The following is a 72089-nucleotide window of genomic DNA, read 5'->3' as shown; positions in this document are numbered from 1 at the left end:
TCACATGAATAAAAGTTCAACATCACTGATCATTATAGAAATTCAAATCAAAATCACAATAAGATATAATCTCATGCCGGTCAGAATGGCTATTATCAAAAAGTCAAAACCTAACAGATGCTGGCAGGATTGTGGAGGAAAAGGAATGCTTATACACTGTTGGTGGTAGTGTAGATAAATTCAACCATTGTGGAAGATAGTGTATTGATTCCTCAAAGACCTAAAGACAGAAATACCATTTAACTCAGCAGTCCCATTACTTGGTATATGCCCTCCAAAATATTGATTATTTTATTATAAAGACACATGCACATGTATGCTTATCCCATCACTAATCATAATAGCAAAGACATAGAATTAACTTAAACGCCCATCAATGATAGACTGGATAAAGAAAATGTGGTACGTATACACCATGGAATACTATGTAACCATAAAAGAGAAGATAAGCATGTCCTTTTCATTGACGTGGTTGGAGTTGAAGGTAATTCTTAGCAAACTAACACAGGAACAGAAAATCAAATATTGCTTGTTCTCTCTTTTAAATGGGAGCTAAATGATGAGAACACATGGACACATAGAGAAGAACAATGTACACTGGGAACTATTGAAGGTTGGTGGATAGGAGGAGGGAGAATAATATGGTAAAGCTTTTTGTCCTCACCGATATCTCATCTTAAATTTAGTTCCCCTTATCTCCTTAATCATCCCCACGTGTTGAGAGAGGCCAAGTGCAGGTAATTGAATAATGAAGGCAGTTTCCCTCATTCTCTTCTTGTGATAGTGAGTGAGTTCTCACGAGATCTGAGGGTTTTATAAGGGTCTCCTCCCACATTTGCTTCCACTTCTCCTTCCTGTTGCCTTGTGAGAAAGGTGTCTTTCTTCCTCTTTGCCTTCCACCATGACTGCAAGTTTCCTGAGGCCTCTCCAGTCATGCTGAACTGTGAGCCAATTAAACCTCTTTCCTTCATAAATTACATAGTCTCAGGTAGTTATTTATAGCAGTACAAAAACGGACTGATAAAGTGAATTTGTACCAGGACTGTGGTGCTGCTATAGAGATACCTGAAAATGTAGAAGTGACTTTGGAACTGGGTAACAGGCAGAGGTTGAAACAGTTAGGAGGGCTCAGAAGAAGACAGGAAGATGTGAGAAAGTTTGAAACTTCTGAGAAACTAGTTGAATGGCTTTGATCAAAACGCTGATAGTAATATCAACAGTGAAGTCCATGCTGAGGTGAGTAGTTTATATCTCACAATTACCGTATTATAATCTGTGTTTTTTTGTATGTACTTAATATTTCTAGTGAGTTTTAAACCTTTAGGTGATTACTCATTGTTCATTCATATTCTTTTCATTCTAACTGAAGACTGAAGTATTATTTTGGTGTAGAAGGAATTGTGGTTTTTGCCATTAAAAGTAATACTTTTTAACATTGCTTGTAGAATAGGTCTGGTGTTCATAAAATCCCTCAGCTTTCGTTTGTCTGAGAACTTCTATATGTCTTCATGTTTGAAGGACTTTTTCACTGGATATACTAGGGTAAAGTATTTTGTTTTTTCCCCTTCGTTACTTTAAACATGTCATGCTACTGTCTGCTGACTGTAAGGTTTCAACGGAAAAATCTGCTGCCAGATGTATTGGAGCTCCATTGTATGTTGTTTCTTTTCTCTTGCTGCTTTTAGGATCCTTTCTTTATCCTTGGTTTTTGGGACTTGGATTATTAGGTGCCTTGAAGTAGGCTTCTTTGGGTTAAATCGACTTGGAGTTCTATAATATTCTTGTACATGAATATTAATGTATTCCTCTAGGTTTGGGAAGTTCTCCATTATCCCTTTGAATAAACTTTGTACCCCTCTGTCTCTACCTTTTCTTTAAGGCAGAAAACTCTTAATTTGACCTTTTGGGGCTGCTTTCTAGATTCTGTAGGTGTGTTTATTGTTTATTCTTTTTTTTATTTTGTTTCTTCTGATGATATATTTTCAATTAATCTGTCTTCAAGCTCACTAATTCTTTCTTCTGCTTGATCCATTCTGCCACTAAAGGACTCAGATGCATTTTTCAGTATACCAATTGCGTTTTTCAGCTACAGAATTTTGGCTTAATTCTTTTAAGTTATTTCAATCTCTTTGTTAAATTTATCTGATAAAATTTTGAATTTTTTCTTTGTGTTATTTTTAATTTCTTTGTATTTTCTCAACACAGCTACTTTAAATTATCTATTTAAGAAGTCACATATCTCTCTTTCTCCAAGTTTTTGCCTAGTGCTTTTGTTTATTTGTTGAGGTAATATATTCCTAGATGATGCTGATGCTTGTAGATGTTCTTTGGTGTCTGGGTATTGAAGATTTGGATATTTATTGTAGTCTTCACTGTCTGGCCTTGTTTGTACTTGTCCTTGGAGAGGCTTTTCAGTTATTTGAAATAACTTGGGTGTTGTGATCTAAGCTTTTTTCTTTTTAGCAGGCACCTCAAGCTCCATAATACTGTGGTTCTTGTAAACTTATAGATTATATTTGTCAGGATTCTGTAACAGGACAGAACTAATAGAATAGATGAATATATGAAGGGGGGTTTATTAAGAGAATTGACTCACATGGTCACAATGTGGAGTTTCACAACAGGCTGTCTGCAAGCTGAGGAACCGGGAAGATAGTCTGAGTCCCAAAAATCTCAAAAGTAAGGGAAGCTGATAATGTAGCCTTTAGTCTGTGGCCGAAGGCCCAAGAGCTCTGGAAAATCACTCGTGTAAGTCCAAGAATTCAAAAGCTGAGGCACTTGGAGTCTGATGTTCAAAGGCAGGAAACATCCAGCAAGGGAGAAAGATGGAGGCCTGAAGACTCAGCCAGTTTAGTATTCCCATGTTCTTCTCCCTTCTTTTATTCTAGCTGTGCTGGCAGCTAATTAGACTGTGCCCATCTAGACTGAGGGTTTGTCTACCTCTCCCAGTCCACTGACTCAAATGTTAATCTTCTTTGGCAACACCTTCACAGACACAGCCAGGAACAATACGTTGCATCCTTCAATGCAATAATGTTGACACTCAATATTAACCCTTACATAGAGGTGTTACTTTGATGATCTTGCATAATATCCAGGAGAATTCTCTGGATTACTAGGAATAGACTCTTTTTCTCTTTCCTTTGTTTCTCCCAAACATACAGTCTTTCTCTGTTCTGAGCCCTTTGAAGCTGGGGGTGCATTAATAAAAGCACCCCTGTGGCCACCACCACTGTGACTACAATGAGTCCAACCTAAGACCAGCGCAGCACTGGTTCTTGTCCAAGACCTGCTATAATGACTCCTTGCCTACTGTCTACATTTACTCAAAACCCTTGGGGACTCTGCAATTAGCAGATGGCAAAGCCAGTCACACCTGTTTTTTGTTGTTGTTGTTTTGGGTGGCAAGTTATTCCAGGTGCTGTGTGCGTTGTTCAGGAATGAGAAATTAGGGCCCAAAATTTTAGAAATCTACCTGGTTTTCTATTGTGCCATGGCTGGGGTGACATTCATACCATATGACACAGTACTTTCCACTCTTTTCCCCACTTTCCAGAGGCAGAGAGGGGCCTTATCCTGGTAGCTCTCACCACCAGAGATCACAGGGTGTACTGCCAGGCTACTGGTGATGTTTCCTTAAGGCCCGTGGGTTTTTAAGTCAGCTTGTGGTGAATGCTGCCTGGCCTTGGAATCACCCTTCAGGGTAATGGGATCCCCCTCTGGCCAAGGGCAAGTCCAGAGATGTCATTCAAGAGTAAAGTCCTGGAATTGGGGAACCAAGGGTCCACTTAATTCTTTCCCACCCTGTGGTTATGTGGGTATCTAAAGTGCAAGACAAAGTCTCCTTTTCTTTTCCCTCCACTTTTCTCAAGCAAAAGGAATTATGCCCCATAGTCACCAGAGTTAATAATGTGCTGAGTCTCACCTGAAACCAGCAGTTCTGAGGCTTAATTGCTGCTGATTATTCAGGGCCTACAGACTCTTCAGTTAGCAGGTGAGAAATGCTGCCAGGGCTGAGTCCTTCCCTTCAAGTCACTGGGTTTCCTTTTAGCTCAATGTGTGTCCATAAATGTTTTCCAGGAGCTATGGCCTGGAATAGGGGAATCAAAACTGTGACCAGTGCCTTATCTTGCTGTGGCTTAGCTTTTATCCAAGATGCAAGACTAACTTCTCCCCACTCTTCCCTCTCAAGTGGAAGGAAAGGGGTCTCTTTTAGTACTGTGAGCTGTGCACCTTGGGTTAGGGGAGGGGCGATTCAGCACTCCCTTTGCTATCCCAGTTTGTGGCTCAGTAGGTTGTGTTTCCCATAAGTCCACAGTTTCTGGGCCCAGCTTAATAGCCCTTAGTGGTAAGGTTTCCAGGAGCTCAAGTTCTGACCACTGAGACTGGCAATTCCCCTCTGGCATGGCTGGTTTAAATACTCTATCCATCAGTGGGTATCAGCTGAGTTTGGTCTGTGTGTGTGTGTGTGTGTGTGTGTGTGTTTGTTTCTGCTTTAACAGCACAGCACTTAGTTCAATACCTCACAGTTACTCTGTTCTCCCTTCCCAGCACCCAGAGATACTCTTTACACCATGCAGTCATTGCTGGGGGGTGAGTGAGGAGCAACATCAGTAATTCAAAACTGTATTTTATATCTCTTCAATACCTCTTGCAGCAATATGGACTAAAAACTGGGTGTTAGGAGAGCTCACCTGATGTTTTATTCTCATGGAGATTTGTGTGTGTGCTGCCTTCTAAACAAATGTATTACCACTGAAATGTGTCCACTTAAAATGATCATGACAATAAAATAAATATGTATATTTTACCTCCACAAAAATTTTAATTAAATTTTTAAAATAAAATACTTTTTATAATAGTATCACAGAATGCAATGTATCTGAAAATAATTCAACAAAAGGTATGTAAGATTTCTAAAACAATGATTAAACTGTTATAAAATTCATTTTAACATTACAAGTATTGATCGAGACCATCCTGGTCAACATGGTGAAACCCCATCTCTACTAAAAAAAATACAAAAAATTAGCTGGGCATGGTGGCACGTGCCTGTAATCCCAGCTACTCAGGAGGCTGAGGCAGGAGAATTGCCTGAACCCAGGAGGCGGAGGTTGTGGTGAGCCGAGATCGCGCCATTGCACTCCAGCCTGGGTAACAAGAGCAAAACTCCATCTCAAAAAAAAAAAAAAAAAAAAATTACAAGTATTAGGAGTATTAAGTGGGAAAATATTGAATATGTCTAATTTTCCTAAAATTAAATGATATATTCAGTGTAATTAAATAAAAATTTCAAGTTTTTTTCCCAATGATTCTATAATTTATAAGTAAGAGTAAAGTGTCAACACAACAAGGAGGGGCACTTGCATTACCAAATATTTGAGCTTAATGTGAAACTATTAAAATTAAGAATGTGTGGTATCGTTATAGGTTAAAAACAACAGAATGTTCAATATGATAGAGAACCCGGAAACAGAACTGTATTATACCATTATAATGTGACATATTTAAAAAAGGATAAAATCTCACAGGTTTTAATGTAGCATGACAGCTTTTCAATAAAATTTAAACCTACTAAAATGCATAATATTACATATGTGTGCATATAATACATTTAAGAAATACACACACATACACAAATCCCTTTGCAGGGGTCTAATGTGCTTGCATTTCAGTTATCCATGCTTTAAAATGTACCATCCCCAAATGAAAGTTGAAGTTACCATGGTATTTTAACTATGAGTGATTACATAAAGCATAAACTTTGCTTCTAGCTTTTCATCCCATAAATCATTATGTAAATAAATTATACACATAATTATCAATAATCATGCCATTTCTTTCAGCCTTTTTTTTCGGATTGGTCACTGCATATCTGTTATTCAGTTCATGCACAGACAGCAAAGTGTGTAGTTCTGTCACCTTCTGTCTCTCAATAATAAACCTATGTGACATTTGAAAAAAGTAATAATCAAAATAGAGATCGGCCAACAACAGTGAAGGTACAGCAAAGAAACAAAAAATAAAACTAGAAGTGAAAGTAGATATGATTAGAAGATTTAAAATGATTGCTGTAAGGCAGAAAGAAAAACATTACAGCAGGACGAAAGAAGTAATGGCCAGTTTGGCAGAAATCATTCTTTTATTCCACATAATAGCTAGAGAGACTTCTCATATATTTCGACTCTTCACAGAAACTAGAAAAATATGAAATGCATTGTAGATGTTTTGCTTAGTAAATAGTTAATACAGAAATCCTGGATTATTACATTTTTTTTTTCCTCACTGATTTTGCTTACTCATTTTAAACCATCGACCAGAATTTTATTGAACTTGCTACAAATACTTGTTAAGCTCTTTCTACTCCAGGTACTTATCTAGGGATTGTGCTATACTCAAAAATTAAAATTTTGCCTTCATGAAGCTTATATTCTAGTGGGAGATCAAAACAATGAGATAAATAATTAAGTGATATAGCATGCCGTAAGGTAATAAATGTCATGGGGGAAAAATGGAGGGAGGATAACAGTGCTAAATAGTGGTTGAAATTTTGAATAGGATGGTTAGTAGTTATATCACTGAAGTGATCTATGATTGAATAGGTGAGGAAAAAACTCATACAGATATCTGGGAGAACAGCATTCCAGACAGAGAAAACAGCAACTGCAAAACCTCTCAGATGCCACTGTTCCTGGCATAGTCTAGGAACAGCAAGAAGGCCAATGAATCTGTGGCAGAGAAAATGGGGAGAGTGATGGATAGTTACTGATGAAGTCAGAGAACTAAGAGGGACTCAGGTTGTTTAAGACTTTGTAGTTCATTGAAAGGACTTTGACTTGTACTATGAGTGAGATAGAAAGCCAGTGGTTAGATTTGAGCAGAAAAGTAGCATCTGAATAACATTTTTTACTTTTAAAATTATATATAATTTAATTTTTGTTTTTGATAGGCACATAGTAGATGTAAATATTTTTAGGGTACATGTGATGTTTTGATACAGGCATACAATGTATAATAATCACATCAGGGTAATTGTATCCATCACCTTAACCACTTTTCTTTGTGTTAGGAAGATTCCAATTCCACTGTATTAGTTATTTTGAAATGCACTATAAATTATTGTTGATTGCAGTCATTCTGTCTTACTCTCAAATTCTAGATCTTAATAATTCTATCTGACATTTTAATGGGACTGCTAGGACTTCTATGTTGAGAACAAACTTATGAGAGGGCAAAAATAAAAACACAGACAAATTAATAGGCTATTGCATTCATCCAAGTAATACATGATGATGACTTGGTAGCAGTAAAGGGGAGTCAGATATGTTCAGATTGTGGGTATAATTTTAAGATATAATTTAGAGGATTTCCTGAAAGGATGTACAGCATAAAAGAAAATGTAATCCCAGTATAACTCCAAGGATTCCAGCATGTGTAGCTGGAAAGATGGAATTAAATGAAATGAAGATGTGAGGAAGAAATTTGGAGTAGGGGAAGATCAGTGGCCCAGTTTCTAAAACACAAATCTATCCATGTTACTTCACAGCTAAAGCCTATTTTTGCTTCTAGAATAAAATTCAAATTCCTTAGGATATTATACAAAGTTCTGAAAAAACTTTGTCTACATTTTTAGGATCATCTAGTCTACATTTTTAGAATCCATCATTCACTATTATATTTCTAAATCATTTGCAATTTTCCTAAGTAACATTGCCTTGCATGCCATTTGCTGTCATTGCAGTGGACTTTCTCCCCTTTTCTCATTAGCAACCTTCCAAACATTCTTTAAGACGTACATAAAAGATAATACCCTCTTTAAAAGGAATCTCCACCTCTTGGCCATGTACTGGTACTGGTCAGTGGCCTGTTAGAAAGTGGCCACATATGGCAGAACGTGAGTGGCAGGTAAGCAAGCCTTACCACCTAAGCTCTGCCTACTGTCAGATCAGAGGCACCATTCGATTCTCATAGGAGCGTAAATCCTATTGTGAACTGCATATGCAAGGGATCTAAGTTTTACACGCCTCATGAAAATCTAATGCCTGATGAACTGAGGTGGAAAGGTTCATGCCAAAACCACCTTCCCCTCGGCCCATGGAATAACTGTCTTCCACAAAACCAGTCCCTGGTGCCAAAAAGTTTGGAGACCACTGCTCTATGAGACGCCTCCTACTTATGTCAAGCAAAGCTAATCAATATCTTATCTGCCTCTCTAACACTGTGATCTATGTCTATCATAGCACATTTTTATTACTTGTATCTTACATTAAGCTTTGAGGACAGAACTAATATGGTTTGGCTTTGTGTCCCTACCTAATCTTATCTCAAATTGGAATCCCCACAGGTTGAGGAAGGGAGCTCATGGAAGGTGACTTATCATGACAGTGGATTCCCCCATGCTGTTTTCATGATAATGACTGTGTTCTCATGAGATCTGATGGTTTAAAAGTGTTCGGCAGTTCCACCCTTGCTCTGTCTCTCTTGCCTCCATGTGAAAAAAGGTCCTTGCTTTCCCTCTACCTTTCACCATAATTGTAAGATTCCTGAAGTCCCCCAGCTATGCAGAACTGTGAGTTAATTAAACCTTTTTCATCATAAATTACCGAGGCTTGGGTTGTACTTTATAGCAGGGGAAAAATGGCCTAATGCAGGCAATTAGTACCAGATAGTGAGGTACTGCTATAAATATAACCTGAAAATGTAGAAATGATTTTAAACAGGGTAATGGGCAGAGGCTGGAACAGTTTGAAGGGTTCAGAGGAAGAGAGAAAGATGTGGGAAAGTTTGGAACTTCCTAGAGACTTGCTGAATGGTTTTGACCATAATGTTGTTATCGATATGGACAATAAAGTCCAAGCTGAGGCGTACTCTGATGGAGATGAGGTACTTGTCAGGAGCTGGAGCACAGATCAAACTTGTTATGTCTTAGCAAAGAGATTGGTGGCATTTTGTTCCTGCTCTAGAGATCTTTGGAACTTTAAACTTGAGGGAAAGAATTTATGGTATCTGGCAGAAGAAATTTCTAAGTAACAAAGCATTCAAGATGTGACCTGGCTTTTTCTGAAAGTGTACAGTCATATGTGTTCATAAGGAGATGATCTGAAATTGGAACTTATATTTAAAAGGCATAAAAGTTTGAAAAATTTGCAGTCTGACCATGTGGTAGAAAAGAAAAACCAATTTTCTGGGGAGAAATTCAAGCTGTCAGCTGCAGGAATTTGCATAAGTAAAGAGAAGCCAAATGTTAACGTTACTGGGGGAAGGTATCTGAGTTAGCAGTGGGGAATCCTTAAGGGTCTACAGCAACCTCAATTCTTGCCTACTCAGTAGAAATAATTTGACTGAGGGGCATAATGCAGACAAAGAGACTGACAGAAGTTTTATATCAGGAGTGAAAGCTTATTTAAAAAGACTTCAGGAAAGAAAAGAAAGTAAACTTGGAAGAGATCCAAGTGGGCAATTTGGATAAATGTGGTGTCTAACCTTGATCTAGGACTTTGCAGACAGGCCCCTTGCCCATTATTCGTCTTTTAGGTTAGACTGCCCACATGTGCAGTGCCCTCCTTACCCTTGTGAGGTAAGCACATGCAGTATGTGTAGAAAGTTGTATGCATGCCCATGTGAGGCTTCCTTTTCATTTCTAGTGGTGTGTCCTGGAAAGTCCTACTCTGCCATGTTGTCTCTTTTTATTTTTTTACTTTAGGTTCTGGGATACATGTGCAAAACATGAAGGTTTGTTACATAGGTATACATGTGCCATGGTGGTTTGCTGTACCTATCAACCCATTATCAAGGTTTTAAGCCCCATATGCATTAGGTATTTGTCCTAACGCTCTCCCTCCCCTTCCCCCCAGCCCCTGACAGGCTCCAGTGTGTGATGTTTCCCTTCCTGTGTCCATGTGTTCTCATTGTTCAGCTCCCACTTATGAGTCAGAACATGTGGTGTTTGGTTTTCTGTTGCTGTGTTAGTTTGCTGAGAATGATGGCTTCCAGCTTCATGTCCCTGCAAAGGACCTGAATCCATTCTTTTTTATGGCTACATAGTATTCCATGGCCACGTTGTCTCTTAATGCACATGCCAGGAAGTTGATTCTCACTGTCATCTGTAGTCAATTAACACTTTAGTGCAATAAGTTTAAATCATAAGAAAATGGCCTCTTCCTGGCACCTGCTGCAAATTTATCACTTTTAGAGAAGCAATGTGATAATTGCCAAACTATAACTTGACATTCTTAGTAGGGAGGAGAGCCCTCTCTCAAGACTGTCTACCTGTAACATTAATAGCTAAGACAATGGAAAAAATGTCTCCAGGGCATTTCAGAGATCTTCATGCCAGCCCCTCCCATCACATGCTCAGTTGATTAGAAGAGAAAAGTGATTCTCTGGTCAGGGCCCAGGGACCTGCTGCTGTGTACACCCTTGGGACATGGGACCTTGCATCCCAGCCACTCTACCTCAAGCTGTGGCTAAATAGGGCCAAGGTACAACTTGGGATGTTACTGTAGAGGGTATAAGCCCCAAGCGTTGGTGGTTTTCAAGTGGTTTTGAGCATATCGGTGCTCAGGAAGCAAGAGTTGAGCTTTGGAAACTTCTGCCCTATGTTTCAGAGGAGGTATGGGAAAACCTAGATGTCCAGGCATAAGTCTGCTGCAGGGGCAGAACGCTCATAGAGAATCTCTACTAAGCCAGTGCAGAGGGGAACTTTGGGGTTGGAGCCCCCATACAGAGTCTCCACTGGGACATTGCCAAGTGGAGCTGTGTGAAGAGGGCCACCATCCTCCAGACCTCAGAACGTTAAATCCACCAACATCTTGCACCATACACTTGGAAGAGCTCCAGGCACTAAATGCCAGCCCGTGAAAGCAGTCTTTGAGGCTGTACCTTGCAGAGCCACAGGGGCAGGGCTGCTCAATGCCTGGGGAGCTCACCTCTTGCAACACAGGCCCTGGATATGAGACATGGAGTCAAAAGAGATTATTTTAGAGCTTTACAATTTCATGACTGCCCTGCTGTCATGAAATTCAGACATGTCATGACAGCAGGGCATGTCATGGTTTTCAGACTTGTGTGGGGCCTGTAGCCCCTTTGTTTTGGCCAGTTTTTCTATTTGGGAATGAGAATATTTATCCAATGCCAGTACCTCTATTGTATTTCAAAAAGAAGTTTAAAAAAATGACACACATAGGTAGTAGAGACTTGCCTTGTCTCAGATGAAACTTTGGATTTGGACTTTTGAGTAAATGCTGAAATAAGACTTTGTGGGATTGTTGGAAAGGCATGATTGTGTTTTCAAATATGAGAAGGACATGACATTTAGGAGTGGACAAGGGCAGAATGATATAGTTTGGCTTTGTGTTCTCACCCATATCTCATCTCTAATTATAATCCCCACATGTCAAGGGAGGGACCTGGTAGGTGGTAACTGAATCATCAGGGCAGTTTCCCCATGCTGTTCTTATGACAGTGAGTGAGTTCTCATGAGATCTGATAGTTTACAAGTGTTTAGCAGTTTCCCTCTGTCTCTCCCCTCTCTCTCCTGCTGCCATGTGAAGAAGGTTTTTGCTTCCCCTTTGCATTCTACCATGATTACAAGTTTTATGAAGCCTCCTCAGGCATGTGGAACTGTGAGTAAATTATTTTTTTATTTATTATATATTTATTATATATATAATATATAATATATATTTATTATATAATATATATATATATTATTTTTTTATTTATAATTATAAATTAGCCAGTCTCAGTTCTTTATAGTAGTATGACAATGAACTAATGGAAGACCATGACTTACTCACATCTGTACTCTTAAGCTTTTCACATGTAAATACAAAATAGCTGCCCGATAAATATTTGTTTGATGTTGAATGAGGAAATAAATGAGTGAATGGTAAAGCACTCATGGTGATTATTTGAAATCACAAGCTTGACACACAAATTTTGTATACTACCCATCCAGAATTGAACAATGCATTTTAAGGCTATGTGAGAAAAAAAACCAACAAGGTCTCTGATATGCTTTGGCTGTGTCCCACCCAAATCTCATTTTTTTTTTTTTTTTTTTTTTTTGAGATGGAGTCTTGCTCTGTCACCAGGTTGGAGTGTAGTGGCGTAATCTTGGCACACTGCAACCTCCACCTCTCTGGTTCAAGCAATTCTTCTGCTTCAGCCTCCTGAGTAGCTGGGACCACAGGCACATGCTACCACGCCCGATTATTTTTGTATTTTTTTTTTTTAGTAGAGATGGGGTTTCACCATGTTGGCCAGGATGGTCTCTATCTCTTGACCTCGTGATCTGCCCACCTCAGCCTCCCAAAGTGCTGGGATTACAGGCGTGAACCACCAAGCCTGGCCCAAATCTCATTTTTAATTCTAGCTCCCATAATCCCCATGTGTCATTGGTGAAAGGTAATTAAATTATGGGTGTGGGATTTCCCATGCAGTTCTCATGATAGTGAATAAGTCTCACGAGACCTGATGGTTTTATAACTAGGGTACTGCCTAACGGAACTATGACAAGAGGGCCATCATTCTCCAGACTCCAGAATGGTAGATTCACTGACAGCTTGTACTGTGTGCCTGGAAAAGCTGCAGTCACTCAGCCCCATCCTGTGAAAGTACCTGGAAGGGAGAACTGAACCCTGCAAAGCCACAGGGGTGGAGCTACACAGCACCATGGGAACCTGACTTTTACATCAGTGTACCCCAGATGTGATACATGGGGTCAAAGGAGATTATGTTGGAGCTTTAAGATTTAATGACTCCCTTACTGGATTTTTGACTTGTATGGGGTCTTTAACCCCTTGGTTTTGGCCAATTTATTCCATTTGGAATGGGTGTATTTACCCAATGTCCATACCCCCATTGTAGGTAGGAAGTAACTAATTTGCTTGTGATTTTACTGGATCATAGGTAGAAGAGATTTGCCTTGTCTCAGATCAGTCTTTTGACTGTGGACTTTTGAGTTAATGCTGAAATGAGTTAAAACCTTGAGGGACTGTTGTGGAGAAACGATTGGTATTGAAATGAGAGGATATGAGATTTGGAAGGGACTGGAGATAGAATGATATGTTTTTTCTTGGTCCCCACCCAAATCTCTTGAATTTTAGCTCTGATTACACCCACATGTCATGGGAGAAACCTAGTGTTAAGTAATTGAATCATGGGGTGACTTCTCATGATAATGAATAAGTCTCACTAGATCTGATGGTTTTATAAAGGGTATTTCCCCTGTATGTGTTCTCTTGTCTGTTGCCATGTAAGATGTGCCTTTTTTTCTTCCTCTGCCTTCTGCCATGATTTTGATGCCTCTCCAGCCATGTGGAACTGTGAGTCGATTAAACCTTTTTTTCTTTGTAAATTACCCAGTCTCAGGTATTTCTTCAGAGCAGTATGAAAATGGACTAATACAGTCTCTCAATAGCATCTCTTCTTTGACAAATTTCTTATACTTCGGGGTGCAAATTATACCTATTATGAATAGCATTGTGCAAACTATAACAGGTTTTAGATTGTGCTTCAATGACAGATTTTCCCCAAAACCCCAGTATCATTAATCAAAATGTTGATCAACTGAATAAGTACAATTTTGCCTTAAGCCATTTAAGTAATGTTTATGAATTAGTCCTTATCTTTTTAAGTGAATAAATTGTTCCATGAAATTTAAAGTACTGTGTGTTTGGATTCATGCCAGAGACATTCTGCAAGCCGATGGCTCAATGTGGCAGAGATACTAACATGTGTTGATGCCAGATATATTCCAGCTAAGATGCTTAAATATGCTAAGGCTTAAATCTCTGTGTCACATATAATGTCTCAGTATAAATTCTTACATATTTTTTACTTAATTTGATAATTTGATGGGTTGTATTTATATGTTCTTCAAATTCATTTATTGACGTCCTGATCTTCAGTGCCTCAAAATGTGACTGTATTTAAATATGTCACCTTTAAAAAGGTAATTAAGGTTCAAAGAGGTCATTAGGGAGGGCTATAGTGCAGTATTACTGGTTGTATAAGAGGAGGAGATTAGGACACAGACATGCAACCAGTGTTAGACCACATGAAAACAAATAAAAAATACAGCCATCTACCCACGAAGAAGAGAGACCCAAGAAAATCCAGCTCTTCTACCATCTTGATCTTAAATTTCCAGCCTCCAGAACTGTGAGAAAATACATTTCTCTAGTTTAACCCACCCAATCTGTGGTAATTTGTTATCGCTGTACTAGCAAACAAATACAGAATATATACTTTGAATTCAATTTTAAACTGGGACAGATGTTTTGGAGATACGGTATTAACCATAATATCTACTCTTTTAGAAGTCTGAACATTAGCAGCTTTTGTGGTTCCAATTTCCAATGTACACACTTGCATGTTAGCTAAATGGAACTGAGCATTTGAGACACTGAGTAGCAAACCTTACTGTAGATCAGAATAACCTGGAGAGATGTTAAAATTATCAATGTTGAGGTGGCTTCCCTGAAGCCTGGAGGATTTGCTACCAAGATGGCTCTATCACATGGGTTACAAGTTAGTGCTGGCTGGCAGCTGGGAGAATAGTGGCTCAGCTCCAAAGGTGATGGAAGCTATTACTTTTTTTTGAGATGGAGTTTTGCTCTTGTCGGCCCCCTGGAGTGCAATGGTGCAACCTGAGCTCATGCAACCTTGGCCTCCCGGGTTGGAGCAATTTATGTGCCTTGGCCTCCCTAGTAGCTGGGATTACAGGTGCCTGCTACTATGCCCGGTGAATTTTTGTATTTTTAGTAGAGACAGTATTTCAGCATGTTGGCCAGGCTGGTCTGGAACTCCTGACCTCAAGTGATCCGCCCACCTTGGCCTCCCAAAGTGCTGGGATTATAGGTGTGAGCCACTGTGCCCAGGCAAAACTATTACTTTTTATGACCTTGCCTGAGTAGACACAGAGTATCACTTCTGCCATTCATACTCTATCAGTCAAGGCAATCAAAAAGGTCTTCCCAGGGGAGGAAATACACCCCTTACTGGGGGAGTGGCAAACTTCCAAAATGGATGTCTGGAAATGTTTTGTAGTCATATTGGAAAAATGAGATCTGCTTCACTGGCCATTTGATGAACGTCTACCCCCCCAACCTTTCTAGTGTATTACATTATAGTAAATGCCCTGTTATTTGAGCTTACCTGAGTAAATCTTTATTCTTTGCAAACAGAACACACTGGATCAGCAGAAAAAGCTCTTTACCAGCAGCTGGGCCATAGTACATAGGATCACTGAGCAAGTCAGACCAGGAGAAATGTTATGCATGCTCTCCAAGGAACCTGTAGTGACAGTAAATGAGAACAATCGTTGCTCCCAAGTATTTCTTCTCTCTGTCTTCCACAGTAACAGAACTTGTTAGTTGAACATAGGGCTTTCCATAATAAAGATTATTTTACTCATTCTTCTTTGTATAGTGGTGTAGATGCAAATGATAGCTTCTAGGGAATCTTCCTTTGAAGTCAATGGACTGGTAAATTTGCCTCCTCCCACCTTCTGTCCTTTTGTTCTACTACCCGGAATGCAAATGTAAAAGCTAAGGCTTTAGCAGCTATCTTAGGTCCTGAAGACAAAAGCCACACTCTATGATCTAGGAACAATGAATGGTAAACTAGAAGAAGCCAAGATTACTGAGGATTTTGTAGAGCATATCCACCATTTCATCCATGGACTTTTGCAAAAGTTCTATGTGAAAGAAAAATTTAATCCCATCTTGTTTAAATAAAAAAAATTATCAAAGTTAAGGTACATTTCTAAGTCTAGTATGGGATGTAGACTTGGACATTTTAACAGCTTTGTGGCAAGGTGCTGGTAGTCCAAGTATCCTAATCATGGTTAGAGAAACACCAAGGATTTACCACAGTTACTTTAGAGTCCCCGAATGCATTGCTGGCGGAGGCCTGACTGGGAGGCAGGTGATGCAACTCCTTACTTTGCAAAGGCTCCTCTGAGTCTTTGGTAACATCAGAACCTGACTGATCAGTTTACAAGATGTAGCCTGATCCAAAGAGTTCTTCCATGAGACTGCTCTTCTTATCTCTGAAAGTTGTATCTTTCACTTTTATTCTGGAAGACTTACCAAATGAGGGCTCATACCCACTTTCAGAATGCTCTAGCTCCCTTTCCTCTCTGTTACTGAGATGCTTGCTTGTATTATGACTACACCTTGTGTTGCCGGCATTGGCTGGCCCACCGGAAGCCGGAAGCCCATGATGCAGGTTTTCAGTTGCTTCTGTGAATGAGTAATGCCTTCTTTGTCTGAGGGGGCCTTTCGTGTAGGGGGCAGTGCATTTGCCAGGTGTGTCATCCATGTCATTTCTCTGCATGCTTCTTTTAAACTTTTCTCTTAATAGATCATCTTGATTGGTTTCTCTTTCAGGATGAATAACTTCAATTATTTTTGGTGGTAGTTATTGCTCATCTTCCACTGAAATGGTTTTCTTTTCTTGGTCTTCTTTTTTGTCTTTTTGTCTTCCAATATTCTCCAGTAGTACTTGTATTTCCAAATGTTTATCTTCCTTTGATAATTCTGTAATTCCAGCACTTTGGGAGGCTGAGGCAGAAGGGCTGCTTGAGTCCAAGAGTTTGAGACCAGCTTGGGAAAAAAAAAAAATCACACACTGGGGTCTGTCGGGGGGAAATAGGGGAGGGACAGCAGGGGCTGGGGAGTTGGGGAGAGATAGCATGGGGGGAAATACCAGATATGGGTGATGGGGAGGAAGGCAGCTAATCTCACTGCCATGTCTGTACCTATGCAACAATCTTGCATGTCCTTCACACGTACCCCAAAACCTAAAATGCAAAAAAAAAAAAAAAAAAAAAAGAGAAACACCAAGGATTTTACTGAAGTACAAATGATTAACAAAGTAAAACATACTTGTCCCAAAGTAGCAGTAAAATAGAAAGACTGCTCATATGGAGAGCCAATTGTTACCACATCTTCCCACATGTAAGTAATGTCACACTAGTAGCTTGGAATTAGTCATTTAATGGTAAATACTGTCAACTTGATTGGATTGAAAGATACAAAGTTTTGATCCTGAATGTTTCTTTTAGGGTGCTGCCAAAATAGATTAACATTTAAGTCAGTGGCCTGAGAAAGGCAGACCCACCCTTAATCTGGGTAGGCACAATCTAATCAGCTTCTAGTGTGGCTAGAATATAAGCAGGCAGAAAAATGTAAAAAGAGACATAGCCTCCCAACCGACATCTTTCTCCCTTGCTGGGTGATTCCTGCCCTCAAACATCAGACTCCAAGTTCTTCAGTTTTGGATGTCGGACTGGCTCTCCTTGCTCCTCAGCTTTCAGACAGTCATTGTGGGAACTTGTGATAGTGTGAGTTAACACTTAATATTTTCATTAGTTCTATCCCTCTAGAGAACCCTGACTAATACAGATTTTGGTACCAGGAGTGGTTCTAGAGGATCAGGATATTAAGGATGGAGTTCTTTAATTGGATTTGGGGTTTCTGGAGTTGGGTGCTTAATTTGATTAGACTCAAAAATGCTAAGGACTCTACTTCTAATAGTATGGAGAACACTGATAGTCCTTTGTGTGAACTGTTTAGAGAGTTACCAAAAATAAAGGCATTTGACACTCTTGAATAATCGCTCATGAAATACAAGGAGTTTAGTGACTCTATACATAAATACCTTTGACCATATGTGGAGAATCCGGGAACATAATGAAGCTGGTTGTTTGTTCCTAATTTCAGTGGATAAAGTGATGAAAGAAAATGATGAACTTAGGGATTCTATCTACCAGCTTCAGAAACAGATACTGAGCCTCAAATATGCTAAGATTCCCCTGAGTGAGAGTCTTATTTCCTGTAGAGAAAGAACTGAAATTGTGGGAAAACAGACACAAGCTCTTATCATGTGAGTGCCTGACCTGCAATGAAAGGTGCATGCACAGCCTCGCCAGGTGTCTACTGTTTAAATGAGGGCATTTATTGGAAAAGCATTGGACCCTGAAACTTGGAATGGGTACATGTGCCAGGGCCCTGTTAAAGCTTGGGACACTGAGTTTGTAAACTCTGATGAAATTTTTTGCCAGAAGAAAGCTTTCCCAACCCAGTAGTGGTAACATCCCCTCCCTGATCCATGCTGCCTTTAGACTTTACACGTTACTCTGGGGAGATAAGCCTTGTGCTTCCTGAGGCAACAGTGATGTGCTCTCATGAGGCCGTTGCCAGGCAAAATAATGTTGATTCTCCTCAGGAGCTGTCCCCAACACTCCTGTTTCCTTCTAGACTTATAACTAGACTAAAGTCCTGGTGGGCCTCTAGAGGCGAGGTTGAGCGTATGACCCATGAGGAGGTGTACTACACTAGAAAAGAACTGTTTGAGCTCTCTAATTTATATAAACAGAAATATTGATGACAGGCATGGGAATGGATATTAAAGGCATGGGATAATGGTGGAAGAAACATAGAGTTGAATTAGGCTGAATTTATTGATTTGGGCCCACTAAATAGGGACTCTGCATTTAATGTTGCAGCTTAGGGAGTTGAAAAAGGTTCTAATAGTTTATCTGCTTGGTTAGCTAAACTATGTATTAAAAAATGGCCCACTGTGAGGAAGCTGGATATGCCTGATCTCCCTTGGTTTAATGTAGAGGAAGGGATTTAAAGGCTTAGGGAGATTGGAATGTTGGAGTGGATCAGTCACTTTAGACCTACTCATTCCAGCTGGGAGGGTCCAGATAATATACCCTCAACCAATGCCTTGTAAAATAGATTTGTGAGGGCAGAGGTTTGTCCTCACTGGAATAGAACATATTCCAGCTATCAGTTTGCCTATCTCGCGTTCAATGCTTTTGCCAAAACTACCCATCTGTGGACTCACAGAATACCTTATTCACTATCACATTATTCCACATAGCATTGCCTCTGACCAAGACACTTACTTTATGGCTAAAGAAGTACAACTATGGTCTCATGCTGATAGAATTCACTGGTTTTACCATGTTCCCCATTATCCTGAAGCAGCTGGATTGATAAATGGGTGGAATTGCCATTTGAGGTTACAATTACAATGCCAACTAGGTGACAAACATTGCAGGCCTGGGGCAAAGTTCTGCAGGAGGCCATATATGCTCTGAGTCAGTTTCCAATATATGGTACTGCTTCTCCTATAGCCAGGATTCATGGGACTAGGAATCAAGGGGTGGAAGTGGAAGTGGCACCACTCACATCACCCCTAGTGATCCACTAGCAAAGCTTTTGCTTCCTTTTCCTGTGACATTTTGTATTTTGTTCTGCTGGCTTAGAGGTCTTAGTTTTAGAGAGATGAATGCTGCCACCAGGAGACAAAACAATTGCATTCAATTGGAAGTTAAGATTGCCACCTGGTCACTTTGGGGTCCTCCTACCTTTAAGTAAACAGGCTAAGAAGGGAACTACATTGTTAGCTGGTATGACTGACCTGGACTATCAAGATGATATCAGTCTACTACTCCACAATGGAGGTAAGGAAGAGTATGCATGGAATACAGGAGATCCCTTAGGGTGTCTCTTAGTATTATCATACCCTATGATTAAGGTCTATGGGAAACTACAACGGCCCATTTCAAGCAGGAGCACAAATGACCCAGACACTTCAGAAATAAAGGTTAGTGTCAATTCACCAGGAAGAAAAAAAAAGAACAAAACATGACCTGGTGAAGTGCTTGCTGAAGGCAAAGAGAATACAGAATGGTTAGTAGAAGAAGGTAGTCCTCAAGGCTAGCTATGACCACGTGACCAGCTGCAAAAAGGAGGACTGTAATTGTCATGAATATTTCTTCCTCCTTTGTTAAGAACATGTTTGTACATGTATACACTTGTACTAAGAAAATACCTTCATTTTATTTCCTTTCTCCTTTATTATGTGACATGATTTATTGACTTCACATCAGCAATAGTAACAATACTTAATATTGTTTATTTGATAGTCTTTGGGTTAGGGATTAGTGCATTTCTGGTTGTAGGAAAGATAGTTGTATTATGTTAGGCATAATTATGACCTTATTGTTGTCTTTATTTGAAGATTAGGTATAATCTCAGGAGATGTGTATGAATTCAAGTTAACAAGGGGTGGCCTTGTGATGCTTAATACTGAGTGTCAACTTGATTGGATTGAAGGATACAAAGTATTGATTCTGGGTGTGTTTGTGAGGGTGTTGCCAAAGGAGATTAACATTTGAGTCAGTGGGCTGGGAAAGGCAGACTCACCCTTAATCTGGGTGGGAACAATTTAATCATCTGCCAGCATTGCTAGACTATAAGCAGGAAGAACAATGTAAAAAGAAACACTGGCCTAGCCTCCCAGCCTACATCTTTCTTGCATGCTGAATGCTTCCTGCCCTTAAACATTGGACTTCAAGTTCTTGAGTTTTGGAAGTTGTACTGGCTCTTCTTGCTCCCCAGCTCACAGACAGCCTATTTTGGGACTGTGTGAGTTAATGCTTAATAAACTCCCCTTTAAATATATATATATATATATATATATATATATATATATATATATATATAAAGTTAGATACATGATACATAGATGATTGATAGATGATAGATAGGTAGATGATAGATAGATAGATATTTATCCCATTAGTTCTGTCCCTCTGTAGAACCCATAATAATACAGTCATGGAGGATGTATTTGTAAAACGGAAATAGGCAAATTCTGCAACTCAGGGCTTTTCCCCTTGTCCCCACCGAACTGGTTACCAGAACAATTCTGTTAATGGCTGCCTTTGAATCACTGTTCTCTAATTGTGTCCCCAACTTCTATGTGCCAACTCTCTTTAATGTTGTTTGGCCTCTTCCATGGATTAATGAATGAGAGATGGAGAACACAGTTAATCTTTTGCAAGGAAGTATTGCATAAATTATTAGTATGCATTCTGGGAGGCCTTGGAGAGAATTACTGGGGCTGCTTTGTTAAGAATGAAAAGATAAATAGGCTGGGAGTAAGTTATCCAATGTAAGACAAAAACAATAATAGTAATCCAGAATTCTAAGCCAGTGAAACTGATACGTGGAAACTTTTAAGATGGAGAATACAGTATTAATGCCATGAAATGAAGTACATGGTGCTGGTAAAGATTTTTTTCATGCAAAAAAGAGAATAATCTGAAGTGTAATAGGAGAATAAGTACCTATTTTTCCTTATATACTTAGTAATTATGATACCCCATCTTAGGCACTATCCATAGAAATTTCCAAAGGTCCAGACATTTATTCTCAGTTGTGCAAAGATGGACCCACTATAAGTTTGTTTATTTTCCAATTCACAATAGATAATTATTTTGACAAAAACAAACCAATATACTACCACCACCAACAAAAGAAACAAGCAAATGAAAAAAAAAAAAAAAACTAGCTTTTTTTTGTTGTTGTTGTTGTCATGAATTTTAGATTCAGTTGGTACATTTGCAGGTTTATTGAATGGGTATATTCCATTATTCTGGGGTTTGGGCTTCCATTGAGCCCATCAACCAAATAGTGAACATGGTATCCAACAGGTAGCTTTTCAACCTTTACCCACCTCCCTCCCTTTCTCCTTCTGTAATGCACAGGGTCTATTGTTTCCAACTTTGTGTCCATGATTTACCCCTTGTTTACCTTCCACTTTTAAGTGGGAACACAGTGTATTTGATTTTCTGTTTCTGTCTTAATTCTTTTTGGTTAGTGGCATCTTGCTGCATCCATGTTTCCGCAAAACATATGATTTTATTCTGTTTTATGGCTGTGTAATAGTCTATGGTGTGTATGTACCTTAGTTTGTATCTCATCCACTCTTAATAGGCACATAGGTTAATTCCATAACTATGCTATTATGAATTATGCTGCAATAAACACGTGAGTGTTTGTGTCTTTTTCGTAGAATAATTTATTTTCTTTTGGATATATACCCAGTAATGGGATTGCTGGGTCAAATGGTAGTTCTGTTTTAACTTCTTTCAGAAATCTCCAAACTGCTTTCTACAATGGTTAAAATAATTTACATTCTGACCAACAGTGTATATGCATTCCATTTTCTGCATATTCTCATCAACATCTGTCATTTTTTTACTGTTTTATAGTAGCCATTCCAACTGATGTGTAATGGTCTTTTATTGTAGTTTTGAGGTGTATTTCTCTGATAATTAGTGATGTACATTTTTATGTTTGTTGACCACTTTTATGTCTTTTGAGAATTCTCTGTTTAAGTCCTATGTTCACTTTTTAATGGCTTTTTTTTCTTGTTTATTTAAATTCCTTATATATTCTTGATATTAGTACTTTGGTAGGTGCATAGTACATAAATATTTATTTCCATTTTGTAGATTGACTGTTTAATCTGTTTACTGCTTCTTTTTTTGTGTAGATGTGCTTTCGTTCAATTATTTCCTATTTGTCTTTGTTTGTGTTACATTTGCTTTTGAGGTCTTACTCATAAATTATTTGCCTAGACTAATGTTCAGAAAAATTTTCCTAGGTTTTCTTTTAGGACTTTTCTGGTTTATGGGCTTACATTTACATCTTTACTCAATCTTTAGTTAATTTTCGTGTATGGTGAGAAGTAGGGGTCCAGTCTTACTATTGTGCAAATGGCTAGTCAGTTTTCCCAGCAAGATTTGTTGAATATGAGATAATTTTTTCATTATTTTTGTGGACTTTGTCAAAGATCAGTTGGCTGTAGGTGTGTAGAAAATGTAGAGAATACATTTTCTATTCTGTTTTACTGAACTATGTGTCTATTTTTTACCAGTACCATGTTGCTTTGGTTACTATAGCCTTATAGTATAGCTTGAAGATGGGTAATATGATGCCTCAGGCTTTGTTCATTTTGTTTAGGATTGATTTGGCTATTCAGTCTCTTCTGGAGTTCCACATGAACCTTAGAATTGACTTTTTAAAAGTAATTCTGTGAAAATGACATTGGTATTGGACAGGAATTTTGTTGAATCTGTAGATTGCTTTGGGAAATGCAATCATTTTTAACATTATTTTTGATTCAATAGTGTAAAAGTATATATATGATCATTTTTAACAATATTCATTCTTCCAATCAATGAACATAGAGTATTTTCCCATTTGTTTTTGTTACTCACGATTCCTTTAATCAGTCCTTTGTATTTCTCCTTGTAGAGATATTATTTCATCTCTGCAAAAAGAGGTAAATGTATTGCAGGATGTTTCATTTTCTCTGCCAAATGTAATTGGGATTGCATTCTTGATTTGTTCTCAGCTTGAGCGTGGTTGGTGTATAGAAATAGTACTGATTTTTGTATCTTGATATTGTATTCTGAAATGTTACTGAAGTCATTTATCAGTTCTAGGAGTCTTTTGGAAGAATCCGTAGGGTTTTCTAGGTATACAATCATGTCAATGACAAACAGAAGTAATTTGACTTCCTCTTTTTCTCTTTGGATACCTTTTATTTCTCTTGCAAGACACCTCTGGGCAGGACTTCCAGTATTATGTTGAATAGGAGTGGGAAGTGTAGATATCTGTGCCTTTTTGTTGTTGTTAGGGAAAATGATTCCAACTTTTGCTCATTCAGTATGATGTTTGCTGTGGGTTTGTTGAAATGGCACTTATGACTTTGAGGTATGATCCTTCAATGCCTAGGTTGTTGAGGGTTTTCATTATGAAGAAATGTTGCATTTTATTGAATTATCTTTTGCATTTGTTGAGATGATAGTATGATTTTTTTTTAATTATGTTTACATGGTGAAATACTTTTATTGATTTGAGTATGTTGAACCATCCCTGCCTCCCAGGAATAAAGCCCACTTGATTATGATGAATTAACTTCTTGGTGTGCTGATGGATTCAATTTGCTCATGTTTTGTTGAGAATTATTGCTTCTGTGTTCATCAGGGATATTGGCCTGCAGTTTTCTTTTTTGCTGTTGTTGTGCTCTTCCCAGGTTATGGCATCAGGAATGAATTAAGAATTTCTCCTCCTCAATTTTTTGACTAGTGTTATTAAGATTGGTACCATCTCTTCTTTGTATAAGTGGTAGAATTTGGCTGTAAATTATTCTAGTCCAGGGCTTTTTGTTTATTGGTAGAAATTCCATTACTGATTCAATTTTATAACTCATTTGGCTGTTCAGGATTTCAATTTCTTCCTAGCTCAATCTTGGGAGATTGTGTTTTATAAGGAATGTGTCAATTTCCTCTAGGTTTTTTAGTTTGTGCACATACTAGATAAGAGATGTTCATGCTAGTCTCTGAGGATCTTTTGTATTTCTGTGGTGTAAGTCATAATGTCATCTTTCTCATTTCTCATTGTGCTTATTTGGATTTTCTCCTTTTTTTTCTTGATTAGTCTACCGAGTGGTCTATTAATCTTATGCATCCTTTTTTGAAAAAATAACCTTACATTTTATTGATTCTTTGTATGGAGTTTTTGTTCTAAATTTTGAGTAATTATGCTCTGATCTTTGCTATTTCTTTGCTTCTGCTTGGTTTGTGTTTAGTTTCCTCTCATTTTCTAATTTCTTTAGGTGCAATATTAGGTTGTTAATTGGAGATCTTTCTATCTCCTTGATGTAGGCATTAAATGCTAAAAACTTAACACTGTTTTTGCTATATCCCAAATTTTGTTCTTCTTGCATCTCTCTTTCTTTTGTTTCTGTATCACACCATTCTGACACTGCTATAAATAAATATCCAAGACTAGGTAATTTATAAGGGAAAGAGGTTTAATTGACTCACAGTTCTGCATGGTTGGGGAGGCCTCGGGAAACTTACAACTATGGCAGAAAGTGAACCAAGCACTTTGTTCACAAGGCAGCAGAACAGAGAGAGAGAGAGAGAGAGCAAGAGAGAACAGAGAAAACTGCCTTATAAAACCATCTATGACTTTGTTTAGCTGTATTTGCTTTATAAATCTGGGCACTCTGGTATTCAGTGTGTACATATTGAGGAAGGTTAAATCAAACATTTCTCATTATATAATACTCTTTTTGTCCTTATTTACTATTGCTGGTTGAAAGTCTGTTATATCTGAGAGAATAGCAGCATCTTCTCTTTTTTGTTTTTGCATGATAGATCTCTATTTACTGTGAGTCTATGAGTGTCACTCCATAAGAGATTGTTCTCTTGAAGACAACAGAAGGTTGAGTCTTTTTTAAAAATTTAATTTGCCACTCTACATCTTTTAAGTGGAGCATTTAGGCTGTTTAGGTTCAAGGTTAATATTGATACATAAGATTTTGTTACTGTCATAGTAGTTGTTAGCTAAGTGTTTTGTAGTCTCAATTGTGTAATTGTTTTGTAGAGTCTGTGAGGTTTGTACGTTGATGTGCTTTTATGATAGCAAGTATTATTTTTTCATTTCCATGTTTAGAACACCTTTGAGCATTTCTTGTAGTACTGGTCTGGTGGTAGCAAAAACCCTTAGCATTTGCTTCTCTGTGAAAAACTTTACTTTTCCTTCACTTATAAAACTTCGTTTTGTGGCATATGAAATTCTTGGCAGATATTATATTTTTCTTTAAGAGAGATAAAAATAGGCCCCCAGTCTTTTCTGGCTTGCAAGATTTTTGTTAAGAAGTCTGCTGTTAGTCTGATGGGAATTCCTTTATAGGTAATTTTGTCCTTTTGTCTAGCTACCTTTACAATTTTTATCTTTCACATTGACCTTAGATAGTCTGATGAACATATGTCTCAGGGATGGTCATATTGTATAGTATTTCACAGGAGTTCTCTGAATTTCTTGTATCAGTCTGTTGACCTCTCTAGCAAGATTAGAAACTTCCCTGTGGATTATTTTTTGAAATATGTTTTCCAGTTTCCTTACATTTTAACTCTTCTCTCTCGGGAATACCAATAAGTCAGTGTTTTATCTACTTTATAATCCCATACATCTTGAAAGATTTGTTCATTTTTAATTTTTTTTTAAATCGTTGTTTGGGTTAATTTGAAAGAATGGTCTTTAAGCTCTGAAATTCTTCTGCTTGGTCTGGTGTATGATTAAAATTTAGAATTGTATCTTGAATTTCCTGTCGTGCATTTTTCAATCCCAGAAGTTCTATTTGTATTTTTTTCCTATAGCTATCTCATCTTTTAAATCCTGAATTATTTTTCTGTTTTTTTTTTTTAATTTTCTATAAGAATTCAACTTTCTGTTGAATCTTGTTCATTTTCCTTGCAATCCATATTTTGAAATATTTATGTGTCATTTCTGGCATTTAATCTGGTTAGGATCCATTGCTAAAGAGTTAGTGCGATCCTGTGGAGATGCCAAAACACTCTGGATTTTTATAATGCGAGTTCTTATGTTGATTCCTTCTCATCTGAAGGAGCTGTCACTTCTCATTTATGAATTTACTATTGTTTGGGTGAGGCATTAATTTTTTTTTTCCTTGAGGGTATGGCTGTGATGTGTGCTGTGTTATTGTTGTTTGGCTTCTTTTCTGGGTGCTTTCAGGGGGTCAAGGCTCTACATTGGTCCTTTGTTTTTGGATAGCTTATTTCTGGTGGCTTTCTCAGATAATACTTGTAGCAGTCTATTGGATACAAGAGCTGACACACTATTTCCTGTAGGGCTGTGGGTATAGCGGTCTCAGGAAGTTTATCTTACGGACTCTAGCACTAACTCCTTTTGGTAGCCAGTTTTTGATTTGGTGGCTGCATTTCAGTAAATACCACTTAAGAGCAAGAGCTGGCAGGTAGGCTGGTGCAGAGTGAATTCATATTCCCCTATGGCTTTGGTGGGAAGAAATCATGTTGAGCTGTGCTGAGGTCTTGAGGGAAGGTGTGGGGATGTGTGCCAGCTCCTCGTCCTGTATTGGAAGGAATGTGATCCACTTACCTAGTATGCCTCTATTGTGGGGATCATGGCCTTCAGTTTATAAAGGCTTTACTTGATCCTTTGATTCCAGGCTTCACTGTGACTGTGGGCCACTGATATGACTCTGATGGTTACCACCAGTATAGGGCTTGGAGCAGAGCCTTTCCCACCAAGATAGAGCAGGAAATTTCATGGTCTGTCCTTTGTTGCCAAGGTCATGCCACTTTGTGTAAGGAGGGGTAGTTATATCTGACCCTTTATGAAAACCCAAGCAGGCATTTGGGTTCACTTTTAGTGGGAGTGAAGCCACCACAAAAAGCATGAAAAAGGCTTTCAGTGAGTACTTTCTTGGAGGGACCATTGCTGTGTCTGCAACAGTGTATGGGAAGGATCAGGAGACGACCCCCTCCTCATATCTGTTCCTGTGTGTCAGTGCTGGCTCCTTAAATAATTGTTACATGCCTACATTTCTTTTGTCCCAAGAGATGTTTTGGTAGACTGTACTCCTCCCTCCCTTAATGGCACCCCACACTGAGGGTTAGATTTCCAGAAGTCCCACAGTTTCCAAGGGACCCACCAGTACCCTGTGCTTTGCAAAGTCAGAGCAGGTAGTGGGGTATGTTTACAGGGGATAAGATGGCGTGGTGGCTCAAGGGCAGAGAATCCCCAGGGAAAGCTGAGTGCAACCATGGGTGCACAACCAATATAATTCCTGCTCTTTCAGTTTGGGTCTGAGGGGAGTAAAGGCACACCTGCACTAGCTGGTCACCTGGTTCTCTGTCCCCTAGAAGTTCTCAGATTGTAACCAATGATGTTGCCCTGGATCATTAAGAGCAGAGCGACTCCCCCACTGTTTAGTAGTTGGCAGATTGTCTGAAGGGTGAGAGGAGCAGAGAAGCACTCCCACCTATTCTTTCCATAGGGCTCTGAATGCCTTAAGTGTTTCTTTCTCCCAGACTCTTGATGTTTTTATTTTCTGCATCCCAGCTTCTCTCCATGGGCAATCCAAAAGATTTTAACACCCTTTCCTCAGTTTTCTGTTTAGATGTTGTCCATTCACTGATTCTTTCTGTGAACTGGCATCGAATGTCCCTAGTCAGCCTTGTTAAACAGAAAAAATGTAAAACAAACAAACAAAAAATGCTTGTGTGTTAAAGAAAATGATACATTTCCTAAGAAATATATTTGTCTACACAAAGTCCTTAATATGTTAGGCTGATGATGTAAACGCTATGCACCATGGTATAATGAAGGCTTATTTGAGTGGTATTGCCTATTTCTAGGATTGGGCAAAGTGATGTGATTGAACATGTAATGCTTTTAATAAAATTTGACTATTTGAGAAAAATAGTAATCTGTTAATATGAGTGATAATGGAAAACTCACTGTATTATACTATTTTTAACTCAAATAAAATTTAAAGTTTTTTAATATAAGTTACAAAACTAATCATTTTTTAAAATTGGAAAATACAGAAAAGCTGCCGAGTGTGGTGTTTCACACCTAGAATCTCGGCACATTGAGAAGCCAATGTGGGCTGATGGCTTGAGCTCAGGAGATTTAGATCGGCCAGGCAACATGGTGAAACCCCATTTCTACAAAAAGTACAAAAGTTAGCCAGGTTGCATGTACCTGTAGTTTCAACTAATCAGTAGGCTGAGGTGGGAGGATGGCTTGAGCGTTGGTGATAGAGGTTGTCCTGAGCCAATATTGTATGCCTGCACTCCAGCCTGGGCAATAGAGCCAGACCTTGTCTTAAAAACAGAAAAACAGAAAAAACACACTATTACTTGTAATGGCACAATCTACACATAATTGATGTACGCATTTTGGTGAAAATCTTTCTAATCTTTTGATAAAAGACTTCTTTAGAGAAGTTTTAGGTTCACAACAAAATTATGAGGATGGTATACAGATTTTCCATATACTCCCTGCCCCCACATATGCACAGTTTCCCACATGATCAACATTAACAATCAGACTGGTATATTTACATTACAATTGCAAACCTACACTAAAACCTCATAATTACGCAAAGTTCACAGTTTATCTTAGGCTTTACTCTTGATATCGTATGATCTAAGGGTTTGAACAAATGTACAATGACATGTATCTACTATTATAGTGCCATACAGAGTATTCTCACACATCTAAAATTCCTCTGGCCTCCACCTATTCATCCTTACCTCCTCTGTAAATCCTAACAACCACTCATCCTTTTACTGTCTTCATAATTTTTCATTTTTAAGACTGTCTTATAGTTGGAGTCATATAAACTTTTTAGATTGGCTGTTTTTTTCACTTAGTAATATGTGTTTAAGGTTTCTCCACATATTTTTATGGCTTACTACCTCATTTAGCACTGAACAATATTTCATTGAGTGCACTACAGTTTATTTCTTCGTTTACCTACTGAAGGACATTTTGGTGGCTTCCAAGTTTTTGAAATTGTGAATAAAGCTGCTGCAAATATCTATGTGAAGGTTTTTGTATGAAAAGAAAGTTTTTAGCTCTTTTGGATCAATACTACAGAGCGCCATTGCTCAATTGTATAGTAAGGTTATGTTTGGATTGTTACAAAACATTTAAAAAGTCTTCCAAAGTAGCTGTACCGTTTTCCATTTTCACCATCAATGAAGAGAGTTGCTGTTGCTTCACATTCTTGCCAGCATTTTCTGAACATCAGAAACCAAGGAGACGAGTGGGAAAAATGAAACTGAGAAAGGATAAAGGAGTCAGATTATGTAAGGTCTCATAAATCTGTTAAGGACTTTGGCTTTTACTCTGAGTGACATCAGTAAGATGGAAATACATTGGAAAGTTTTTAACAGAAAAGTAACATATCTTTACTTATGTTTTAATAAGATCGCTTTGGTGATTGTGTCAAGAATAGAGGGCAAGGGGTCAAAAGCAGAAGCAGAAAGAACAGTTAGGTGGTTATTATATAATAATTCAAGCAAATGATGTTGGTTATTTAAATCAAGCTCATGGCTGTGTGAGTGATGAAAAGTGATTGAATTCTAAATATATTTTAAATATGGAACTGACAAAATTTGTTGGAAATTTAAATTTGTGAAAAAAATAGAAAAAGGGAACATTAAGGGTTTTTATTTGAGAACACAAATTTAACAGTGCAGTCATAATTAATATAGACATTCTAAATTTCTAGACTGTTACATCGAAAGCACAAATGTTTGTTACTTAGACAATGAGAAGACTGCAGAGTAGCTAATTTTGGATTGAAGAGAAATAATAGAGCCTCCATTTTGGATAGTTTCAGGTTTCTGTTGGACATTCATGAGTCAATGTTAAGTAGAAGTAGAGATCAGAACCCCAATGCATACTAAATTGGTACTAATAAGAAGGGGGAAAGTGGGAATCCTGGTACCTCATCCTCACATTGTTTTCAAGATTTTCACCTATAACTTATTTATGTGGGGGTTAACACTCCCTTTTTTATATAATTCAACTCCCATCAATAAAGTAAAATAAAACAGTTGAGGATAAGAGCAAACTTGATAGCCACCTTAATTAATATAGCTGTCCTTTCTCTTCAGTTACTCTTCCGTGGGATTTGCTAAGAAGTGCTCCCTAACCTCAGATAATTTTCTCTAGAACAATTTCTACAGGCCTGTAGCCAGTCTTATTTGCTAGATTTATGAGCTCCCAGGACTTCCATGTATATTGTCATCCATATTCACATTCCTATCTGAGCCTTTTTGATAATACTTGTAGCATATTTTTTTTGAAAATGTCATAAATGCCATAAGAGTTCTGAAAAGGTGTTTTAGTTAAGCACAAGGAAAAAGCTTCAAAACCATGAATCATTAGAACAGTACAACACAAAATATACTAAAGTGCTAAAGAGTTTGGTACAAATAACAAAGCTTGTGGGAAGTAATGAAGAAAAATTAGTGTGATGCAACATCATAACATTCTTATTAAGTACACAGGTGATGATTGATGTTATGGAAATTGAAAATATTAGGATTGAGAGATGGAAGAGATTTTTAAAAAATAAATGCTGATTTTAACTGCCTGGAGCCTGAAAGTGGTTTAAAGCTCTGTACTTCTTGTTTAATGTGAACATTAAAGGTGACACATTTGTGGTCCCTCTATTTGCAATTTCTTCAAACTTACATTATTTTTTATTCTATAAATGTGCAAAAGTCCAAATGTAAAATCCTGTTATGCTTTCTGTTTTCAACATTTATTTTTGTTATTTTTTAAATTCAAACAAAGCTCAACAATTTAATTAGGAAGCTTAAGCTGGAATATGTCAGAATCAACTAGCTCAGATCATCAGTTTTCCCCAATTTTAATTTATTCTTTTTTATTCAAGGTGGTTTGCACTGCTGCTTGCAAGATATTTAAAAATTCAAGGACTTTATGAGCCTATTCTATACCAAAAATTATGCTACATACATTATATAAAATTAATCAATATTTGTAACACTATGATGCAGAAAGTATTTTCCCTCATATAACAAGATGTAAACTGAATCTCCAAAGGATTATGGGAATTTTTAATATTATATAGTCAACATTAAGCCAGAGTTATGTCTTATTCCAAAGTTTGTATTCCTTCTACAAGATCTTCTTTCTATAACATTACGGCAATCAGCTTTGTAACTTAAATAACTAAGTTTTATATATCTAACAGACACTAACTATTTGTTGAACAAATGAATGAATGAATGGATTAATTTAAATGTTTTATTATATGGGTTTTGAACACTATTCTAAAATTTGGGATATATCAGTGAATAAGGGAAGTTTAGTTTTGTGAGCAATGAAAAAATGAAATAGATAATTACACAGCTTTCATAAAAATGATACATATTATTGAAAAAAGAAAAAAGTAATTTCTCAACACTATTGGACACTATGTCCTTTTTTATAACAAATGCTTTTATTCTGAAATAAAATTTATAGTTAATAAAACTTATATTTACACGTTATTTAAAAAAACAAAACGATGTCCTATGTTCTAAAAATACAAAAGGGAAGTAATGTATACTAAAATAATGCATATTTCAGTATGCAAATGCTTGAGCATGACTCTACTAGATGTAATGTAGTAATCAACTACTGGTAATAACCATGAATGTGACAAGTGTAAATGTAAACTGACAGTGGAGTGTTTTATTAGAGACTTAAATATCATTTTCTGAAATGACAAGTTCTGATAAAAACAGTAATTACAATTTTCCCTCAAATAACGTAATACTTATATGTCTAGAATATTCAGTGTATTGTAAAGCCATACCTTCAAAATAAGGCCAAAACTACAATTACTTTTGTACTAACCTGATGGATTCAGTCAACTTTTAATTTTTTTTTCCTACATGACTAAATACATACAGTCAGAAATCATGCAAGATATAAATAAATTACTTGCTATCTTGGTCTATCCCACACATTATAGCACATTTACTCTTCCTAGTATCTACCTACTAAATGTAGTGTGGAAACTCCATGATTTTAGCAACCAGAATACATCTTCAACATGTTACCCAAATGCCCACTAAATGATAATATAGCCCTCATTAAGATCCACTGTTGGAAGATTGCTTTCTGTTTCTTACCTATACCTATAGTCACCCAACTTACAGTAAAATTGATTTGTTTTACTTCTTAGAAAGGGGATGAAATCCTCTTTTGTGATCATTATGAGGATGGCAGAATCGTTGTGTTAAAAAAAAAATAATTGAAGACTTTGTAGCAGAGAGCATTAGATGTTAATTAACATTTAATTTCTGATTTTTGATAAATTATTTTATATTTGAGCATAATCGTCTTTCTAGAGAGTTAATTTACTGTCCATCAATAGTTGTAGTACCATGATAACCACTTCTTGTTCTGTGAGAAGGGTTAGCAATAAAAATTTATTTGATGTGTAATTGAGTGATAAAGTGGGAAATGTTGTGTGAGGAGTAATTATTTGAGCTGGCAAGAAATAAAAAGACAAAGTAATCAATAAGAACAATTTCTCTTTTCCCATAGCTACACAAATAGGAAATATATCTGTGATACTGGAAAACATGGTCAAATAAAGTACATTGTGGACAAAGGGCCAAGGTCCTTCCTATTGGTAGATTCTAAGTCTAACCCCTTTAGCAAAATGCAAACAACAGTACAGTTAGCCCTTGGACAACATGGATTTGAAATTCGCAGGTACACTTCATGGATTTTCTTCCATCTGTGCCACTCCTGAGACAGCAAGACAAACCTCTTCTTTGCCTCTTCCTCCTCAGCCTTTTCAACATGAAGACAATGAGGAAAAGAACATTTATGATGATCCACTTCCTCTAAGTAAACAAATACATTGTCTCTTATGACTTGAATGACATTTTCCTTTTTCTCACCTACATTATTAGAAGAATACAGTATATAATACATTTAACACATAAAATATGTGTGAATCGTTTTGTCTATGTTATTGGTAAGGCTTCCAGTCAACAGTATGGTAATAGTAGTTAAGTTTTGAAGAAGTCAAAAGCTATATGTGGATTTTTAACTGCACAGGGGTTAGTGCCCTTAACTCCTACATTGTTCCAGTCAACTGTACTAGAAATGTGCTGTTACTTTGTAAAATATTTATGGCCAAGAGCCATGTTTTCTGACACTTCTTACCCAAAATGGGAAGGAAATGAAACAAAAAGAGCATTAGAGCAAACCTTTTGAAGACAAATAATAGCAGCATTAAAAATGAGGTGGCAAGAGCAGAGAGAAGGAATCAGGCAAAGTTTTTTTCACGGGCATTCAGGAAGAGTATTGTCTGGGACACAATTGTTGACAAAGCAAATATTATCAAGAGTTCTGGGTATACATAGTTCTCTCACAAATAGAGAAAGCAGTGGAAAGTATATTATATGGCTGCAGATGAGTAATTTAAACTGAGAGCTAGTTTATGGTTACCTAAAGGCCAGCCAGAGAAAATATAAACTAGGTACTCTTAGAGTGAAAACTTTGGTCATGATAATTCAAACATACATAGTTAGATGTGCTAAATCAAGCTCAGATGAGCACTTCTCTTTCTACTTACTAATATGGTCTATTTGTCAAGTATTTACTAAATACAAAATACACATCATATATTTATATATAGGTATACTGTGTAGGTGCTGATTATGCCCTGAAATGGCTCCTGTTGGCCAAAATGCATTCAATCAAAGATGTAATAAAAACCCTATTAATTTTGACAGAACATAAGATGACAGAAAGGGCTGAGTTCATATTGTGAAGTTCTTGTACCTTCACAGACACTTAGAAAAACTTGTGCATTTAATGAGAATACCTAGGCTGTGACCATCACTCCAAGTTTTCTATTATAATACATCCAACCATTTATTTTATTCAGTACACATTTACTAAGAACCTACTATGTGTCAGACACTGTTCCAAGAAAATAGAATACACTGATTAAAGAAGAGCCCTTCAATTATGGAGCTTACATTGAGGTGGATGATAAATGATTGTAATAAATGGTTGAAAGTTGATTAAATGCCTTTTTATAGGGGAATAAGTATTATGAAAAAGTGAAATTAAAAGGACAATAGATATGAAAGGTCAGAATAACTGGGAATAAGAATCCTTTTTTTAAATACACAGTATTTGTGAAAGGCAGGAGTGAGAACATGATTTTTGTTTGTTTGTTTGTTTTGTTTTTCTGTTTTTTTTTTTGGTTTTTTTTTGTTTGTTTGTTTTGTTTTGTTTTTGTTTTTTTTTTTTTGGTTTTGTCATTAGGGTAATACTAGCCTCATAGAATGAGTTTGGAAGTACTCTGTCTTCCTCTATTTCTTGAAATAACTTCAGCAGAATTGGTATTAATTCTTTAAATGTTTGGTAGAATTTAGCCATGAACCCTCAGTCCCTGCACTTTTCTTTACTGGGAGACTTTTTATTATAGCTTGCCCCTCATTACTTCTTGGTCTGCTCAGGGTTTGTATTTCTTCACAGTTCAATCTTGGCAGTTTGTATGTTTCTAGTAATCCATCTATTTCTTCTTTATTTTCTAGTTTATTGGCATATAATTGTTCATAGTAGCCACTGATAATCCTTTGAATTTCGGAGGGAGCTGTTGTAAAATCTTTCTTTCCATCTCTGATTTTATTTATTTGAGTCATCTCTATTTTTATCTTAGTTACTTTGGTTAAATCTTTGTAAATTTTGTTTTGTCAAAAAACTAGCTTTTTGTTTCAGTGACCTTCTGTATTGTTCTCTTCATTTGAAATGTACTTATTTCTACTCTGATCTTTATTGTTACTTCTAATTTTGAGTTTTGTTTGTTCTTCCTTTTCTAATTATTTAAGATGAATCATTAGGTTATTTATTTAAACTCCTTGGTTGAGGCAGCCAGCTATAGCTATAAAATTTCCTCTTAGTTCTTCCTTTGCTATATCCCATCAGTTTGGGTATGTTGCATTTTCATTGTTATTTGTTCCAAGAAATGTTTCAATTTTCTTACTATTTTTTTCATTAACCCACGGGTCATTCAGGAGCATATTTTTCAACTTTCATGTATTTGTATAATTTCCAACATTTTTCTTGTTACTGATTTCTAGTTTTGTTCCATTGTGGTTTGAGAAGATGCTTCATATTATTTCAATTTTTTGAATGTTTTAAGACTTGTTTTGTGACACAATTTGTGGTCTATTTTTGAGAACGATCCATGCGCTGAGGAGAAGAATGCAGCTGCTACATAAAATATTCTGTAAATATCTATTAGATCAATTTGTTCTATAGTGCAGATTAGGTGTGATGCTTCTTCATTGGTTTTGCGTCTGAGAGATATGTTCAATTCCAAAAGCTGGGTGTTGAAGTCTCCCTCTATTATTTTATTTTACTCTGTCTGTCTCTATAGCTCTAAGGATAGTTGTTTTATGTATCTACATGCTCCAGTTTTGGGTGCATATATATTTACAATTGTATTATTTTAATAAACTGACCTATTCATCATTATATAGTAACCTTCTTTGTCTCTTCTTAGAGATTTTGTATTAAAGTCTATTTTGTCTGATGTAAGCATAACTAATTCTGCTGTTTTTTGGTCTCCATTAGCATGATGTCTTGTTTTATCCTATTATTTTCAGTCTAGGTGTATCTTTAGAGGTGAAGTGTGTTTCTTGTAGGCAACAGATGATTGCCTCTTGTTTTTTTTTTTTTTATCCACTCAGCCAATCTATGTCTTTTGGTTTGAGAATTCAGACCATCTACATCTACTTCGTTATTATTGATATGAAGGAAATTAGTCCTGCCATTTTGTTATTTGTTTTCTGGTTGTCTTCTCCACCTTCTTTTCTATCTTTCCTGTTTTCCTTTCAGTAAAGGTAATTTTCTCTAGTGGTATGCTTATTTTTTTGTTTTTCATTTTTATGATTTTGTTGTATGATGTTCAATTTGAAGTTACCATGAGGCTATCAAATTCTGTCTTCCAACTCCTTATTTTTAACTGATGACAGCTTAACAGTGATTGGATAAAAAAACACACATTGAGGAAAAAAATTAAAACTCTACATTTTAATTCATCTCTCTGTTTTTGACTATTTGTTTCTCTTTGTGTCTTATTGTACTGTCTATAGTTCTATTGTAGTTATTTTTGATTAGTTTATCATTTTTTACTTAAAAGTACAAAGTAGTATGCACACCACAATTAAAGTGTTACACTAATCTGTGTTGTTCTGTATGCTTACTATTGCCAGTGAGTTTTGTGCCTTCAGGTCGTTTCTTCTTGCTCATTAACACCCTCTTCTATTATATTGAAGAATTCACTTTATCATTTCTCATAGGAGAAGCCTGGTGTTGATAAAATCCCTTAACTTTTTACATGTTTAGCAAGATGTTTATTTATCCTTCATGCTTAAATAATATTTTTGTCAGATATGCTATTCTAGGGTAAAGGTCTTAGTGTGTGTGTGTGTGTGTGTGTATGTATATATATATATATATATATATATATTTTTTTTTTTTTTTTAGTACTTTAAGTATGTTATGCCACTCTTTCATGGCACGTAAGGTTTCCACTAAAAGGTTTGCTGCTAGACATATTGAAGATCCAGTGTATGTTATTTGTTTATTTTGTCATGTTACTTTTAGAATTCTTTCTTTATCCTTGACTTTTGGGAATTTGACTGTTAAATGCCATAAGGTAACGTTCTTCTGGTTAAATCTGCTTGGGGCTTTATAATCTTCTGTTACTTGAATGTTGAAATCTTTCTCTTGGTTTAGGATGCTCTCTGATATTACCACTTTGAATAAATGTTCTACACATATATCTTTCTCTACCTGTTATTTAAGGTCAATAACTCTTAGATTATCCCTGTTGAGGTTATTTTCTAGATCTTTTAGGTATAATCTATTGTTTTTTTATTCTGATTTATTTTGTCTCCTCTGACTTTGTATTTTCTTTGAGCACACTACTTGATCAATTCTACTATTAATAGACTCTAATGTATTCTTTATCATGTCACTTGCATTTTTCAACTTGCAAATTTCTGTTTCATTATTTTAATTATATTAATCCCTTTGCTAAATTTGTCTGATAGAATACTTAATTTCTTCTCTGTGTTATATTGACTTTTTTTTTTTAGTTTCCTCACAACAGCTATTTTGAATTCTTTGTCTTAAAGGTCACATATCTCTGTTTCTTGAGGATTAAATTCTGGGGTCTTATTTATTTCATTTGGTGAGTTCATGTTTTCTTGGATGGTGGTGATACTTGTAGAAGTTCTTTGGTGTCTGAATATTAAAGAGTTAGGTATTTATTGCAGTCTTCACAAACTGGTCTTGTTATTGCCTATGCTTGGGAAGGTTTTCCAGGTAGTTGAGGGGACTTGGGTTCCTAGCTTAATAGCACTGTGATATTTGGAGACTCATATAAATATCATTTTGTTGGTCTTGGATAATATCTGCAAAAATTCTCTTGATTATCAGGCAAAGTCTTGTTCTTTTTCTTTTTCTCCAAAACGTACTGAGTCTCATTTTGTGTGCTGAGCCACCTAGAACTGGGGGTGTGGTCTTGCAAGCACCCTTGGGGCCACCACCACTGGGACTGCACTGGGTCATACCCGAAGCCAGCACAGCACTGGGCCTTGGCCATGACTCTTCCCTCTAGTGTGGTGAGTTCCCCCAGACCCTGGATATGCCCAGAATTGCTGTCTGGGAACATGGGATTGGAGTCAAGTAACTTAGCCATTTACCTGATGTTCTATTACACTGCAGCTAGGCTGTCACCTAAACCACAATATAAAGTTCTTTCTCCTCTTTTTTTCCCCAACCATAGGCAGAGGAGCTTCTCCCTGTGGCCATTATTACCATCAGTCCCTAAGAAGTTCTGCCAGGCCACCACCAATATTCACTTAAGGCCCAAGGGTACTTCCATCAGCTTATCATCAATGCTGTCAGGCCTGGGACTCACCTTTCAAGGAAGTAGTCTTCTCTTTGGTCCAGGGAAGGTCTAGAAATGCTTCCAAGAGCCTCAACTTTGACTCAGGGACCCCAAGTGCCTGCAAGTTTTTCTACCACACTGTGGCCAAGTTGGTGCTTAAGGCAAATTCTCTTTTACTTTTCCTTCAGCTTTTCTCAAATAGAATGAGTCTTTCATCATAGCCACCACTACTAGGAATGTGCTTAGTCTCTCCTAAAGCCAGCACATCTCAGAGCCCAAGGCCAATAGCATACTCCCTGGGTATTGTCAGTGATTATTCAGGGCCCATGGTCACTTTATGCAGCAGGTGATAAATCTTGCCAGGACTGGGTCCTTTGCTTTAAGGCAGCAGGGGTTTACTTCTAGCCCAGTTGGTATCTAGAAATGTCATTTGGGAGCGAGGCCCTGGAAAGTGGGCCTTGTAACTACACCCTGTGTCCTATCCTACTGTGGTTCAGGTGGTATCCATGATGCAAAACAAAGTTCTCTTTACTCTTTGCTCTTCTCTCCTTTTGCAGAATAAAGCAGTTGGTTTTGTTGTTATGAGCTGCACTGCTTGGAGTTGGGGGAAAGATGGAATATGGTATCCCTTAGCTGTAGCAGCTGATGTTTCCCAAGGTCACATGCCAGCCTACTTCCTAGTTCACAGGCTCTAAGTCAAACTTAACACTAATAGTTGCCTAGGAATTAAAGTCCTAGTGTCCTAGACTGCTTTTCATGTTTACCTAGGACCCTAGAGCACTTCAGCCCATGGTAGCGAGGCTTGCTGAGAAACTCAATTTCTAACTACTTGGATGGGTGATTTTGTTTTTGGAAGGCTGGTCCAAATGCATCCTCTATGTGAGGAGCTCACTGAGGCCAACGTGGCTTTATTGTCCGCTATGAAAAGGCAGAAGTGAGTTCAATGTAAAGTACCCCAGTTGCTGGGCTCTCCTTCCCCAAAATGCATAAATTCTCTCTCAGTGTTGCTTGGTTGCTAATGGAGGATGAGGGAAGGGTAGTGTGGGTAATTCAAGGCTGTCTCCCTTGCCTTTATCAATGCCTCTTTTAAAATCAGCTACTGTGATTGCTCATCTGGTTTTTGTTTCTTGTGAGGTACTTTCTATGTTCAGATAGCTGCTAAAATTTGGTGTTTCAGCAGTGAGAGAGCAAATAGTGTAGACTCTTATTCCAACATCTTGTTCTGACACTTTTTTTAATGTGGCAAGAATACTTATGGAATTTATTCTTTTAGCAGATTTCAGGTGCACAATAGAGTATTGTTCAGTACGGGCAGAATGCTGTACACAGATCCCTAGATTTTATTGATCTTGCATAACAGAAACTACGTATCTCTTAAACAGCAGCTCCTCATTTTCTTATCCCACAAATCTCTGGCAACCACTATTCTATTAATTTCTATGGGTTTGACTATTTTAGATAGCTCATGTAAATGGAATCATGCAGTATTTGTTCATTTGTAATCTGGTTTTCACTTGTTAAACAATGTTCTTCTGTTTCATTTATGCTGTTGCAAGTGATAGAATTTCTTTCTCTTTTTAAAGATTGAATGGTATTTCATTGTATGTGTATACCACATTTTCTTTATACATTTATCTATTGATGGGCATTTAATTTGTTTCTATAACTTGGCTTTTGTGAATAATGCTTCAGTAGACATGAAAGTTCAGATATCTCTTCGAGATCTTGATTTCAATCTAATTTGAAAGATTTCAACTATCAAGAGGTAAAATTATTAAATTATACATTAACTCTATTTTTAATTTTTTGAGGAACCTCTAAACTCTTTTACATAGTGGCTGCACCAATTTGCATTGCCACTAACAATGTGTAAATATTAAAATTTCTTCATGTCTTCACCAGCACTTATCATTTATTTTCTTTTTATTATATTTTATTTTTTTATTTTTGAGACATAGCCTCACTCTGTTACCCAGGCTGTAGCGCAGTGGCATGATCTCAGCTCATTGCAACCTCCACCTCCCAGATTCAAGCAATTCTCCTGCCTCAGCCTCCCAAATAACTGAGATTACAGGTACACGGCACCATGCCTGGCTAATTTGTGTACTTTTAGTAGAGGCCGGGCTTCACCATATTGGCCAGGCTGTTCTTGAATTCCTGACCTCAGATGATCCACCCACCTCGGTCTCCCAGGGTGCTGGGATTATAGACGTGAGCCAATGCCCTGTCTATTTTCTTGATTATAGGATTTCTAACAGGGCTAGTTCACATCTTGTTTTGATTTGCATTTTCCTGACCATTAGTGATGTTGAATATCCTTTTTTATATCTGCTTGCCATTTGTATATTGTCTTCAGAGAAATGTCTTTTCATGTCCTTTGGAAACTTTTTAAAAATTATTATACTTTAAGTTCTGGGGTACACGTGAAGAACGTGCAGGTTTGTCACATAGGTATACACATGCCATGGTGTTTTGCTGCATACATCGCCCCATTATCCGCATTACATATTTCTCCTAATAGTATCCCTCTTCCGGCCTCCCATTCTCCAACAGGCCCTGGTGTGTGATGTTTCCCTCCCTTGAATTATTGAATTATTGAATTATTATTGAATAATATTATCTTATTGACAATAACTCCTATTGAATATTGTCTTATTCAATATTGTCTTATTGAATTATTATTATCATCATTACTATTGAGTTGCAGAAGTTTCTTATTACTTTAGATACTAAGTCCTTATCAGCTATGTGATTTGCAATTATTTGCTTCCATTTCATCATTTGCCTTTTTACTTTGTTAAGTATTTGCTTTGCAGAGGCCTTTTAGTCTGATAAAGCCTCACTTTCCCATTTTTGCTTTTGCTGTTTAGGATTTTGGTGTCATAGCCAAGAAATAATTCACAAAATCAATAACATGAGGCTTTTGTTTATGTTTTCTTCCAGGAATTTTATAGTTTCAGGTGTTGCATTTAAGTTTTAATTCTACCTTGAATTGCTTTTTGTGTATATTGCCTGATAAAATTTTAATTGTATTATTTTTCATGTGACTTTCCAGTTCTCCCAACATGATTTGTTAAAGTTGTATGATTGTTAAAATGTCTGTACTATCCATATAAATCTACAAATTCAACTGAAATCTCTATTAAAATCTGAATGAGATTTTTTTAAAAATCCTAAAATGTGTGTTGAACTACAAAAGACCAAAAGAGCCAAAATGATCTTGAAAAAAAAGAGAAGAAAGCTGGAGGCATCACATTTCTTGCTTTCAATATATATGACAAAGATACAGTAATTAAAACCCTCTTGTTAACTCAGGTATTTTATCTCTACATTATTTTATACTTTCTATGAATATAGTCATATCAACTGCAAATAACGGCAGTTCTTCTTATTCTTTTAATCAACCCTTGCCATTTTATTTTTTTCTATTGTCTTATTTCACTATCTAGGGCCACCATTACAATGCAGAATATTGCATGAAATTATTTGAAGTTTATAGAAATATATTTAAAATAGACAATGGTATGTATGTGTGGGGAAATCAGGTATCATCTACACGTACAGAATATATATATATATATGTGTGTGTGTGGAACAAATAATGCTGCATTATTCACTATATATCATACAAATATATATTCATCTATATATAGAATATGTTACATATATGTACATGTTTTATATATATACACTGAATGTATATATAGTGAATAATGTTTCAATGAATTTGAGAGTTCAGACATCTCTTTGAGATCTTGTTTCAACTTATTTTACTAAGAAGTAAAATTACTGAATTATATGCTAATTACATTTTAAATGTTATTGAGGAACTTCCATTCTTTTTTACATAGTGGCTGCACCATTTTACATTGCCATTAACCATGTGTAAGTATTCCAGTTTCTCCATGTCTTAACCAGCACTTGTTATCATTTATTTTCTTGATTATAGGATTCCTAATAAGAACACGTTAATATTCACTGTTGTTTTAATTTGTATTTTCCTGATCATTAGTGATGTTGAATATATATAATGTTTAGTGAACATAGCTTCATGTGACAGCTGCTACTGTCTGGCCAGTGATAATAAAATCTGTTACATATCCTGCCACCTTCCTTTGGTCATTTTATGGTTATCTCAGAGAAAGAAAAAAATAGCTTTGCAGGAGAACATACATTTACTAAATTGTGGCCAATAAATGTTAATGACCTCTAATATGAATAGTCACCATAGGCAGACAAGTTTACCACTCCTAAGCAAGCTCTGTTTCTTGTACAAAATAACCCAGGTGACACAGAGATCACAGAAGGCGTATGGACATTTCTAAATTTTAAACAGCAGAAGATTATTTTATATGAGCAGTGCTGGAAATAAACTACATTTTATAAAGAGGTAATTTAGGTTTAAAATGTATATATTTAGCACACTTGAAAAATATGTGGATAAAAATACAAAATACAATTATTTACAATTTTTTTCTCAATAAAAAAGCAAAGTTTTTCCTAATTAAGTTTCAAAAAGATAAAAAACTATAAATCTACTCAGGTGAAGTATTTAAGGAGAAGCAATTTTAAGTTTTGAGGGGGTTACAGGAAATAAAGTTGTACATGTTTATGTTGTCTATATTCTTAATTCTTCTTGCCGGAGTGACAAATTACTTACACAGGTAGGTTGCTATCCCTTCCTGCACCACGTCAGATAGTATTTTGTTATAATAGCTTTTCCTGATGAGCCCTCACACAGCTAAAGATGATTTTTCAGCATGGCACTCCACATGGTCAGTCAGATGAAGCTGGTATTCAATATGGAACCTATGTATTATAACATAAAACAGAACAAAACGCTTAGAAGTGTTTTTTTTTTGAAAAAAGAATTGGTGTAACTTTTTTTTTTTTTTTTTTTTTTTTTTTTTTTTTTTTTTTTTTACCTTTTCCCACATCTTCTAAAGCTGTTTCTTTCATACATGTCTGGCATCTTGCCTCCAGATCATCATGCCTAAAAAGTAGAGACCATTTTAAACCACTAGAATCTTAAGAGAAATAAATTCAAGTTGTATTAGTGAACATGTAAACTAAGCTGCATTAGTATATGTGCTTTGGAAAAGGTGAAATGTGTAATATTTCTAAATTTTGAAAGTGAAGAAGCAATGTGATTATGTTACTTAGTAATTTTTATTACACTGTTCTTCTAGATTGCTGAACAAGCCTCAGTGAAAGATTTTAAGGGGATATTAGTCAACAGTTTTCTACATGTTCATTTTTTCATGTAGCTGGAAGCAGGTGTCTCACTGTCTGATTCAATGTTAAGTGGGACAGGAGGGGTAATTGAAAAAAAACTTTTGTTATGGGGCCTCAAATATCTAATGGCTGCAATGAATATTATAGCAAACCATAATTATTTCTGAATACTTTGTCTTTAAGATGATATTTGGGTAAATAATTAGCTTATAATAGCCTTGGTAATTTCTGACATCTGTTACCTCAAATCTGCTGATTTGACTTTTAGAAATAGCAAAAAAATATTTTGAAACTTTGTATAATTTAATGCAGTCACATTACAACTACTGACTTGGAAGGAGACATGTGTATCTATCCCTGTATTTCGAAATGCTGTGATTTAGCACAATCAGAAAAAGGAATCAAACCGTAATACATGGAGATTAACAATTGTCTGTAAAATGTCTCAATTTTTTTTCTGATTGTATTTTGTATATAAGAGAGAAACCATAGCATGGTGTCTTTTGCATTATTGTGGGGAACAAAGCCGTCATGTCTGAAGAGTTCCTTATTGTGAGAACTTAATTAACAAAGACATGCCATTCATTTATAGGAAGAAGACATAAACCTTTGATTTTTTAAACGTAAAGGGTATTAACAGATAAAATTTGAACGCATTACGAGAAGCAAAGTCATATTTATTCATCTTTGATCAGTGAGAAAGAAGTCAGAAAATAGCGTATCTGAACAAAGCATCATTGATCTCTGCCTTAAGAACCCAGATCCACACTCACTTTGTCCAGAGAGTCTTTTGAAATTAACTATACCTCAGTGAGTAAAGCTTAAAACATACATAGAAAGCATCACGAAATTTAGCAGCATATTGCCTACAGTTCTGAAAATAAGCTTTTTCAAAAAATTAGTCACTATGCATTTTAATTGTGAACAAATTTATTGCACACAACACTGGTTTAATACTAACAATTTATTTTATAATGTACCATTTGGTGCATGTATCTTGGAATAAATAAACACCATTTCTTGAGGAAGTTGTAAGGAAGCCTTTATAGATCATAGCTTTTTCATGTTCTTAGTTCATAACATAAATTCATCAAAAAATGTAAAATGCAGTACCGCTTGGATAGACATGCAATTTACATTAGTTAATGCTTTCAAGGCACTCTTTTTGCCCCTCTAGGATTGCACATGTGCTGATAAATTAGGCTTGTTCTAAATAAAACAGAAGAATAAATTTAACTAAAACACATAACTTAGAAAACAGAGTTGTTCACTGGAAATGCATTCCAAATATTAAAAAGCAATCTTACGAATATCTGGAATGCTAAATGGGTTGCATTAATCGGATACATTAGGTCTTCTGTAAAGCTTCCAATAAATGGCATTATTGCAATTGTATAATTATATATATATATAAAATAGAGTGTAAAAATATGGTACATTTCATACACGTGTGTGTGTGTGTGTGTGTGTGTGTGTGTGTGTGTATACAAGTCCCTAGACTGCACACTTCAGAGAGACCCTGGATCCAGTCCAGGAAATCTCACACACACACACACACACACACACACACACACACACACACACACGCGCGCGCGCGTATGTAAGTTTACCATTAGTATATGGTTATGCTTTGTGTTCCCACCCAAATCTTATCTTGAATTCCTATCCCCAACGGTTGAGGGAAAGTCATTAAATTATGGGGGCAGTTTCTCTTATGCTGTTCTTGTGATAGTGAGTGAATTCTCATGAGAGCTGGTGGTTTTATAAATGGTAGTTTTTCCTGCACTCTCGCATTCTCTCCCTCTCCTGCTGCCATGTAAGATGTGCCTGTTTCCCCCTCTGCCATGATTTTAAGTTTCCTGAGGCTTCCATAGCCATGTGGAACTATGAGTCAATTAAACTTCTTTTGTTGATAAATTATCCAGTCTTGGGCACTATCTTTATGGGAGCATAAGGACTGACAAATACAGAATTATTTAGTTAAATTAATTTAGAAACAACTTCTAAGATAATATATGTGTCATTCAAGATTGCTTTTGTTCCCAGACTCATATAAGTGTTCATACCCATTGTTATATGACATTTGCCATTATACAGATACTAAAGCATGATCAAAGGATCCATCTTATAGTTTGTTTTGCTGTTCTTTCACAAGTATCTGCCACCAGGTGAACTGTGGAGGTTAAATTATAAATTGCTAGTCAGATCATTAAGGTCTTTTTCTAGAGAGTGTGTATTAGTCCATTTTCATGCTGGCGATAAAGACGTACCTGAGACTGGGAAGAAACAGAGGTTTTAATTGGATTTATAGTTCCACATGGCTGGGGAGGCCTTGGAATCAAGGCAGGAGGTGAAAGGTACTTTCTAAATGGTGGCAGCAAGAGAGAAATGAGAGATAAGCACAAGCAGAAACCCCTGATAAAATCAACAGATCTTGTGAGATTTATTTACTACCATGACAACAGTATGGGGAAAACTACCCCGTAGTTTAATTTTTTCCTACTGGCTCCCTCCCACAACATGGGGCAATTGTGGGGTCTGCAGTTCAAAATGAGATTTAGGTGGGTACACAGCCAAGCCATACTATTCCATTCCTGGCCCTTCCCAGATCTCATGTCCTCACATTTCAAGCCTAATTATGCCTTCCCAACAGTTCCTCAAAGTCTTAACTCATTTTAGCATTAACTCAGAAGTCCACAATTCAAAGTTTCATATGAGACCAGAAAAGTCTGTTCTAACTATGAACTTGTAGAATCAAAAGCAAGTTATTTACTCTCTAGATACAAAGGGAGTATAGGCATTGGGTAAATACAGGCATTCCAAATGGAAGAAATTTTCCAAAACAAAGGAGTTAAAACCCCATGCAAGTCCTAAATCCAGCAAGGCAGTCAAATTTTAACATTTCAAAATGATCTTTTTTGACTCCAAGTCTAACATCTGGGTCATGCTGATATAAGAGTTGGGTTCCCATGGTCTTGGGAAGTTCTGTCTCTTTGGCTTTGTAGGGTACAGCCTCCTACCTGGCTGCTTTCATGGGCTGGCATTGAGTGTCTGTGGTTTTTTTCAGGTGCATCTGTAAGCTATTGGTGGATCTACAATTCTGGGGTCTGATGGATGGTGGCCCTTTTCTCACAGCTCTACTAGGTAGTGACCCAGTGTGGACTCTGTTTAGGGGCACCCACCCCCCATTTTCCTTATGCACTGCCTTAGCAGAGGTTCTCCATGAGTGCCCCACTTCTGTAGCAAACTTCTGCCTGGACATCCAGTCACTTCCATACATGCTGTAAAACATAGGCAGAGGTTCCCAAACCTCAATTCTTGACATCTCTTTACTGGCAGGCTCAATACCACATGGAAGCTGCCAAGGCTTGGGGCTTGCACCCTCTGAAGCCCTCTCTGAGCTGTACCTTGGCCCCTGTTAGTCACAACTGGGGTGGCTGGGGGCAGGACAACAAGTCCCTAGACTGCACACAGCAGAGAGACTCTGGATCCAGCCCAAGAAATCATTTTTTCCTCCTAGGCTTCTGGGGCTGTGTTAAGAGGGGCCGCTGCAAAGGTCTCTGATGTGCCCCAGAGATATTTTCCCGATTGTCTTTGTGACTAACATTTAGATCCTCATTACTTATGCAAATTTATGCAGAAAGCTTGACTTTCTCCTCAGAAAACAGGATTTTCTTTTTATTGTATTGTCAGACTACAAATGTTCTGACCTTTTATGATGTTTCCCTTTTAAAATTGAATGCCTTTAACAACACCCAAGTCATATCTTGAATGCTTTGCTGTTTAGAATTTTCTTCCACTAGATCTCCTAAATCATCTCTCTCAAGTTTAAAGTTGCACACATCTTTAGGGCAGGGGAATAAAGGTGCCATTCTCTGCTAAAACATAACAAGAGTCACCTTTATCTATTTCCCAACAAGTTTCTTATCTCCATCTAAGACATTTTTAGCCTAGATTTCATTGTCCATATCATTATCAACATTTTGGTAAAAGCCATTTAAAAAGTCTGTAGGGAGTTCCAAAATTTCTCACATTTTCCAGCCTTCTTCTAAGTCCCCCAAAATGTTCCAGCCTCTGCCTGTTACCAAGTTCCAAGGTTGCTCCTACTTTTTCAGGTATCTTTTCAGCAGTGCCCCACTCTACTGGTACCAGTTTACCGTTTTTATGCTGCTGATAAAGACATCCAAGACTGGGTAATTTAGTTCAAAACGACAACAAAAAAAAGGTTTAATGGACTCACGGTTCCATGTGGCTGGGGTGGCCTCACAATTATGGTAGAAGGTGAAAGGCACGTCTCACATGGCAGCAGACAAGAGAAGAGAGTTGAGAACTAAGCAAAAGGGGTTTCCCCTTAAAAAACTCGTGAGACTTATTCAGTACCACAGGAATAGTATGGGTGAAACTGCCCTCATGATTCAATTATCTCCGACTGGGTCCCTCCCGTAACATGAGGGAATTATGGGAGCTACAATTCAGTAGGAGATTTGGGTGAAGACACAGCCAAGTTATATCATAGTGAAAACTGAGAGTTGAAATTAAAATGTAAGTCTATATTTAAATATAACTTTTTTCTTGAAGATTGATACATACTGAGATGGCATTAATTTTTTCTCATATTTTTAATAAACTTTGTTTGGAAACATAACATTTGGAGCAATGTTTAAGATATATGTACATCTACCCTCTTATTATCACATGATGTATTTAACATTTTAACATTAGTTACCTCAGTTCTATGATTACACTCAACTTTTCCATTTGTAGTATGTTTTACTATTCTAAGGTCTGTTTACTACTCCTAGCACTATTTTGGCACCTAAAACCTGTAAATGTCTACTTTCAGCCAATTCTAATGCATAGTGATCTTCAACTCTAGTCATTTCATCAGAGAGAAGATACTAACTTTGAACTGTTAATGTCTTATCCAGTTCACTTAAAAAAGAGAAACACACTTTTGACTTCCTCTGCCCTGGCTGAACTTATAGCATGTTTCTTTATTTTAGATATTTTTCATTTTTCCCAGCTATACTGAATGATATTCCAGAGCCTTCAAACTTGTGTTTTCTGCTTTTGGTGCAGATGTTCTATAGAAGCCTACTTTTTTTTTTAATTCCTACTGAAAATTTTAAACCATTTTTTTTATCTGACAGAAGAAAGCTTTTTAAAGTAAACATACAATGAGTTGTCATATCTTTTTCCTTTAATGTGATATTCATACTCTAAATTTATATTAAGGTAGTATTAATTTAGTGGGAATAGGCCCATAAGATGCTAGATGTTTATATTTTACTCTCATATTGTTTAGACTACTTATCTACCAGGGCATTCTCCCATTTAGGAATATACTAAATATTTGTCAAGAATACCTGGAAATTTCATAGCAATATTGGCAAAATGCTATTGGAGTTTTGCATTTTTAAATTATATCGTAACATAAACAATATCCTGGCCAGATACATATAATCTAGGTGTAGAAAAAGTAGCCAAATTTATCAAATAACCCTTAGACCGCAAAGTGTAATATTTGAAGTTAGACTTACATATTGGCTCCACCCCTTACTAGATGAGTACTAGAAAATCAAAGTTTTGGAAGCTTTATTTTGTCATCTATTAAATAGAGATAATGGTGCTGACAGAATTGTTGTGCTGATTAAACTCTAGAAAATAACATATGTAGAATGCCTGATACACTATAGGCATTAAACAAATGTTCATTTTCATTTGTATCTTTCTGGAAATTTAATAAATATTAATCCTCACTAAACTCTAGACAGTTACTAAGAATGTGTTAAATTGTTGCTGCCTAAAACATGCTGAAATTTGGTAAAAAATATAGTATCAACTACATTGAAAGAGGCTGAAATGCTAGGGGTTAATAGATAGTAGCTATGCTATCTGCCAAGCTTTTGATAATCCTTATGTTATCTTTATATTTCAAAGCAATCCTAATAAGTATTATTATCTTCAGTTTATAGATAAGGAAACTGAGGTACAAGTAAGATAAACAGCAATAGTCACAACTACTGGTGGTGGCAGAGTAATACATAAACCAATATTGTTCTTATTATTCTTTTTTATTATTGCATTTTAGGTTTTGGGGTACATGTGAAGAACATGTAAGATTGTTGCATAGGTACACACGTGGCAGTGTGATTTGCTGCCTTCCCCCCCATCACCTACATCTGGCATTTCTCCCCATGCTAACTCTCCCCAACTCCCCATCCCCCGCTGTCCCTCCCCTGTTTCCCCCCAACTGACCCCAGTGTGTAGTGCTCCCCTCCCTGTGTCCATGTGTTCTCATTGTTCAACACCCACCTATGAGTGAGAACATGCGGTGTTTGATTTTCTGCTCTTGTGTCAGTTTCTCGAGAATGATGGTTTCCAGGTTAATCCATGTCCCTACGAAGGACCCAAACTCATCATTTTTGATGGCTGCATAATATTCCATGGTATATATATGCCACATTTTCCCTGTCCAATCTGTCATCAATGGGCATTTGGGTTGGTTCCAGGTCTTTGCTATTGTAAACAGTGCTGCAATGAACATTCGTGTGCACGTGTCCTTATAGTAGAACAATTCATAATCCTTTGGATATATACCCAGTAATGGGATTGCTGGGTCAAATGGAATTTCTATTTCTAGGTCCTTGAGGAATCGCTGCACTGTCTGTTCCACAATGGTTGAACTAATTTACACTCCCACCAACAGTGTAAAAGTGTTCCTATTTCTCCACATCCTCTCCAGCATCTGTTGTCTCCAGATTTTTTAATGATCGCCATTCTAACTGGCGTGAGATGGTATCTCAATGTTGTTTTGATTTGCATTTCTCTGATGACCGTGATGATGAGCATTTTTTCATATGTTTGTTGGCCTCATGTATGTCTTCTTTTGTAAAGTGTCTGTTCATATCCTTCGCCCACTTTTGAATGGGCTTGTTTGTTTTTTTCTTGTAAATCTGTTTTAGCTCTTTGTAAATTTTGGATATCAGCCCTTTGTCAGATGGGTAAACTGCAAAAATTTTTTCCCAATCTGTTGGTTGCTGATTCACTCTAATGACTGTTTCTTTTGCCATGCAGAAGCTGTGAAGTTTGATTAAGTCCCATTTGTCTATTTTGGTTTTTGTTGCCAATGCTTTTGGTGTTTTGGTCATGAAGTCCTTGCCTACTCCTATGTCCTGAATGGTTTTGCCTAGATTTTCTTCTAGGGTTTTTATGGTGTTAGGTCTTATGTTTAAGTGTTTAATCCATCTGAAGTTAATTTTAGTGTAAGGTGTCAGGAAGGGGTCCAGTTTCTGCTTTCTGCACATGGCTAGCCAGTTTTCCCGACACCATTTATTAAACAGGGAATCCTTTCCCCATTGCTTGTTTTTGTCAAGTTTGTCAAAGATCAAATGGTTGTAGATGTGTTGTATTGCCTCTGAGGCCACTATTATGCTCCATTGGTCTATATCTCTGTTTTGGTACCAGTACCATGCTGTTTTGATTACTGTATCCTTATAGTAGAGTTTGAAGTCCGATAGTGTGATGCCTCCCGCTTTGTTCTTTTTACTTATAATTGACTTGGCAATGTGGGCTCTCTTTTGGTTCCATATGAAGTTTAAGGTGTTTTTTTTCCAGTTCTGTGAAGAAGGTACATTAGTAGGTTGATCGGGACAGCATTGAATCTGTAAATTACTTTGGGCAGTATGGCCATTTTCATGATATTGATTCTTCCTAGCCATGAACATGGAATGTTTCTCCATCTGTTTGTGTCTTCTCTTATCTTGTTGAGCAGTGGTTTGTAGTTCTCCTTGAAGAGGTCCTTTACGTTCCTTGTTAGTTGTATTCCTAGGTATTTTATTCTCTTTGTAGCAATTGTGAATGGCAGTTTGTTCTTGATTTGGCTCTCTTTTAGTCTGTTATTGGTGAATAGGAATGCATGTGATTTTTGCACATTGATTTTGTATCCTGAGACTTTGCTGAAATTGTTTATCAGTTTCAGGAGATTTGGGGCTGAGACAATGGGGTCTTCTAGATATACAATCATGTCGTCTGCAAATAGAGACAATTTGACTTCCTCTTTTCCTATTTGAATACCATTTGTTTCTTTTTCTTGCCTGATTGCTCTGGCTAGAACTTCCAGTACTATATTGAATAGGAGTGGTGAGAGAGGGCATCCTTGTCTAGTGCCAGATTTCAAAGGGAATGCTTCCAGTTTTTGCCCATTCAGTATGATATTGGCTATTGTTTTGTCATAAATAGCTTTTATTATTTTGAGATATGTTCCGTCAATATCTAGTTTGTTGAGGGTTTTTAGGATAAAGGGCTCTTGAATTTTGTCAAAGGCCTTCTCTGCATCAATTGAGATAATCATGTGGTTTTTGTCTTTGGTTCTGTTTATGTGGTGAATTACGTTTATAGACTTGCGTAGGTTGAACCAGCCTTGCATCCCCGGGATGAAGCCTACTTGATCATGGTGGATAAGCTTTTTGATGTGCTTTTGCAGTTGGCTTGCCGGTATTTTATTGATGATTTTTGGACCTATGTTCATCATGGATATTGGCCTGAAGTTTTCTTTTCTTGTTGAGTCTCTGCCGGGTTTTGGTATCAGGATGATGTTGGTCTCATAAAATGATTTGGGAAGGATTCCCTCTTTTTGGATTATTTGGAATAGTTTCAGAAGGAATGGTACCAGCTCCTCTTTGTATGTCTGGTAGAATTCGGCTGTGAACCCGTCTGGACGTGGGCTTTTTTTGGGTGGTAGGCTCTTAATTGCTGCCTCAACTTCAGACCTTGTTATTGGTCTATTCAGGGTTTCAACTTCTTCCTGGTTTAGGCTTGGGAGGAGGCAAGTGTCCAGGAATTTATCCATTTCTTCCAGGTTTACTAGTTTATGTGCATAGAGTTGTTTGTAATAATCTCTGATGATGGTTTGAATTTCTGTGGAATCTGTGGTGATATCCCCTTTATCGTTTTTTATTGCATCAATTTGGTTATTCTCTCTTTTCTTTTTTATTAATCTGGCTAGTGGTCTGCCTATTTTGTTGATCTTTTCAAAAAACCAGCTCCTGGATTTGTTGATTTTTTGAAGGGTTTTTTGTGTCTCTGTCTCCTTCAGTTCTGCTCTGATCTTAGTTATTTCTTGTCTTCTGCTAGGTATTGAGTTTTTTTGATCTTGCTCCTCTAGCTCTTTCAATTTTGACGATAGGGTGTCAATTTTAGATCTCTCCTTGCTTCTCATGTAGGCACTTATTGCTATATATTTTCCTCTAGAGACTGCTTTAAGTGTGTCGCAGAGATTCTGGTATGTTGTGTCTTCATTCTCGTTGGTTTCGAAGAACATCTTTATTTCTGCCTTCATTTCATTGTTTATCCAGTCAACACTCAAGAGCAAGTTGTTCAGTTTCCATGAAGCTGTGCGGTTCTGAGTTAGTTTCTGGATTCTGAGTTCTAACTTGATTGCACTGTGGTCTGAGAGACTGTTTGTTATGATTTCCATTCTTTTGCATTTGTTGAGGAGTGATTTGCTTCCAATTATGTGGTCAATTTTAGAGTAGGTGTGATGTGGTGCTGAGAAGAATGTATATTCTGTGGATTTGGGGTGGAGAGTTCTGTAAATGTCTGTTAGGTTTGCTTGTTCCAGGTTTGAGTTCAAGTTCTGGATATCCTTGTTAATTTTCTGTTTGATTGATCTGTCTAATATTGACAATGGGGTGTTAAAGTCTCCCATTATTATTGTGTGGGAGTCTAAGTCTCTTTGTAAGTCATTAAGAACTTGCCTTATGTATCTGGGTGCTCCTGTATTGGATGCGTATATATTTAGGATCGTTAGCTCTTCTTGTTGCTTCGACCCTTTTACCATTATGTAATATCCTTCTTTGTCTATTTTATCAGAGATGAGAACTGCAACTCATGCTTTTTTTTGCTCTCCATTTGCTTGGTAAATCTTCCTCCATCCCTTTATTCTGAGCCTTTGTGTATCCTTGCATGTGAGATGGGTTTCCTGCATACTGCACATCAACGGGTTTTGGCTTTTTATCCAATTTGCCAGTCTGTGTCTTTTGATTGGGACATTTAGTCCATTTACATTCAGGGTTAATATTGTTATGTGTGAATTTGATACTGCCATTTTGATGCTAGCTGTCTGTTTTTACCATTAGTTGATGCAGATTCTTCATTGTGTTGATGCTCTTTACCATTTGGTATGTTTTTGGAGTGGCTGGTGCTGGTTCTTCCTTTCTATGTGTAGAGCCTCTTTCAGGAGCTCTTATAAAGCAGGCCTGGTGGTGATAAAATCTCTGAGTACTTCCTTGTTCACAAAGGATTTTATTTTTCCTTTACTTATGAATCTTAGTTTTGCTGGGTACAAAATTCTGGGTTGAGTGTTGTTTTCTTTAAGGATGTTGAATATTGGCCCCCACTCTCTTCTGGCTTGTAGGGTTTCTGCTGAGAGATCTGCTGTGAGTTTGATGGGCTTCCCTTTGTGGGTAACCCGACCTTTCTCTCTGGCTGCCCTTAGCACTTTCTCCTTCATTTCAACACTGGTGAATCAGACGATTATGTGCCTTGGGGTCGCTCTTCTTGAGGAATATCTTTGTGGTGTTCTCTGTATTTCCTGGACCTGAATATTGGCCTGCCTTGCTAGTTTGGGGAAGTTTTCCTAGATAATATCCTGAAGAGTATTTTCCAGCTTGGATTCATTTTCTTCGTCACATTCAGGTACACCTATCAAACGTAGATTAGGTCTTTTCACATAGTCCCACATTTCTTGGAGACTTTGTTCATTCATTTTGAATCCTTTTTTCTCTAATCTTGCCTTCTCATTTTATTTCATTGAGTTGATCTTCAACCTCTGATATCCTTTCTTCTGCTTGGTCAATTTGGCTGTTGAAACTTGTGCATGCTTCGTGAAGTTCTCGTGTTGTGTTTTTCAGCTACATCAATTCACTTATATTCCTTTCTAAGTTGTCCATTCTCATTAGCATTTCATCAAATATTTTTTCAAGGTTCTTAGTTTCCTTGCATTGGTTTAGAACATGTTATTTTAGCTTGTAGAAGTTTCTTATTACCCACCTTCTGAAGCCTGATTCTTTCATTTAATCACACTCATTCTCCATCCAGCCTTGTTCCCTTGCTGGTGAGGAGTTGTGATCTCTTGTAGGAGGAGAGGTGCTCTGGTTTTGGGTGTTTTCATCCTTTTTGCACTGGTTTCTTTGCATCTTTGTGGATTTATCCACCTGTCGTCTTTGTAGTGCTGACTTTCAGATTGGGTCTCTGAGTGGACGTCCAATTTATTGATGATGAAGTTATTTCTGTTTCTTAGTTTTCCTTCTAACAGTCTGGGCCCTCTGCTGTAGGATCGCTGAGGTCCACTCCAGGCCCTGCTTGCCTGGGGATCACCTGTAGCAGCTGCAGAACAGTAACGGTTGCTGCCAGTTTCTTCTTCTGCTATCTTTTTCACAGAAGGATACCTGCCAAAAGTCAGTCTGATCTCTCCTTTTTGAGGTGACTCTTTGGATATACAGGGGTCAGGGAGCTGATTGAGGAGACAGTCTGTCCTTTATAGGAGCTCAAGTGTTGAGCTGTGAGCTCTGTTGTTCATTCAGAGCTGCTGGGCAGGTACATTTAGATCTGCTGCAGCAGAACTCATAAACCACTTTTTGTTCCCAGGTGCTCTGTCCCAGGGAGTTAGGGCTTTATTTATGAGTTTCCATTATGCTGCTGCCTTTTTTTTCAAGGCTGCCCTGCCTAGCTAGGAGGCAGCCTAGTCACTGTCTGCTTGCAGAGGCTTTGCTGAGCTGCTGTGGGCTCTGCCCAGCTGCCATGTGAACTTCCCTGCAGTCCTGTTTATATGAGTGTAGTTAGAACTGCCTCGGCAGTGGTGGCCCACCTCTGTATTGGCGGACTCTCTCTGTAATGGTGGGCTGCCTTGGTAATGGCAGGCTGCCTCAGCAATGGCAGACTGCCTCTGTAGTGGTGGAGTCCCTCAGTAATGGCAGACGCCCATCCACCACAGAGCTGGACCGTCCTGCATTCAGCTGTGCTTGCTGTGAAACTCTCAATCCAGAGAGTTTCTGATTGCTGTTCTTTTGTAGGGGTGAGACCAGCTGAGCATGATCACCTGGCTCCCTGCCTCAGAGCCTTTTTTTTTTTTTTTTAGTTGAACAGTCAACTCTCTTCCAGTTGTTCTAGTTGTCTGTTGAAATGGCACCGGGATCTGTGTGATTTCCCATGCAGCGACTCACTGCACCGGCTTAAACAGCGGCACTGAGATTCGTGGTGCTTTTTTTGCCCAGGAATCTTCTGGCCTGGCTCCCTGTTCAGTCCCCTTTTTAATCAGATGAATGGGTGACTTCCTGGGGCTCCAATCGCCAGCTAAAAGGGCACCCGGACCAGTGTATTTTGTATGGAGAACCGCTGCACCAGGGCGCCGGCAAAGCAGTGGCGCCGGGCAAAGCAGCCACACTGGCCAGAACAGCCACACTGATGACCCGTGGGACTCCTCCACCTGTGAATCTCCTGGTCTGTAGGCAATAAAAATCCATCTGGAAGTGTGGCGTCCACTCACCCTCTGTGCTTTCACTGAGAGCTACAATCCTGAGCTGTTCCTACATGGCCATCTTGGATCTTCCCCCTCTTATTATTCTTAAAATTCACACTCTTTCATTTAAAAATTTATTCTCAAATACTGTTAATAAATAGGTATCTATAGGTATTCAGAAATTTCTTGAGACTCTGAAGTTAAAAAAAATTTTGGGTATATTAATTCAGGAAATGGAACTCTTGTGGTCCTCATATGGAGATAAACCCTTCCATGATATTATGTTAGTACTCAGAATGACCTGGCTTGTAACTTAGCTGGCAATTTCTGATAGTCCCCTTTATCTGATAATGGGGTTTTGTGTTCAGTTATCACTGTGTGTCCTTGGTATTTGACATGTGGAAATTCAGATGGGCACTTTCAAGTTTCACCATAAATTCTATTTGACAAATAGTACTTTAGCAACACCCTGAACTGCCCCAAATGTTCATATATATTCTGTATATATAGAATTAGGCAATCCATGTGTTCTATAGCAAATAACATAGTTACCAGATTAAAATGTCAACCAGGTATTGGAAAGAACAAAGTGAAAATATTGATTTAAAGGGTAATTTGTTAAATTGGAGGTTTTCAAAGGGTATTTTCAGTAACACAATTTTGGAGGAATGTCCAGTACAAAATAAGTAAAGAAGCAAACGTACAAAAACAAAGAAAACAAAATGATTTATTAGTCACTTAAATTTGGGACAAATGGATACTGTATCATTGTACTGGAGAGTCAGAAATGTACATTAGCATAGCATGAGTCTGAGGTAATCTATTTTTTAAATGTAAAGAAATGCTGGATTTTTTTAAATACAGAGGCTTCCAGACTGATTTGCCTCTGGAATATTGTGTGTGTGTGTGTGTGTGTGTGTGTGTGTGAGAGAGAGAGAGAGAGAGAGAGAGAGAGAGGGGGAGAGATACATGTGTTTAAAAAGTTTTTCTTAGGCACCTGATCTATTACTATTTCAATAAACTTTACAGACTTCTAGAAGAGTAGCAATGTGAAGAGCTCAAAAATTTCTGTCCAGAAAGACATCTATTAGGCTTATGTAACTTAGCAAACACAAATTTTCAAAATATTTAGAGATTTGATCAAAGGACTTAAAACCAACTGAGGAGCATTTAGTCAAGAAAATATATAGAAACTAAACAAAAGCAGTGAGATTGTGTGACATTCAAGCTAGGGACTGCACCCAGGCAAACAAAACTCTGCATTTTGGAAAAATCTGATTCTGCAGGTTTTTCAGCTGTGTGACAGCTCCCTTCTCCCATAGATGCCTGGCACAGAAGAGCTATTCTAAGTTATTTCAGAAGCTGTTGAACATCATAGGATTCCATTTTTTTAACAGCTATGTGCTGTAGAAGGCCTATATTTAGCAGGTGCACCAGCCATGCAGCATTCATTACCCCACCCCCACCACTTGATACATGGGAACTACCTGGATAAGGCAGCTGGTGAAGAGCGAAGTCCCATTTTCCCATATAGCACAATGTTGTGGAAGACCTGCTCTGGTGGGCTTGGCAGTGAAATGGAACCTGCTACCTCTGCCAGGTTTCAAGGATGTAAGAGTTATTTTGGGGAGATTTATGAGCTAGGAAATATCCTATCCTTCCCTGATGTGATCTATAGAAGATCCGTATGGGTAGTGGCCACAGCTTTGTGGGAGCACCAGCTTCCATTTGCACTTACCAGAGTTCCTTCTCTATAACATAGATGTGCTTCTGTGAGAGAGTGAGAGAAGTTTTCAAAAACTGAATTTCCTGATACCTGCCAAGGAACTAACTTTAAATGGACCAAACTGTAGAATAATACATGCCCCTATGGAGTTGCTGAACACAATATAGCAAACAACTAGCAATGTGTGAGACCCAGTGCCTGGATGTGATGGAAATATTTCCAGGCTAACCAATAGCTTAACACGGATATCAGGAAAAGACAGTCAAAGAAAGCATGGCCAAGAACAAAGTCATCAGTGGTGGTCAGGGAGACTCATGTGCATACCTAAGGCTGTAACCACCAAAGGTCGTATATTATGGGGAAACAGACTTTACTGCACTTTTATATTCAACTCATTAAAAAATAAGCAAAAGAGCAAGCAGTGACATAAAATCCCAGGAATGAGTAGTTAGTATCCAAAATCACCACAATATATTATTAATATTTAAATGTTCCATTTTGTATTTAAAAAAATAATCAGCTTAAAGAAACCAGAAAGTTTGACATATACAATGTTAAAATGCTGCCAAAAAGCTGTCTTTCATGGTATGCAGATGTAAGATACAGCCAACAGAGTTAAAAACAGCTATTATAAATATGTTGAAATACCTGAAGGAAACCATGTTCAAATTATTAAAATATTAAAGCTGGTTCTTTGAAAAGGTCAATAAAATTGATAAGCCTCTAGCTAAGATAACTATTAAAAAAGAGAAAGGACAGAAATTACTAATATGAGAAATGAAATGGGGGCATTATTACAGATCTCATGTACTTTAGAAGGACAATCAAGAGATATTGCAAATAACTCTGTGACCAAATATTTGATAACCTAGATGATACAGACCAATTGTTTTAAGACACAATCTGCTAAATTCACACAGAAAGAAACAATCTGAATAAGCCTATATCTACTAATAACATTGAATGAATATTTAACCTATCAAAACATAAATCAGTCTATCCCTAAATAGGTTCACTGGTGAATTCTATCAAATATTCAAGTAATAATTTATACCAATTCTTTACAATCTCTTTCAAAAAGTTGACATATGAACATTGTGTTCTAAGTCATTCTGTGAGGCCAGCATTATCCTAATACCATAACCTGATGAAGACACTGTAAAAAAAATAGATGAATATCTCTCATAAACATAAATGCAAAGATCCTCAACAAATAGCAAATTGAATACAACAAGATATGAAAATACGTACCCTAAGGTCAGGTGAAATTTTCTCCAAGTATGCAAAGCTGTTTCCAAATTTATAACCAATGAATGTAATATACCACATCTTCAGAAAAAGAAAAATCACATGATCATATCAATAAAAGTAGGAAAAAAATTGATTAACACCCATTTATGATTTTTGACTCAGTACACTGGGAGTAGGGGGAATCTTCTTTAATTTTACAAAGAAAACCTACAACAAATCTACAGCTAACATTAGCCTCGATGGTGAGAGTCCAACTTTTCCACTAGGACCTGGAAAAAAAACAAGGATTTTCTCTTTCACCACCACTCTTTAACATTGTTATAAGAATCCAAGCTAATGCAATAAGATAGGAAAAAAATTAAAATGTATACAAATTGGGGGAGGAAAAAATAAACATTCTGTTAGCAGATGACTTATCTGTGTAGAATATTAAAAATAGTCAACAAGAAAACTGGAGTAACTAATCAGTGACTATAGCAAGGTTGCGGAATACAAAGTTAATGTACGTAAGTCAATTACTTTTTTATATAAGGTCAGTGAGCAAGTCAAATTTAAAATACAATACCATTTCATTAGCAGCCCCCAAAACTAAGTACCTTGGTATAAATCTAAGCAAATGTGTTCAGATATATCTGAAGGAACCTACAAAACTGAAGAAATAAATAAGTAAAACTTAAAAAGTAGCTATATATTCAATGTTCATGAACGGGAATACACAATACTGTCAAGATGTAAGTTATTTATGCTTTGATCTATAGATTTAATGCAGTTGCCATCAAAATTCTGGCAAGTTATATAGTAGCTATTGGCACACTGGTTTGAAGTGTATTTGTAGAGGCAAAATACCCAGAAAAGCCAGCACTATATTGAAGAACAACAAAGTCAGACCACTACCCAAGTTTAAGACTTACTATAAAACTTTACTTACCAAGGCAGGGTGTTATCTGAAAAAAAAAAAAAAATACACATAGATCAACAGAGCAGAAAGGAAAGCCCAGAAATAAGCACATATAAACATCATGAATGGATTTTTGACAAAGTTACAAGGCAATATAGTGAACAAAAGTAACTTTTTCAACAAATGATACTATGCTAGAATGACTATATGCATGAAAGTGAAACTATAAAATTAATAGAGGAGAAAATCTAGATGACCTTAGGTTGGCAATGGCTTTCTTTTTAGTGAGACAGGGTCTTTATCTCTCTCTGTTGCTAGGGCTGGAGTGCAGTGGCATGATGATAGCTCACCATATCCTCCATTCTTTGACTCAAGTGATCCTCCTACCTCAGTCTCCAAAATAGCTGGGACTACAAGTGTGTGCCATCTTGCCTGGAAATTTCATTTAAAGAGACAAGGTCTCATTATACTGCCTAGGCTGTTCTCTAACTCCTGGTCTCAGCTGTTTCATTCCTCCTCCCTCAGCCTCCTGAGTTGCTAGGATTACAGGTACAAACTACTGCACCCACTGTTGATGTTTTAGATACAACATCAAATTGAGAATCCATGAAACTGTTTTATTTTTTGAAACAGAATTTCACTCTGTTGTTCAGGCTGGAGTGCAGGATGCAATCTTGGCTCACTACAACATCTACCTCCAAAGTTCAAGGAATTCTTCCACCCCAGCCTCTCTTGTAGCTGGGATTACAAGCGTGCACCACCACACCCAGCTAATTTTTGTATTTTTAGTAGAGATAGGGTTTTACCTGTTGACCAGGCTGGTCTTGAAATCATAACCTCAAGGGGTCCAGCAGCCTTAGCCTCCCAAAGTGCTGAGATTACAGGCTTGAGACACTGCATCTGCCCCCATGAAGTAACTGATAAATTGAATTTCAGTAAAACTAAAATGTTTGGTTTTGGAAAGACTGTCAAGAGAATGAAAAGAGAAGCCGCAGACTGGAATGAAATATGTACAAAACACATACCTAAAAAACTGCTATTCAAAGCATACAAAGAATTCTTAATACTTAACAAGAAAATTAACCTAATTTTAAAAATGGGCCAAAGACCTTAACAGATGCCTCAACAATGAAAATATGCAAATGTCAAATAAGCATATGTGATTATATCATATATAATTATGAACATGCAAATTAAAACAATGAGACACCTATTTAGCCAATATTCAGACCACTGGCAGTATAAAAAATGCTGGTGAAGATGTGTAGCAACAAGAAATCTCACTCATTGCTGATGGAAATGCAAAACTGTATGGTACTTTAGAGAATAGTTTGGCAGTTTCTTACAAAACTAAATATACCCCTACCATATGATCCAGAAATCATACTTCTTGGTATTTATCCAAAGGAGCTGAAAACTATGTCCACACAAAACCCTGTGCACAGATGTTCATAGCAGCTTTTTTCATAATTGCCAAAATGTAGAATTAACCAAGATGTTTTTCAGTAAGTGAATAGAAAAATAAATTGTGGTATATCCAGACAATAAACTATTATCTATTACTGAAAATAAACTCTTAATCCAAGAAAATACTTTGAGGATACTTAAAATACATTACTAAGTAAAGTAATTAAATCTGAAAAGCCTACATATTATATGATTTCAACTATATATGTTATTGAAATGGCAAAACTATAGAGATAAAAAAAAACTTCAGTGGTTGTCATGAGTTAGCAGGAAGTGAGTGATAAATAGGTGGGGCATACCAGAATCTTAGGGCAGTTAACTTCCTGTGTATAATATAATAATGATGGATACATGTCTTTATAAATTAGTCCAAACCCATAGAATGTACAGCACAATGAATAAACTGTAATATAAACTATGAATTCTGTGTGACAATGCTGTCCATGTAAATTCATCAGTTGTAACAAATGAATTACCTTTATAAAGGATATTGAAAATGGAGGAGGCTATGCATCTGTGGAGGCAAGTCGTATACAGAAAATCTCTGTTCTTTCTACTGAATTTTTCTGTAAACCTTAAACATTTCTAAAGATGAAATGTGTTTACAAATTACTAATGAATTTCAACGGTACATTAGAGCTTGTAGAATGAGAATCAGTAAACTTGAAGTTACACTGGTAGAGAAAAATAAGTAAATAAAAACAAACACACCGTTAGAGATGGGTGAGACAACATTGGGCACATTAATATATGTGTAACGGGAGTATAAGAGGAGAAAAAAAGCATAATATTTAAAGAAATACTGCCTAAAACATCCAAATTCCATTAAAAATAATGTAGACATTCAAAAAGTTCAACAAATTCCATATAGGTTAAACTCTGAGTAGTCCACAGCAAGGCATGTTATAATAAATAGACAAGAAAAAATCCTGGAAGCAGAAAGAGAAAAAATGACATTTTATATGCAAGAGAAGCTCAATAAGATTACAGCTGACTTATCATCATAAATTATTGCTGTAATTTGAATGTTTCTTTTCTTTTAAAATTCATACATTGAAGTCCTAAACTCCAGGTTGATATTAGGAAGTAGGCCTTCGGTAGGTGATTAGTAATAAAAATAGAGTCCTCATGATTGAGATTAGTGTCCTTATATAAAAGACCCCAGAGGCATATGCCATCACTGAGGCTTGAGTAGGTGTTTGTTTTGTTTTTGTTTTTTTTTCCCCCACAGTGTAAACAAAGCTTCTGGGAAGTTTGAACTGGGTGGAACTCACTGAAGCTTGGCAAAGCCACTGTAGCCAGACTGCCTCTCTAGATTCCTCCTCTCTGGGCAGGATGTCTCTGAAAGAAAGGCAGCAGCACCTTTCAGGGGCTTACAGATAAAACTCCCATCTCCCTTGGACAGAGCACCTGGGGGAAGGAGTGGTGGTGGGTGCAGCTTCAGCAGACTTAAATGTTCCTGCCTGCTGGCTCTGAAGAGAACAGCACATCTCCCAGCACAGTGCTTGAGCTCTGCTAAGGGACAGACTGTCTCCTCAAGTGGATCCTTGAACCCCATGACTCCTGACTGGGAGACACCTCCCAGGAGGGGCCAACAGACACCTCATACAGGACAGTTCCAGTTACCATCTGGCAGGTGCTACTCTGTATCTTGTCCCATATAACAAGAACAGGAAGCAATATTTTCTATTCTGCAGCCTCTGCTTTTGATACCCAGGCAAACAGTCTGGAGTGCACCTTCAGCAAATTCCAGCAGACCTTCAGTAGAGGTCCCCAACTGTTAGAAGAAAAACTAACAGATAGAAAGGAATAGCATCAACATCAACAAAAAGTGCATCCACACAGAAACCCCATCTGAAGGTCACCAATATCAAAGACCAAAGGTAAATAAATCCATGAAGATGAGGAAAAAACAGCAAAAAAAGACTTAAAATTCCAAAAATCAGAATATCTCTTCTCCTCCAAAGGATCACAACTCCTCAACAGCAAGGGAACAAAATTGGATGGAGAATGAGTTTGAAGAATTGACAGAAGTAGGCTTCAGAAGGTGGGTAATAACAAACTCCTCTGAGCTAAAGGAGCATGTTCTAACCCAATGTAAGGGAGCTAAAATTCTTTTTAAAATTTAGAGGAATTGCTAACTAGAAAAAACAGTTTGGAGAAGAACATAAATGACCTGATGGAGCTAAAAAACACAGCATGAGAACTTCGTGAAGCATACACAAATATCAGTAGCTGAATTGATCAAGCAAAAGAAAGGATATCAGAGATGGAGGATCAATTTAATGAAATAAGTTGGACAAAGCATGAAGAAAAGTTTAGAGAAAAAAGAAGTAAAAATAACGAACAAAGCCTCCAAAAAATATGGAACTATATGAAAAGACCAAACCTATGTTTGATTGGTGTACCTGAAAGTGATGGGGAGAATGGAAAAAAGTTGGAAAACACTCTTCAGGATATTATCCAGGAGAGCTTCCCCAGCCCAGCAAGACAGGCAAATATTCAAATTCAGGAAATACAGAGAACACCACAAAGATACTCCTTGAGAAGAGCAACCCCAAGACACATAATGTTCAGATTCACCAAGGTTGAGATGAAGGAAAAAAATGTTAAGGGCAGCCAGAGAGAAAGGTCGGGTTACCCACAAAGGGAAACCCATCAGACCAACAGCAGATCTCCCTATGAAAACCATTCAAGGCAGAAGAGAGTGAGGACCAATATTCAACATTCTTTAAATTTTCAACCCAGAATTTCATATCCAGCAAAACTAAGATTCATAAGCAAAGGAGAAATAAAACCCTGTACAGACAAACAAATGCTGAGAGACTTTGTCACTGCCAGGCCTGCCTTACAAGAGATCCTGAAGAAAGCACTAAATATGGAAAGGAAAAACCGTTACCAGCCACTGCAAAAACATACCAAATTGTAAAGACCATTGACATTATGAAGAAACTGCATCAACTAATGGCCAAAATAGCCAGCTAGCATCATAATGACAAGATCAAATTCACATATAACAATATTAACCTTAAATATTAACTGGTTAAATGCCCCAATTAAAAGACACAGACTGGGAAATTGGATAAGTCAAGACCCATCAGTGTGCTGTATTTAGGAGACCCATATCACGTGCAAAAATAAAAAAAAAATAAAAAAAATAAAAAGGGAATGTTTACCAAGCAAATAGCGAAGAAAAAAAAAAAAAGGCAGGGATTGTAATCCTGGTCTCTGATTAAAGACTTTAAATGAACACACACACACACACACACACACACACACACACACACACACACACACACACACAGAGACGTGTGTGTGTGTAGGTCATTACATAATGGTAAAGGGATCAATGCAACAAGAAGAGCTAACTATCCTAAATATATATGTGCCCCATACAGGAGCACCCAGAGTCATAAAGCAAGTTCTTAGAGACCTACAAAGAAACTTAGACTCCCACACAATAATCGTGGGAGACTTTAACACCCTACTGTCAATATTAAATCAATGCGACAGAAAATTAACAAGGATATTTAGGACTTGAGCTCAGCTCTGGACCAAACTGACCTAATAGACATCTACAGAACTCATTTTATGTGCAATCTATAGAAGGCACTATTTGGATTTAAAGATACAAGGATATTAAAAGTAAAAAATAAAATAAAAAGGCAGGTGTTAAACTGAGCAAACATTAACGATGACAGAGCTGGAATGGCTGTGTTAATATTAAAAAGTATATACTTAGAAAACAAAACATATTACTAGAGACAAAGAGGACAAGTTAAAATGATAAAACGTTATTCCATCAGGAAGATATAACAATAAATAAACATTGTGAATCTAAAAAGCCCCAAAATGCATGTATCAAAAACAGACAAAATTGAAAGGAGAAATAGACAGTTTAGCAATAATTTATAATACTTAATTACCCCACTTTAAATAATGGATTAAAAACTACACAGAATACCAGTAAGAAAACAAAGGTCTCGAAGGATGCTATCAACATAATAAAATTAAGAGTCATCTATAGAACAATTCATCTAAAAAAAAGCAGAATAGACATTCTTCTCAAGTAAGTGTACGTGGAATAGTCTTCAAGTAGACCACTCTTGATTATAATAGAAGTTTAAATTAAAAATAATTAAAATATTATGTGTGTTCTTCAATTACAATAAAATAAAAATTCATAATATAAAAATACTTGGTAAATATGTGGAAATTAAAAAACACACTTCCAATTACCTTGAAAGAGAAATCACAAGGGATACTTAATAATCCTTCTAGATGAATAAAAAAAAACACATAAACATTTATGGGTTGCAGCTAACTAAATAGAATTTTTTAGCTGGTAATGTCTCTATTGAAGAAATAGAATTTGGATTGCATCAATAATCTAATCTTTAATAAATTAAAAAGAAAAGTGAATTTTCATGAACACAGGTAAAAGGAAAGGAAGAGCAAAGAATAGAACTGGCCACAGTTAAATATAGAATCAGGAAAAAAACAGGAAAATTAACCTCAAAGTTGGTCCTTCGAAAAAATGAACAAAATTTTAAAATTTTAGCAAGACTGACTAATAACAAAAGAAGACCCAATCGAATTCAGAAGTAGAAGCCTGTCCAATACTTCAGACCAACTGTCTGTAAACTGGGATGTCCATGAACCCCCACATTGGGTTTAATTTGCTAGAGTGGCTCAAAGAACTCAAAGTACTTTACTTATATTTGCCCATTTCTTTTTTTTTATGTATATATATTTTATTGTGTTTTAGGTTTTGGGGTACATGTGAAGAACATGCAGGATTGTTGCATAGGTCCATACATGGCAATGTGGTATGGTGCCTTCCTACCCATCACCTATATCTGGCATTTCTCCCTATGTAATCCCTCCCAAACTCTCCACCCACACTGTCCCTAGTTCCCTGCCGCAGACCCCAGTGTGTGATGCTCCCCTCCCTGTGTCCATGTGTCCTAATTGTTCAATACCTACTTATGAGTGAGAACATGCAGTGTTTGATTTTCTGTTCTTGTGTCAGTTTGCTGAGAATGATGGTTTCCAGGTTCATCCATGTCCCTACAAAGGAAAAAAAACTCATCGTTTTTTTATGGCTGCATAAAGAGAATTACAAAGAATACAGAGGAATAATCAGATAGAAGAGATGCATAGGGCCTCTTCAATGTATGGAAAAGGGGTATGCCATCCTCTAGAAACCTCCATGTGTTCAGTAATCCAGAAGCTCATTTGAACCCTGTCCTTTTAGATTTTCATGGAGCCTTTACTAGATAGGCATGTTTGCTTACATTATTGTTGATTAACTTTATGTTCAGGCCCTCCCACCCCTCCAGCTTGGGGAAGGGCTAAAAGTCTCAGACCTCTAATTATACCTTAGCCTTTCTGGCTGCCAGCCCCAATTCTGATACCATCTAAAAGCCACTAGCCATAGGTCATCTCATTAGCATACAAAGGAAACTCATCACTTCTGAGATCCCAAGGTTTTTAGAAACGGTATCTCAGGAAACTTTAATAAATACTAAATATGTATTTAACAATATTACAGTGTACCCCCAGTTCTCAAATATAAATTTTTTACAGCAAAGGAATCATATAGGTCAAAAGACACCAACGTGTTACTGGCATTTTATTTATTCATTGATAATTAATATTCATCTTTATATTGTATGAAAATGTCTCCCAGGTGAGGCCACTCAAATTTACAGGCTTCCATTTGATTTTTCCAAGTTTCAAAGACAGTAGTGGTCTTGGAAAACATATTACTTCACCCTTTCACGTATCTGGTATTATTGACCTACGAGGCAATATTATTCTGTTGCTGTGAGCCTCATTAAATAATCAATTTATTCATTCTTTCACTCTCAGCTACTGTTACTACTATCCATTAATACTCAAACATTTTCACAATTGGAAGGGACCTTAAGATCTGCCAGTATCTCGATCTAGATTGGAGACAGCAACACTAGTTTAGCAAGTAACTTCCCATTGGTCCACCTTCATTTTGATAGGGTACAGTTACATTGGTGTAGAACTAGTGAGACATTTTTTTTTTTTTTTACCAGACAATATAGCTGCATTTACCCTTAGCCCCAGGTGAGATGAAGGCACAACCCACTCCCTCTGAGTGAAAAGCTGTTCCTGGTTGCTGGGAAGGCTCAATCCTGGATAGTCCTATCCCACATTGGAAAGAAAGAGGAGACATTTCAGTAAGGAATTTCAGTTGCACCCAAAAGCTAAATTGGGAATGCATCATAGAGTGTGAAAAGTAAAACCTCAGTCAAATTATTGATTTATATAGTTGCTGTTGCTTGTTGAATTATCTCCAGTCTTTGAAATATGATTTTGTTATTTCAAAGATGATGATGAAAGATTCATAGCATTAATAATTTGAATAGTAGAACTGCAGTGCACATAAGTATTATAAAAGGAAAACTTGTATGCCAGAACAACAAAAAGATATTTTTTCATTTTCAATATGGACCCAATTTAAAACATCATGAAGAAAATTAAATCCAGATCCTTCTTTAAAGGATCGTTGTAGCCAAGTGGCCGCTTTTCTCTTTTATTTTCTAGATAAGTGTCTACTTCATGAGAAGTATTTCTATATGCAACAAAAGGTATTTGCCACCATATATTTACCTTTTTACTTGGCTAATATATAATCTAAAGAAATGGGGTTGTCGAGTACAACCTTAGCCAAAAATCAACAGCTTTTTGTTAAATTGGGATAGAAATTGTTTTATTGGCAATATTTCCTAAGGTTGTGGAAACATTTCTAATCATGTGTTCATGGAATATGACATCCTGCTATGGCAAAATTTTCTCTCAGTGAAATGCATTAAGCTGTCTTCTTAATGGCCTGACATATACTTAGTAAGTGTCCTCAAAATAGAACTGTTTAAACTAGATCACTGGTTATACCTAGAGAAATGTTTGAGAAAACTATTCCAGTGTTAGTTTTCTTCAGAGCTTTATATAAATAGAGGATGACCAAATAGTCAAAGAAATATTGCCATTCAGTTAGGCAGAACAGGCATTGGCCAACAATATCTGATATGGTTCTTTCCAGTAGGGTTGGAGAAAATGTTATATTCAATGACATTTCCAGCAAACAAAATATTCAGGTTGGAGGCCATAATCTTTGACTTATTTGTCTCCCAGGAGCTCAGTGTTAAAAGTATCTTTAATTTAGATTTTTTAGTGAAGTTTTATTAGGCCTTGGGAATAATGAAGAATGTCACCTTTAAGAACTGATTTGTAGACTCCTTCATCTTGGAACATGAGCCTTTCTGTTACTATTTTAAAAGAAGAAAGTTGATGTTTCCCAAGTGAGGTAGAACATAAGTTAAACAATATCAATGGAAGAGCCTTAAGCCAGAGAAGGTTAAAACTTTCTGTAAGCTTTTCCAATTGATATTTTAAAATTTTATTTTTTTCCACAAATTACTGGGGTGCAGGTGGTTTTTGGTTACATAAGGAAGTTCTTTAGTGAAGATTTGTGAGATCCTAGTGCACCCATCACCTGAACAGTATACACTGTACCATATGTGTTGCCTTTTATCTCTTTTCCCCCTCCCACACTTCCCCACAAATCCCTGAAGTCCATTGTATCATTGTTATGCCTTTACATCCTCATAGCTTAGCTCTCACATATCAGTGAGAACATACGATGTTCAGTTTTCCATTCCTGAGTTACTTCACTTAGAATAATAGTCTCTATTCTCATCTAGGTCTTTGTGAATGCTGTTAATTCATTCCTTTTTATGGCTGAGTAGTATTCTATCATATGTATACCATCATTTCTTTATCCACTTGTTGATTAATGGGCATTTGGGCTGGTTCCAAGATTTTGCAATTGTGAATTGTGTGGCTATAAACATGTGTGTGCAAGTATCTGTTAGAATAACGATCTATTTTCCTCTGGGTAGATACCCAGTAGTGGGATGCTAGATGAAATGATAGTTCTACTTTTAGTTCTTTATGGAATCTCTGCACAGTTTTCCATAGCAGCTGTACTAGTTTACACTCCCACCAGCAGTCTAGAAGTGTTCCCTGATAACTGCATCCATGCCAACATCTACTGTGTTTTCGTTCTTTGATTATGGTCATTTTTACAGGAGTAAGGTGGTATTGCATTGTGATTTTGATTTGCATTTCCCTGATCATTAGTGATGTTCAGTATTTTTTTATAGTTTGTTGGCCATTTGTGTTTCTTTTGAGAATTGTCTATTCATGTCTTTAGCCCACTTTTTGATGGAATTGATTGTTTTCTTTTTTGTATTGATTTGTTTGAATTTGTTACGGATTCTGGATATTAGTCCTTTGTCAAATGTATAGATTGTGAGGATTTTCTCCCATTCTGTGGGTTGTCTGTTTACTCTGCTGACTGTTCATTTTGCCATGCAAAGACTCATTAGTTTAATTAGGTCCAGCTATTTATCTTTTTTTAATTATTATTATTGCATTTGCTGTTGGGTTCTTGGTCATGAGACCTTTGCTTAAGCTAATGTCTAGAAGGGTTTTTCCAATTTTATCTTTTATAATTTTTATAGTTTCTGGTCTTAGGTTTAAGTCCTTAATCCATCTTGAGCTAATTTTTGTATAAGGTGAGAGAGGAAGATCCAGTTTTATTCTCCTACATGTGGCTAGCAAATTAGCACCATTTGTTGAAAAGGGTGTCTTTTTCCCACTTTATGTTTGCGTTGTCAAAGATCAATTGACTGTAAGTGTTTGGGTTAATTTCTGTATTTCTTTTCTGTTCCATTGGTTTGTGTGCCTTTTTTTTTTTTTTTTTTTTTTTTTTTTTAAGACAGAGTCTCGCTCTGTTGCCCAGGCTGGAGTGCAGTGGCATGATCTCAGCTCACCACAACCTCCACCCACCAGGTTAAAGTGATTCTCCTGCCTCAACCTCTGAGTAGCTGGGATTATAGGAATGCACCACCATACCCAGCTAATTTTGTATTTTTAGTAGACACACGGTTTCTCCATGTAGGTCAGGCTGTTCTCAAACTTCTGACCTCAGGTGATCCCCCCATCTCGGCCTCCCAACGTGCTGGGATTACAGGTGTGAGCCACCATGCCTGGCCTATGTGCCTGTTTTTATACCAGTACCATGCTGTTTTGGTGACTGTGGCCTTATATTATAGTTTGAAATCAGGTAGTGTAATGCCTCCAGAAGGGACATACCTTAATGTAATAAAAGCCATCTATGACAAACCCACAGCCAACATAATACTGAATGGGGGAACGTTGAAAGCATTCCTTCTGAGAATGAGAACAAGACAAGAATGTTCACTCTCACCACTCCTCTTCAACATAGTACTGCAAGTCTTAGCCAGAGCAGTCAGAAAAGAGAAAGATATAAAGGGCATCAAAATCAATAAAGAGGAGGTCAAACTGTCCCTGTTTGCTGACAATATGATTGTTTAACATGAAAGCCCTAAGGACTCCTCCAGAAAACTCCTAGAACTGATTAAAGAATTCACCAAAGTTTCTGGATACAACATTAATGTACATAAATCAGTAGCTCTTTTATACACCAGTAGTGACCAAGTGGAGAATTAAATTGAGAACCAATTAATTTTTTTTTCCATTTGTGTGTTCTTTCAACCCGGAAGACTGAGGAATGAAAATGTTGAAAATATGGGTTGTATATTTTAAATGGACTGAATTATTTGACATGTGAATAGGTTGCTTGGTTGCTGTGAAGCTCAGAAGAAACTCCACAAGTAATAGGACAAGACTTAAAATGGCCATGGTTAAAGATGCAATTGATAAAGCTAGTTTTTTGTTTTGGATTTCTACATCTTTATTCATCATGGATATTTGTTAGTAGTTTTCTTGTTGTTGTTGCTGTTATGTCCTTTCCAGGTTTTGATATTCGGGTGACATGGGCATTATAGCATTATTTAGAAAGGATTTTCTATTTCTCTGTCTTTTGGGTTAGTTTCAGTAAAATCAGTAGCAATTCTTTTTTGACTATCTGATAGAATTCAACTGTGAATTCATCTGGTCCTGAATTTTTTTGTTGGCAGTTTTCTTTATTACTGTTTGAATATTGTTCTCATTGGTGTGTTTGGAATTTCTATTTCTTTGTGATTTAATCTAGAAGGATTGTATATTTATGGAAAATTATTCATCTCCCCTACATTTTCTAGTTTGTGCATGTAACGGTATTCATAGTAAACTTGAATGATATTTTTATATCTCTGGTATAGGTTTCAGTATCTCTCATTTCATTTCTAATTGAGCTTATTTGGATCTTCTCTATTTTTGGTTAATTTTGTTAATGGTCTATAAATTTTGTTTATCTTTTCAAAGGATCAACTTTTTGTTTCATTCATCTTTTGTATTTTTTGTTTGAATTTTATTTTGTTCTGCTCTGCTGTTTGTTTTTTTCTTTTCTTCTACTGGGTTTGTTTTTGTTTTCTAGTGCCTTGAGATATGACCTTAGATTGTGCTTTTTCAGACTTTTTGATGTAGGCATTTAATACTGTGAACTTTCTTTTAGCACTGCTTTTGCTGTATCCCAGAGTTTTGATAAGTTGTTTCACTATTGTTGTTCAGTTCAAAACATTTTTAAAATGTTTTATATTGATGTTACTGTTAATCCAAAGATCACTCAGGAGCAGATGACTTAATTTTCATGTGTTAGTATAGTTTTGAGGATTCCTTTTAGAATTAACTTCTGGTTGTATTCCACTGTAGTCTAAGAGAATACTTGATATAATTTCAATTTTCTTAAATTTATTAAAACTTGTCTTGTGGCCTATAAAATGGTCTAAGAGAATGTTTTATTTACTGAT

At 36.9% G+C, this 72089-nt stretch overlaps 1 pseudogene; it reads right to left on the bottom strand.

The window, feature by feature from the left end:
* Nucleotides 1–15843: 15843 nt before the first annotated feature.
* LOC116536579 lies at nucleotides 15844–56012 on the bottom strand (annotated as a pseudogene).
* Nucleotides 56013–72089: the final 16077 nt, after the last annotated feature.

Source organism: Sapajus apella, unplaced genomic scaffold, assembly GCF_009761245.1.
Source record: "Sapajus apella isolate SASKATOON/1434 unplaced genomic scaffold, GSC_monkey_1.0 scaffold102, whole genome shotgun sequence".
Lineage (NCBI taxonomy): Eukaryota > Metazoa > Chordata > Mammalia > Primates > Cebidae > Sapajus > Sapajus apella.
This window is presented reverse-complemented; position numbering and strand designations above follow the sequence as displayed.